This window comes from Lactuca saligna, chromosome 2 (genome assembly GCF_052625555.1).
Source record: "Lactuca saligna cultivar CGN05327 chromosome 2, ASM5262555v1, whole genome shotgun sequence".
Lineage (NCBI taxonomy): Eukaryota > Viridiplantae > Streptophyta > Magnoliopsida > Asterales > Asteraceae > Lactuca > Lactuca saligna.
In genome coordinates this window covers 69,872,375-69,944,463 of record NC_136418.1, presented here as the reverse complement: position 1 = coordinate 69,944,463, position 72,089 = coordinate 69,872,375, and positions in this window count along the sequence as shown.

Genomic DNA, 72,089 nt, shown 5'->3' with positions numbered 1-72,089 from the left:
TACCGCCCAAGAACACTTGGGGAGTAAACTCCATTTTAAGGGCCAAAAGTGTCCCATTGCCCCTCAAAGCCTTAGAACTCAACATAGGGACTACCATTACATGTTTAGACCACTAAAACAATTAAGAATCAAGGGTGAAAGAGAGTTCACAGCCAAGGAGCTTCTTGGGCCGTGAACTCCATTTTTATGTGCCAAAATGCCTTAAAACCCCTCCTTAAGCTAAGAAACTAATTTGGGCATGTACCTAAATGAGTTTAGGACTAGCTAACACACTTAGAACACCAAGAGTAAGGTGTTCACGACCCAAAAGGTTCTAGGGCCGTGAACTCCATAAAATGGTGCCAAATGGTGCCATAAACTCTTCTAAAGCCAAGTACAAAAGCCTAGTTTAGTTCCTAGTTAATTTAGAGACTTGAAAAAACCATAAACATCCTCCCAAGGGAGATTACGGCGGTAATCTCCAATAGATATGGTCCCAGGGCTGTAAACTCCTAAAAGGAGTTATATTATGCCCTAAACTCATCCATAGACCAAGCCATTAAGTAGAAATGCTTCCTAGAGTCTTGTAGAGGATCAAACACAACATGGTAACCTAAGTATGAGCTTATGGCCGTAAACCCATGAGTTTACAACCGTAAACTCATTTGGTAGTGTTATTAAGGCCGTGAACTTCATGGTGGAGTTTTCCTTGAGACCTATACACAATATCTTCCCCAACAAACACTTAGATGCAATCCTAGAGGATAATAACACTTGATAAAGGTGTTTAGCATGTCCTAGGGTGTCTTGACTTGTTTATTAGTTGATTATAGATTAATTTGTTACATATATGTGAAATTATATGTTAACTAGGATCATAGAGTGTGTTCAAGACTTCACTTGACACCTAGCAGTCCTACCTCTTCAGTTCATCCGTATCACCCACAACAGGTGAGTTCATACCCCTTAATCAATGCTTTAACAGTTTTTAAATGTTTTATGGGGGGATACAAGTAGAATTATGCTAATTATCATATCAATCATATGTGATTAATAAGTAGCATTCAAATGATTGGCTATTCATTAGCCGTTTACTGAACAATTTCCTTCAAATGATTTTTATAAACATTTTATATGTTTAAAACTCCTTATTACACTGTACATTTTACTCTGTATATTTTATTTCAAACTTATTTACAATTGTGATTCAAAGAAATGTTTCCTTATACTAAATTGCTTTATCAAACCCATTCCTTCAAACCGTTTTATAGATTGACATCAAGTTGATCTTTTCTTAAGATAATAATTATGTTCAAAGTTTTTACAAAACTTATTTATGCTTTTATATTATAAATTGCATGCCTCTATATGTATAGTTACATAAGAAGTGTTTAAAAGACTTAGGAAGACTATCTACCCCATTTCCTTTTCGCGCTTGAGATGTGGTCTGGTGGGATATCGGGTACTCGTCCGAAGGTTGGTTAAATATTAGTTATATAACACATGTACATATATAGTCATAAAGGCCCTTCCAGTTCATCCCATGCCCTTGGGTAGCAAGGGTATACATCCATGTCCATACGTACCAGTTAGATTACTAGTAAACCACCATATGGGTAGTTTAGGAAGATACTAGAACTATTACTAGAACGCGATATCATACCATGAGTCAGTTCATTCATGAGTCAAAACATACTAGAAAGAGAACATATACAACTATACTAGGTGAGAACATATACAACTATACTAGAAAGAGAACATATACAACTATACTAGAAAGAGAACATATACAACTATACTAGAAAGAGAACATATACAATGATACTAGAACGAGTACATTACTATACTTGCTAGGTAGATAGCACGTACATTACAGCTAGAACAGTTCATTACATTACATATATATGAATACGTTAATAATTGTAATCCACTGTATCGGAGCATGCCTTCAATGTCATGGCCCGAGTTGTAGTCAGAGTCTCTTGGAGGGAGAGCGTGAGCTTGCGTATAGATCTATACTGGATTGACTATCCTACACCTTGCTGCTAGCTACAGCGAGACCTGCAGGTTTGCGGGTGCAAAACATCATTTCTTTTTACGAACATTCTTATGTCGTTGTTACCAGTCCATCGTATGGTACAATTAATCACATGATGCCTTAATATAAATCTCGTTTAAGGTAGTTAGTACAGAAGTAGTTCTTATAGCGCTACATTTTAGTACTACATTAATTTTCCCTATACATATATTTAGTGATCTTTTCACTTAAACTTTAAATGTAAAAACTATATTTTGTTAATAATAGTTACACTTAGGAGAATTACACACTTTTACATGAAACGAACATTTAGAACAGTTAAGTCTTGGTAGAAGACTACATTGAGAACAGTTAGGTCTTGGTAGAAGACACCCTTATATAATAGTAGGAATCATAGGGATTTCTAGAGTTTTTCAAACGTTTACAGTTGTTTTACAAACATTTTTGTACTTACAGTTCATAAACTTACCAATTCTTACATACAAATTAAGACACTAAAATACTTATGATCTCACCAGCTTCAAAGCTGATACTCGCTTTCAAAATTACTTGTATCCTCAGGTGATCATAGACAGGTACCGATGCAAGGAGAAAGGAAGATGGATCTCGTTCAAGACTCATCTTTCATTTTGATTTATGCTTTAGTGTTTATCAAAATTTGACAGAACACTTGTATAATAATTATATTATTAATGCAATGGATGATGTTGTTGCTTGTTTACTACTTTTCATTGTTGTGATACTGTACATGATGTCCTCTACCCTAGAACGTTTCCGCCGTTCGTGGTTTTGGGGTGTGACACTCTCTTAGCATCTCCTAAAGTGTAAATCATGAAATGTTCAAACTTATCCTAAATCCTTTGAAAGTTAACAGTAACTGTTTTGACTTCTGTTGACTTGACTTGTAGTGCAGAATGGAAATTTCGGGTTGTCACATCATCCCCAAGTTAGAAGGAATTTAGTCCCGAAATTAGAATTTAAGCAAATAAGTAGTTACAAATAACTAAGTAAAAAGATGAGGATATTTTAGTTTCATCTGATCCTCTTGTTCCCAAGTGAATTCAGGTCCTCATTTGGCATTCCAGCGAACCTTCACTATCGGGATACGGCTCTGCTTTGTTTGCTTGACCTATCGGTCCATGATCTCTACTGGTTCTTCCACGAAGTTGAGGCTCTCTTTGATCTCGATCTCGTCGAGTGGGATAACAAGAGTCTCGTCGGACAAACACTTTTTCAAGTTCGAGACATGGAAGGTAGAATGTACGTTTCTGAGTTCGTGCGGTAGATTGAGTTTGTAAGCTACGGGGCCGATTCGGGCAAGAATCTCGAAAGGCCTTATGTATCTTGGATTGAGCTTCCCACGCTTTCCGAAGCGTATCAAACCCTTCTAGGGCAAGACCTTCAGTAGAACATGGTCGCCCACCTGGAATTCCAATGGTTTCCTTCGCTTATCAGCGTAGCTTTTCTGTCGGTCTCTAGAGGCTTTCAATCGTTCACGAATTTGAACGATCTTCTCTGTCGTTTCCCGAATGATGTCCAGACCCGTGAGAGTGCTTTCGGGAAATCGTCCCTTAGCTAATTGGGTATCACCCACCTCAGCCCAGCACAGAGGGGATCTGTACTTTCGTCCATAGAGGGCTTTGAAAGGAGCTGCCTTTATGCTCGTGTGATAGCTGTTGTTGTAGGAAAATTTGACAAGGGATAAATGAGTATCCCAAGCTTTCCCAAAGTCAATCACATAGGCTCACAACATATCTTCTAATGTTTTGATAGTTCTCTCACTTTGTCCGTCAGTCTGTGGATGGTAGGTTGTACTCATGTCCAGCCTAGTTCCTAGGGAACTTTGTAACGACTGCCAGAACCTAGAAGTGAATCTACTATCTCTGTATGAGATAATGGATATAGGAACACCGTGCAGTCGTACAATCTCCCTAATGTAGGTTCTCATACGTTTCTCCATTTTGTCGGTTTCTTTGATGGGTAGGAAGTGTGCAGACTTGGTCAATCTGTCGACCATGACCCATATGGTATCAAGTCCACCCGTTGTCTTGGGCAACTTGGTTATGAAGTCTATAGTGATCCGCTCCCACTTCCATTCTGGTAACTCTAGTTGTTGCAGAAGATCGGAGGGTTTCTAGTCTTCGACCTTTACTTTCGCGCAAGTAAGGCATTTACTTATGAAGGTAGCAATTTCTGCTTTCATGTTAGGCCACCAGTATAACCTTTTAAGATCCAGATATTGATGGGTTTTGAGCATTCTAACACTTCCTAAGTGTACATGCAACCCTAATAACCTTGAATCTATGTTTTCTCTATATACATGCAAAATTTTTTTTCAAGGTTATTTCCAAACTAGCATGGCATGGGGAATATATTAAACATAAAAACTAGTAGAAATACATACCTTGTTGTTGCTTGGATTCCTTCAAGACTTCGTGAGCCTAGCACCCCAAATGTTGTACCTCAAATGCTTTACACATCACTACAAACTTGGAATAACTTGAGAGAATAATTCTTACACTTGAAAATCGGTTATGCCCTCTCTAGAAACACTCTAGTGCTGATTTTGCATGCTATACGGTTTCTTTTATAGTATGTCATAATTAGTAGTTACAAATGTAAACCCTAATTGTCATGACTCTTCATTTCTCATGACCCATGGGTTTGTAACTCCCATGGACTATCCATGGAGCTCCATATGGTTATAACCAAACCCATAAACCATGGATCATTAATCCACCATAAAATAATCGATGATTGTCATAATCAACCCTATATATTTAATTAGTCTCACTTTGATCAACAAATTAATACTAGATTAATACTTGATCAATACTAATTAAATAATACTATTATTAATATATTAGAACTTATAATATATTAATAATCACAAGTGTACTTTCTCTCATTTTGTCTATCCAAGTATTGCAATGCCATGCAACCCAAAGGGACCATGCCGGGTCGGGTCAAGTACATACCAAATAAAGTTATGGACTTAGACACTATATCCAACAGTCTCCCACTTGGATAAGTCTAATAGCTATATTTGCAAATATGACTTCAAAATCCGACTAGCAATTGTAGCTCTTTCAAAGTCTCTCAGAACTGAGATGATGATGATATGCCATTTAAGATAAGTGAACATATAATCCTCTGTTCTCATGATATCAGCTGGACAAACACATGGAACATGGTCTTACTAATTTTCTAGCATTTGTTTCTCGATCTATGATTTGTTTCGACATAAAACTAATTGAACACATCAATTAGGTTCTGACCAGGCCTAGTACATAGGTCAAAACCAAATCATCGAGGGGTCCAGATATCGCTTCTATTTCTAGAAGGAACAGATAAACTTCGACTGATATGCTTATACCAACTACTTGTTGAATTATTCACAAAGGCACGTTTTATAACATCGAGTTACCAATGCGTTTTCGTACAATCAATGAATAACCAACTCATAGTCAACAACTCATATCTCTAGGTTTGAAGATTTATATGATATTACCGTCTCATGATCACTCGAGATAAATTCCATGAAGTGATGCAAGTGAGTGTGGGTTGAATCCAATAGTCATCCCTTATGAGTACTCATGAATGTTGTAGCAACCATTGCATTGTTTAAAGCACTTTAGACAAATCATACAAGCCAAATTCATGACAGTCTTGATTCATATCTACTTCCAACATATGACTGACTGTGGATGGTTTGAATAATATGATATATACCATAACATAATTATTCTGGAAATCAAAACATGCAAAGTGAAACACAAGAATAATACTAATCTTATATGGCCCCAACACTTTGAGTGTAAATAAAAACACCTTTTATTTAAGCACCATATTGATTACTCATTATTTATGTTTCGATTAATCAACTTTATGCTTGAATTAAAACATTAGTTTTCCATGCTCCAAGCATGTACACTATGTTTTTCCAAACAACAATTATGCCATACACCAAGTATGCATACTATGTTTACATATGGTCCTCTCTTTGTGATATAGATCAATTGACAATATTCCAATGATGCTCATTTCACAATTTCAATCCTTGTTGTAAATGCAATAATACCAAACTCTTGCCATTTATTGTAGTCTGTTAGATTCTAAACTTATATGCAATGATCCCCTTGTAACGACTATGGACAGAAGTCACAAAGACTTGGCAACAGACATTACAAAGTATTCCAATGGAAAACAATTCCATGGAAATGAAGTCTCAAATTCAAAGTACATTCCTTCGAACATCCTTCTTAGCATTAAGTTCTTTAATCTTACACAGATTCAAAGAATAACTTTCCCCCTATGGAGATAATTCCATATTACCATTTTGACCATCATTTCTGAACAAGAGTTGCCTCTTTTCAAAATATGTCAATATAGTCCTTACTCTATACTTCTGATTGTCCATGAGTAACCAATCTTTGGTAAACCTCTAACTATCCTTGACAATTGCTTAATCATTTTAGTCATATCCAGTTCTATTCCTTTTTCCATCTTAATGCCCTAGGCATTTGGACAATTTAGAATGGATGAATATTATAGCACATGTAATCAAACCTATACCCAAAGCATATGGGACATGATTTATGCTATAAAATTTTTTATTTGCCATGTTTTCATAATTCGAACTATGAAGAGGGATGCCGTAATCATAATCGAATTTTGAGAACGCAACATATATAGAATTTCCTTATGTTGAACCATTCCAGCATAACATTCATATATATTCTTGACTAAAGTAGATTAAACTCTCAATCTAAGCTTATAGAATTGGAGTGAAGTATAAAATCCTCTCCCTTAATTATAGCAAACAACTTTTCAAATCAAATTGAAACTTTTGTTTTCTGTAATTAACATTGCTAACTTGCAATACTTAACATAATCATCATGCTCCTACTAGCATAATGATTACCAGCATAACACTTTATGCTCCCACTAGCTTTGACATGTACTCAGAAATCAACTGGACTTCTAGAAATCAATACTTTATTGAATTTCTTACCAAAGTTCATATTTCTGATACTAGATTGCTTTGATAAGACTTTATCAAAAACATACACCTTTCCTTAGATAGCTCACATGTTTGTCTAGACCATTTGCAATTCTCACTAACCACACACGCTCCACTAACTATATGAGAATGCAAATATCACAACTGCTATCTACATAAAATCTTCTTAGTGTAAGCATTTCCTCACCATCATTTTCATGAATCGAAGAGAAACCTTATGACACTTAGATTTTATGGTGTATGTGTCCATTTCCATGTGAATTTTGCCAAAACCATAATCACAGGACTAGGTTAGTGACACTTCCAAATTCATATGGACTGAACTTGTGCAATCTTAATTTCTTGCCACCCGGCAGCACAAGGGCCTACCATTGCTTCTAGGTTGTTATGCAAACTGTCGAGAACTCTCAGAACTCCAATGTAAAGCCAACATTAACTGGGATGAGCACAGAATATGTCAACACGATAGGTTACAAACCTCAAGTTGTGGGCTAGTGATTAACAAATCTCTTGATTAGTTCTTGAACCTATCTTAAGATCTTTTTAAGACTCCCACTGACCTCTTGACATATATGATTCTCTTTGTCAAGAACCATTCCTTGACAAAACAAATATTCAATAGTTAGTGCGGATTCTTATCAAGTTAAACACTTCCCATAATTGGACTTAGTTGGTCTTTGTTTTATCCAAAACATCACAACTAACCAACCTCACATGTATGAGAGTAGGTCACATCTTACTCTACATTTGACAAGTGTTATGAACTTTCTAAAGACTATGTCACTCAAGTTACAATCTTGGAGTATAACTCCAGGATTTGTGTTTTGGAACAAAGTATGAATTATCTTTTGATTTAACCATTTCAACAATTCACGATTCCTCTCTTCAGCCAACATACACAGTAAGGTGTCCTTAGAGGATCAATTGTGACATGGTTCCATAATAACTAAGATAATCATAAAACAAAATACACAAGTACTCCCCCATCTCTTCAGATTGGAGAAAATTTTATCTTCCTGCCTTATTTGATTCTTCTTATTCATTCTGCCATACATTGAAACTTTTCCAATGTTTCATAATTACATTTAAACTCATAAGCATAACCATATTTACTAAACTTTAGTAAATCATAATGAATAATCCTATCAACCTTTTGTGGTGGACCTGACCAACATACAACCAAGTACACCCAATCTCTTAGTCCTTCGCTTGACTCACATGCGAATGTGAACAAGGAATTAGTCTTAATTTACCAAAGATGAAAATTCTCATTCATCACACAATACAACTTGCATGATTCCAAGTTTCTATCCAATTGAAACTTGGGTGATGAGAATCTTTCCATATTTGGTAAATTATGACACTACCACTAATGAAAGAATCAAATCGATTTACCCATATTGCTTATCAATGGAAACATATAAACAACAACCTTTTTCACAAATTCCATTGTAAGGATACTTAAAATAAATAAAATCAAAACCATTTTCTTTTATTTTAAAACTTTGCGGAAAACTTATCCTTACAATCCATATGGAAAACTCGTTGTTATCTATTCCTAAGCAATATATCTAACTCTTAAGTAACAACTCAAAATTCTGATCACCGAACCATGCGATCAAAATCCCTGTTCGTGATCATAAACAATATATACTCCTTTTAAGTTTCTTCACTTTTCTTTGATTCTTAAAACATCAACATGTGACCCAGTCACATCATGCAATAAGAATCTCAGAATAGAAACTTAATAGAGTTAGACGATGGACTTTACCTGAAGTAGAGTCAAACATTTGACTTTACTATCCTTATGGACTTTTAGGTAAATAAGGCAGATTCGCAACCAATGCCCTACCTTGAGCCTTCAACACCCGACTCTCCCGGCTTGTCAATATGTGACTTAATCTCCAAGACCTAAGAACATATAGAATTTGTTTGCCAATAGGGATTGAGTGACTTAGAACTTATCAGGTCTTGAAACTTGTGGGATAGGGAGATTTATTGGAGTAGGTGGAAGAAGTGAAGTATGATTTCCAATCTCACTAATGCACAACAAAGGGATTGATCTTTCACCTTGGTTGCCATTTGGGATACCATCTTCATTATGAAGCTTCTTCCTAAAGATTTGGGAAGTCCATAGTTGTCTAAACTAGACATCTATAATGGGAGAAATTTAAGTTAGTTGATTTAAAGTCCTTAATATAACACCCAATATGAAATATTAAGGCTAGGACCCAATAACCTATTTATAACTGCAAGAGGGATGACGTAATCCAAATTATAAAATAGTTAAAGGTAGGTAAATGACGATTTACCAATTTCCACCATGAAAAGTGAAATATAATTAAGTTTTAATTGGATTTGAAACTCCTAGATCTTTTGAGATACATTGAACTTTCAATGACATGTTTGAATCTCGATTGTGCCCTCTCAAGTTTGTGACTGGGATGCCGAGGATCACAAACAAGGTGTGAATAACCATACAAATTGACTTGCTATCCTCAACAATATTACCTAATCGATGTGCCGGTTAACCACACACGCTCCACCGATCTATAATAAAGTCAAGTTACCATTTGTCACTCTTACTAGTCCATGTTAGTGTGTCAGTTAACCACACACGCTCCACTAACGACTTGGTAAGGTACAAAGTGTAATTTTATGGGCTAGCACAAATTTCACATTTTCCTAAAGTAACTAAGATTGGGAATTTATAATGTATAGTTACTTTATAATTCATTATACTTTTAATGAGTATTTAAAGTTGCATCCTACCCGTTCGGCTAACGACCCTCCACCGATCAAGGAAGCGGTGGGTGATAGTGGACACCCATTAAGTCACCATTTTATAGGCAACAACCTTATACCCCCCCCCCCCCTATAGACCAGCTTCGTGAATGAGGCCTACTAACGGTAAGAATGACATATTCTTATACATGTATGCATAATTAAAATTATAATAATAGTATAAGGGTGTATGTTAAACATTTAAAATACTTGGTGGTTTAATCTATTAATTAAACTATACTCTTAATTTAATTAAACTTAAACCATGTCTTTATGGAATTATTAACTCTTTTAGTTAAACACTTTAATTAATGTAATGAAGTTCATAAAGTTTGAATTTTTTAACTTTTAAAAAAATTAATTTAGAATTAAAGTGTAAGACTTTACAAATTCCAAAACTTGAGGGCAAGTTTTGAAACTATTTCAAGACTCTTCAAATTTGTAACTTATGAGTTTTAATGGTTCATAAAGTTGAAGACTCTTCATTTTATGAAACCTACTATTCTTTAATGATAACTTCTAAAGAAGTGACTTTTGGTTATCCATGACTCGAGGACAAGTTATGGACACCATCATTGCCATTAAGATCATGAATTAAACACATATGGAGGTTACACATAATTCCTATGATCTTTTAAAAACTCATAAGAACACAAATTCATGTCAAGCAATTTCAAGAAATCATGTAAACATATACAATACTTGAAATTTGATAAAAGTCATGTAAAATGGGTTAACATAATCATTATCATTTTGAAAAATAGATTTTACAAGTCCAAAATAGTTTGGGATAATGATTTTAATCCATTTACAACAACAAAACTCGAAAAACTGCCCAACACGCTCCTACTCATCGAGTGTATAATCCTACTCGACGAGTAGGATGAATTTGTTCATTGACTCAGCGAGTCCTCCCCATGAACTCGGCGAGTCCAGTCGTTAGAGTGCAAAATTTTCGATTTTTAAGCAGTTTTGCATCAAGTATACAGAAAACAATCCTAGGCTCTGATACCACTAATGGGTTTTGAGCATTCTAACACTTCCTAAGTGTACATGTAACCCTAATAACCTTGAATCTATGTTTTCTCTATATACATGCAAATTTCTTTTTCAAGGTTATTTCCTAAGTAGCATGGCATGAGGAATATATTAAACATAAAACTAGTAGAAATATATACCTTGTTGTTGCTTGGATTCCTTCAAGACTTTATGAGCCTAGCACCAAAAATGTTATGCCTCAAATGCTTCACACAACACTACAAACTTGGAATAACTTGAGAGAATACTTCTTACACTTGAAAATTGGTTATGCCCTCTCTAGAAACACTCTAGTGCCGATTTTGCATGCTATAAGGTTTCTTTTATAGTGTGTCATAATTAGGAGTTACAAATGTAAACCCTAATTGTCATGATTCTTCATTTCTCCTGACCCATGGGTTTGTAACTCCCATGGACTATCCATGGAGCTCCATATGGTTATAACTAAACCCATAAACCATGGATCATTAATCCACCATAAAAGAATCGATGATTGTCATAATCAACCCTATATATTTAATTAGTCTCACTTTGATCACCAAATTAATACTAGATTAATACTTGATCAGTACTAATTAAATAATACTATTATTAATATATTAGAACTTATAATATATTAATAATCACAAGTGTACTTTCTCTCATTTTGTTTATCCAAGTATTGCAATGCCATGCAACCCAAATGGACCATACCGGGTCGGGTCAAGTACATCACAAATAATGTTATGGACTTAGACACTATATCTAACAGATACACCTTCTCTGAACCTAGGTGGATGGAATAACGAGTGTTGTGTGCCTCGGTCATGACCAAGTCTCTGAAGCCATCGTGTTTCGGTGTCCAGATCCGATCCATGAGGTATAAGGCTCCGCCACCCTTGACTTCCAAGTTCTTATCCATCACTCTCAGGGATTCACTTGCCACATTTTTAGGTTTCAAGGTATCGAGCTGAGCCTCCTTAATTTGCGTGGACAAGTGTGAATGGATAGACTCAAAGATTTGACTCTACGACCAGAGTATTCCTTCCAACTTAGGGCATCAGCTACTACGTTGGCTTTACCCGGATGATAATGAATTTCGCACTCGTAATCACTGAGTAGCTCGACCCACCGTCGTTGTCTCATATTGAGCTCCTTCTAATTGAAAATGTGTTGTAGGCTTTTGTGGTCTGTAAAGATCGTGCTTTTTGTACCATACAGGTAGTGTCTCCAGATCTTCAGAGCAAACACAACTGCTCCTAGTTCAAGATCGTGGGTGGTGTAGTTAACTTCATGTGTAGGCGGTGACTTTACCTCGCTGCATCAGAACACATCCGAGTCCTTGATTCGACGCATCGCAATAGACAATGAAGTATTCTATCCCTTCGGGGAGGGATAATATTGGTGCGGTGCACAAGGCTCGCTTAAGCGTTTGGAATGCTTTCTCCTGTTTCTCTTCCTAGTCAAAGGACATGCCTTTCTGGGTCAGTATTGTAAGAGGTTTCGCTATGCGGGAGAAGTTCTGAATGAACCTGTGATAGTAGCCAGCGAGACCTAGAAATTGACGAATTTCTGTAGGTGTCTTCGGTGCTGACTAATTCTCAATGGCCTTGATTTTGGAAGGGTCCATGTGTATTCCTTCTTTGCTAACAACGTGGCCCAAGAATACGACTCGCCGGATCCAAAATTCGCACTTGGAGAACTTCGCATAGAGCTTCTCCGATTGCAATATTTCTAAGACTCTACAGAGATGTTGACCATGTTCATCCTTACTTCGAGAGTAGATAAGTATGTCATAAATGAAGACGATGATGAACTAATCAAAGTAAGGACGACACACCCTATTCATCAGATCCATGAATACTGCGGGCGCGTTAGTTAATCCGAATGGCATCACTACAAACTCGTAGTGTCCATAACGAGTTCCGAAGGCTGTCTTGGGAACATCTTCCTCTAGCACTCGTAGTTGGTGATATCTGGATCGTAGATCTGTCTTCGAGAAGTAGTTGGCTCCTTGAATTTGATCAAATAAATTGTCAATGCGGGGCAAAGTATAACGATTTTTAATGGTAAGCTTGTTGAGTTCCCTGTAGTCGATGCACATGCGAAACGATCCATCTTTCTTCTTGACGAACAAGACCGGTGATCCCCATGGTGAGAGCCTTATAAATACCTTCTTGAGAAGTTCGTTAAGTTGACTAGAAAGTTCCTACATCTCTGTCGGTGCCAAACGATAAGGTGATTTGGCTACTGGAGTAGCCCCTGGCATTAAGTCGATTCTGAACTTGACTTGGTGTTGTGGTGGTAATTGTGACAACTGTCAATTCAGGTCATTTTTGGACTCATGCATCTTTATAAAAACCATTCATGCACAACTGGTCTCACTGTAAAATATTAAATATCCGATGTTTGGCAATTTTTACAAAATGGTTGCGCATACAGCTCTTCTTCTGTGATCACTATTTTTGTCTTGCATAATCAATGGCCTTAAACCCAACCATAAATCTGAGGAAACATACCTTAGAAACTTAACATATCTAGTGAATGATGGTTGAAATTTCGTGGCTTAAAACCTCACTGAATGGGCTACACATATTCATGAACTTCAGCCACATCTACATTTCATGCATTATTGCATGCAACTTTTCTTAAATTGTTTGGAATCATTACCCTTATTTCTCTTCTAAATACATTTTTAACATTTTTCCTTTTAAAAGCCCTTGCATGCATGAGATAATCTGGAAAATTTCAAGAGCTTTTGTTATTCCTTTGATTTATTAGAATTATTGCAAAAACCAAGGTCATAAATCATATAAAATACTTCCAGAGTTCAATAAATCCCAACTAAATTCATGGATGATCCTTATGTGGAATAATGACTCCTCACCAAATTTCAGCAATTTTTGTTACTGATTAATACGATTTCTAATTTTCTTTTGTTTAGGACATGATAAATTAGAAAACCACTTTAGAAGATATGAAAATTGTATCTAACAATTTTCGCATACCTTACCTGTGATGGGTGACTCCAGAAAATAATTTCAAGAGTTTTCATCATGCCTTACTATTTTTCCCAATTTTTGGTAATTATAATGGTCTAAAAATGGGAAAAATAGTTCTGATTATCCAAAATTCATGAAAATTTACCAAAATATCATATTATACAGTAAGAGGTTACATAACACTTTTGAGGATTTTTCTCTACTTTAAACTATTTTGCTCTTATTTTCTAAAGTTAATTGCATTAAAATACACTTAAATACACATAAATACCCAAAACCAGTTTATACTTTATGAAAATCACTTTTGATATTTTTCCCAGGATATTTATACTGTAAATGATGTTACAAAAATTTATGGTGATTTATTTTAACTGTTTAATATTATTTCTTCAATTAATGACTATTTAAAGGAATAAAACAAGAAAAAATAGAAATACCTACTGAAAAATACCTTTTATATCTTTTCCAGCCTAGTTATGTATAATAACAAATAAATAAAAAGTTTGAATAATTTTGGAAACTGTTTTCTATTTATTTCAATTTTTATTGGAATAAATGCCCATAAATCATAAAATATAATTAAACAGCTTGAAAATCCATTTTTATATTTTTTCCAGCTTAGTATTGTGTAATAACAGTTAAATAAAAGTTTGAGAATTTTTATCCCTCTAATGCTATTTTTCATGAATTTATGTTGTTATTGAGACTTAAAATTTGGAAAATTAACCTTCCAAGGTTGTAATTAATCGCACGACTTGTAAAATTTCAATACTTCAGAAAAAGTGTAACCAATTGATATAAAATCCAATACTAAAACATAAATTGGCATTTCCCTATTTGTAGAGTTTAGTACATTAGCATTAGATATCGACATGGAAACTCACTAGTGTGTGTGTCTGATGTCGTAGGATCCCGGTAGTAAGACGTTGGTGCATCCCGAAGTACCGCTTGTGCCTACACGAAACATCGTGAGTATTCATGCACTCCCCTATTTTCAGTTTTATGTTTTGGGGTGGAAAAGCATGTACAGAAAAGCTATTGTTTCATGTTGTATTTAAATTGATTATTATCAAACATGATTGCTATTGTATTGCTATGTTTCTTTATGTATGTTTATGCAACACGGAACATGAGAACTTATCGTACTAAGGCCCTTCCCTTATCTCTAACCATTAACTCTTTGAGACAATGGTCATTATGGATAGCGCTATTAGGAATTAACAACTCCTCACTCGCCCGAATCGCAGGAGTGCATGATACCATATTCATCTATGGAACGATAAGCATAGATCTCGATAGGGCTTCAGTCATAGGTTTGGGTGAGACTCATTGTTTGCTCATACACATACAAACTCGTTTCTCGTTATAGAAATAAACTTGTATTCATTATAGAAATCAACTTGTTTATCATTGAAGCAATGTACTTGTATTTACGAAAAGCATTATTGTACCCTCGATTTTATAAACATGTGAACTCACCAACTATTTTCATAGTTGACGCTCGTTTTACATGCTTTTTCAGGAAATAATTAGTAAGTGGATGTAAAGATTCATCATCATAGAGCATGATGCATCGAGTTGAAGCTATTATGAAGTTATTTTTTGAACAATGTTATTTTGAAAAACTTGTATTTTGTTTCTTTTGAAGCTATGGGTTGTAAACTTTTAAACACTGCTATGGTGCTGTATCTTTATCTTTTGCAATGAAACCGTTATCGCTGTCATACCTTGCGTTTCCGCTTTAGCGGGGTGTGACAGAAGTGGTATTAGAGCTAAAGTTATAGAGAACATCGGTTTTTCTTTAAGAAAACACAACCTATAACTAAAACTTACAAAGAAATTCTTTTTACATCAAACATATTACTAGTATAATTAGGTCGGGAGTTGTATCGTTGGACCTCAATTAAACATAGCCTGATCACCTATGTTTAATTGAGGAAAGATTTATACAAAGCCTAAGCTAATTATAATGGGAATATGTTCAACAAAAATATTTGAGAAAACTTTATTTCAAAAATTCAAAAGGTTAATTTTGGTGTGTGTAAGCATTGCATATTATAGGCATGCATTGTCATTTATTTCATATCTCATTGAAACTATGTCACAGTCCACTATGTCAACATCGTCATCTTCCCGCGCTACCGCCTCAGCCGATGAGTCCAGCTACGTTACTGTTATCCCTAGACGTAATTCCCCCGCCTCGGTAGAAGAAGACCCATAAGAGGATACAAAAGATACTGGGAACTCGGTGGAGATCAGCAATAACAATGCCCCGAGTCAACGACGCGAGGCATCCCCTACATCGGTGTTGCCACAGCCACCGCTTTATGGACTTCGCATTCGGAGGACGGCGAGGAAGAGTGTTCCGATTCCAGGAAGGATACCCGCCAGTACAACAGGACATGGCACGGTAGGACCTAGCAGAGCAGGACCCAACGTTGTAGGACTGAGAGCACCGCCACCACAGCGAGTCTTAGGAATACCTGTCAGGCAGCCAGGTATGACCCCGGAGGAGTCCCGGAGGATGTATTCGATGGCAGCAGATCTACGCCACAGCCTTGCTGTAATAGCCGGGCAACAGGAGGTATAGAACGAAGTGATGACAGGGATGGAAATCGTGTATCAGCATTCGATGGAGACTGCTAACACTGCTAGTGCTGCTAGACGAGAGGCAGGTCATGCGATGACAGCATATTATGTGTTTGGTGGGCTGTTCTTGATTGTGGTGTTGATGCTTCTTGTTGGGATATCGATTGGCTTTTGGTTCTGATTTCAGTATTTTATTTTATTTTGTTATGAAATGAAAACCCTTGTTGGGTGTCTTTTGGGAAAAACATTTAAAACTTTATTTTGGTATTGATGTATTGGTTTGGTTTTAAGATTATTTCAAATGGTAATGAAGAATTTTATTTTATGTTTGAAAACTTTTACTATGAGGTCAAACCCTAAACTTTATTTGGTAAATGGTTGAATAAAAGAGATTTTTCTTTTCTTTTCTTTCAAAAATCTATATGCCTAGTATTAATGAAAACCAATGATTTGACAACACTTACGGTTTTCAAAATAGTAGTGAACTACATATTATACATTATTTATGTATTTATACGTATTTCTTCTCCTGTGTCATAGAACCATGGCAGGAAGGCCTAGTTGCGGGCGCCCACAGAATGAAACACCCAATGTTTCTCAAATGGTAGCACAACAACTCATGCAAGCAATCCCAAACATTGTTACTCAAGTAACTGCATGACTTAATGCTAACCAAGGGAGTAGTGGAGGAAACAGGGGAAACAATGAAAAAGAATGCAACTACAAGTCCTTTATGGCCAGTAAACCTAAGGAGTTCCATGGAAAGGAAGGTGCGGTTGGGTTGCTGAAATGGATTGACAGCATGGAGTCGGTCCTTTGCATTAGCAAATGCCTCGAGCGCAACAAAGTTGAGTATGCATCTTGCCTACTCCAAGATAGGGCATTGACCTGGTGGAATACTGTAGTGCAAACCTGAGGCCGTACAGCGGCATACCAGCTAACTTGGGAAGACCTAAAGAAGCTGCTGATAGAGGAGTATTGTCCCAAGGATGAACTTCAGAAGCTTGAATCTGAATTCTGGAACCATTATATGGTTGGAACACAAATAGAGAAGTACACAGTCCGATTTCATGAACTAGCAAAGCTGGTACCTCACATGGTTACTCCTGAGGAGAAACGGATAGATCGATACATCTGGGGTCTGGCACCTGAGATTCGGGGAATGATTACCTCAGCAAACCCAACTACCATTTAGAGTGCAGTAAGTCTAGCAAATCGACTAACCAATGATGTGATAAGGATGGGAGCATCGACAAAGGAAAGCTCTAGTAGCAAGAGGAAGCCAGCCGATCAGGGAGAGAAGAAGCAGGGAGGCAAGTCAGGGAGGAAGCAAAAAGTCTCAAGAAACTTCATGGTAAGAGCCCAGGAGCAAGAACCAGTGAAAACTTAAGAACGAGAAGTGCAGGAGCGAAAGCAGTACTCAGGGCCGCTTCCGAAGTGCAATAAGTGTAACTTCCATCACAAGGGAGCTTGCCCAGTGTGCCAAAACTGTAAGCAAACAGGCCATTACTCGAAGTATTGTAAGGTAAATAAGGAGGGAAAAAGGGCATGTTACGAGTGCGGAAGTACTGATCATCTCCGTAGAGCATGTCCCAAACTGAACAATGGACCTGGTAACATAGACAAGGCCAAGCTAGGCAAAACTTCCAAGGAAATCAAGTTGGACGGCCAAGAAGTGTAGCCTTTGTGATTGGTGCAGTAGAAGCTCGTCAGAACCCTAAAGTGATAACAGGTACGTTTCTCCTGAACAACCATTTTGCATCAGTAATATTCGATGCGAGAGCAGATATGAGTTTTGTTTCTTTAGCATTTAGACCGTTAATTGGCTTGAAATCGGTAAATATGAGGAATGCTTATGCTATTGAACTTGCTGATGGGTATGAAATTAGGGCTAGTGATATAATTCCTGGTTGTACTCTGAATTTAGCTGATAAACTCTTTAGCATCGACCTAATTCCCATAGAGCTAGGTAGTTTTGATGTGATAGTGGGAATGGATTGGTTATCCAAAAATAGAGTGGACATTGGTTGTTACGAGAAAGACATTAGAGTGCCTCGCCCTAATGGAGAAACCCTTATCATACATGGTGAGAAGCCAGGAAGAAGTTTAAACATAGTATCAAGCATGAAGATTCACACGTACCTGAAGAAGAATTGTATTGCATTCATGGCCCACGTGCTAGAAAGAGAACCAGAAGCTAAGCAACTCAAGGAGATTCCGGTGGTTCAAAACTATCCTGAAGTATTTCCGGAGGAATTGCCCGGTCTACCCCCTTATAGAAGGGTCGAATTTCGAATAGACTTAATTCCCGGAGCGGCACCGGTAGCAAGAGCACCATATCGCCTTGCACCATCCGAGATGCAAGAACTATCCGGACAACTTCAAGAACTTCAAGACAAAGGGTTTATTCGACCAAGTTCTTCACCTTGGGGAGCCCCAGTGTTATTTGTCAAAAAGAAAGATGGTTCGTTCCAAATGTGCATTGATTACAGAGAACTGAACAAGTTGACAATCAAGAATCGATATCCCCTCCTTAGAATGGATGACTTGTTCGATCAGTTGCAGGGCGCTTCCTACTTCTCAAAAATCGACCTTCGGTTAGGGTATCATCAGCTAAGAATTCACGAATAGGACATTCACAAAACAACATTTAGAACCTGTTATGGGCATTATGAGTTCTTAGTCATGCCTTTTGGACTAACGAACGCACCCGTTGTATTCATGGATTTGATGAATATGGTCTGTAGACCATACCTAGACAAGTTTGTAATTGTATTTATCGATGACATACTTGTTTACTCGAGGACCAAAGAAGATGACAATAGACATCTGAAGCTAGTATTGGAGCTGTTGAAGGAGCAGAAATTGTATGCCAAGTTCACTAAGTGTGAATTTTGGATTCGGGAAGTACATTTTCTTGGTCATGTGATCGGCGAAAGAGGAATCCATGTAGATCTAGCTAAGATAGAGGCAATCAAGAAATGGGAAGCCCCCAAAACCCCGGCAGAAGTACGACAGTTCCTAGGATTAACTGGGTACTATAGACGCTTCATTGAGAATTTCTCTAGGATTGTTCAACCATTAACATCTTTGACCCAAAAGGGTAGAAAATTTCTCTGGGAAGAGAAACACGAAGAGGCGTTTCAAATCCTGAAAAACAAGCTGTGCAATGCACCAATTCTGGCTTTACCAGAAGGATCAGAAAACTTTGTGGTGTATTGTGATGTGTCTCATCAAGGGTTAGGATGTGTGTTAATGCAAAAAGATAAGGTCATTGCGTATGCTTCTAGACAACTCAAACCGCATGAGAAGAATTATACCACCCATGATCTAGAACTAGGAGCAATAGTTTTCGCTCTTAAGATATGGAGGCATTATTTGTATGGAACCAAGTGCACCATTTATACCGATCACAAAAGCCTTCAGCATATCCTAGATAAGAAAATGTTAAACGTGCGGCAGAGAAGATGGGTAGATTTGTTTAGTGATTATGACTGTGAGATATGATATCACCCCAGGCGAGGCTAACGTAGTAGCCGACACTCTTAGTAGGAAAGAAAGAGTGAAACCTTCCCGTGTGAGAGCTTTGGGAATGGTAATTCAGACAAGCTTGAAATCTCAAATCATTGATGCCCAGGAGAAAGCGTTATGCAAGGAAAATCTTCCAGGCGAGACTTTACATGGTTTGGAGGAAAGATTTGAAACCAAACCTAACGGAGTTCGTTATTTTAAGGACAGGGTCTGGATTCGAAGGGTTAACAACATGAGAGACATGGTACTAGAGGAGTCTCATCGATCTAAATACTCAATCCACCCAGGAGCGGATAAGATGTACAAGGATCTTAAAGAGTACTATTGGTGGCCTGGAATGAAAAAGGATATTGCCTTGTATGTCGGGAAGTGTTTGACATGCTCAACAGTCAAAGCTGAACATCAAAAACCATCCGGGTTGTTGCAACAGCCTGAAATTCCCCAATGGAAATGGGAGCAAATATCTATCGATTTCGTTACCAAACTTCCTAGAACTGCTAAAGGTCACGACTCAATTTGGGTCATAGTGGATCGACTGACAAAATCTGCTCACTTTCTCCCCATTCGGGAAGATTTCAAGATGGAAAAATTGGCCCAAATCTACATTTACAAAATTGTTTCTCTGCATGGTGTACCCCTATCTATCATTTCTGATAGAGATAGTCATTTTACATCTCGATTTTGGTGGATGTTACAGAAGGCACTAGGAACCAAGATAGATTTGAGCACAGCTTACCACCCTCAGACAGATGGGCAGACAGAGAGAACAATACAAACATTGGAAGACATGCTACGAGCGTGTGTCATTGAGTTCAAAGGAAATTGGGATACTTATTTGCCTCTAATTGAGTTTTCCTACAATAATAGCTACCACACGAGTATCCAATGTGCTCTATATGAAGCATTGTATGGACACAAGTGTCGTTCGCCCTTATGCTAGACAGAAATCGGAGACAGACAGTTGACTAGACTCGAACTTATCCAGGAAACATCTGACAAGATTGCTATCATCAAGGATAGGCTTAAAGCTGCCAGAGATCGTCAGAAAATTTATGCGGATAATCGTCGAAAACCATTAGAATTCCAAGTAGGAGACAAGGTACTTTTAAAAGTGTCGCCTTGGAAAGGGCTTGTACGATTTGGTAAGAAAGGAAAACTAAGCCCGAGATATGTTGGACCCTTTGAAATCCTTGACAAGATTGGTCCGGTAGCGTATAAACTTCAATTGCCCCAAGAGTTAAGCGCCATTCACGACACATTCCACATCTCCAACCTTAAGAAATGTCTAGCTGACGAAGCATTGATAGTACCCCTGAAGGAAATTAAGATCAATGATAAGCTGAACCTCATTGAGGAACCGATAGAAATCCTTGACAGGGAGGTTAAACAACTTAAGCGGAGTAAGATCCCGATTGTGAAAGTTAGATGGAACTCAAAACACGGGCATGAGTACACCTGGGAGCGCGAGGACTTCATTAGAATTAATACGAATACGAACAAGAAAGTACAAATAGGAGCAGAATGAATACAAAAGTACAACTAGGAACAGAACGAATATGAAAGTACAACTAGGAACAGAACGAATACGAAAGTATAACTAGGAATAGAACGAATAGGAATACTAAAGTAATAATGCGAATACGAATGCGAATGCGAATACGAATACAAATACGAATACGAATACGAATAGGATTAGGATTAGGAGTAGGAATACGAATACGAATGCGAATACGAATACGAATACGAATAGTATTAGGAGTAGGAATAGGGATACGAATACGACTGTGAATATGAATATGAATACGAATAATATTAGGAGTAGGAATAGGGATACGAATACGAATGCGAATACGAATACGAATACGAATACGAATACGAATACGAATACGAATACGAATACGAATACGAATACGAATACGAATACGAATACGAATACGAATACGAATACGAATACGAATACGAATACGAATACGAATAGGATTAGGATTAGGAGTAGTAATACGAATACGAATACGAATAGGACTACAAATATAAATACAAATACAAGTATAAAATATGAATATGAATATGATCAAGAATAAGAATATGAATACGAAGGCACGTGTGTTGGTACATTTAAGTGTAACACCATTAGGATATCAGAATACCTAGCTAATATAACAAGTACAAAAGGTAATAAAACATTACATCGAAATTCAATAACTAAACTCACTTTTAGGAAAATATAGGATTTTCTTGGGATAACAATTGTACATAACCAGATTTGTGTAATAATACAGTTAATCCAACTTTAGATATAAGAAAATATGGGATTTTTTTGGAAAACAAACTTCTCGGAAAACCCAAGGGAACTTGTACATTTTCAGAAAACAAACATCTTATGAACTCACCAGCATTATGCTGATTTTCAAACTGCTTGTATTCTCAGGTCCATATTAGACAGTTACCCAGTGATCCTTTTGGAGAAGACAGAGCGTACAGAAGACTCGTCTCTACTTTTGTTCATATAATATATGTATAACACTTGTAACACTTTACTTTTGAACAAATGTGAATTCGAATATGTAATGTAATGGTTGTTTACTTTGCTTACTATGTACATTGGATTTGATACTCAACATGGAGTCCGCCCCGAAAATGTTTCCGCCTTAGGTTTTCGGGGTGTGACACAGGGACCTTGCAATGTATAGTTTTACGTATTAAACTATCTACTGTTGTATCGAACGAAAATTCAGAACTTTAACTAAACTGTCTTTATAAGAAAATATGGGATTTTCTTGGATAATAACTTTTCAGAAAACCAAAGGAAACATGATCGTTTTACATAAACAAATAGCTTATGAACTCACCAGCTTTATGCTGATTTTCAAACTGATTGTATTCTCAGGTCCACATTGGACAGGTACTCGTGATCTTTTGGAGAAGACAGAGCGTTTTAGAAGACACGACTTACATTTTTTCAAACTTTTGTATAGATAAACATGTATCATTTTACTTTTAAACAAATGTAATTATTCAAATGTAATGTAATGTTTCGTGTTTACTATGCTTACTATGTACATTGGTTGTGATACTTACATGACGTTCTTCACCTCGGAACGTTTCCGCCATCGGTTTCGGGGTGTGACAGATTGGCATCAGAGCCCTTGTTTATAGTGAACACGTATACCAAACCTTACATGGTATAAGACTACAAACATTAAGGGGCCAAAGTGCTCTGAACTAAAGTATACTTTAAAATATAAGTATTTTCAAAAGTATACAAGTATACATAACCGCCGGAATCCGTAACTACGTGTAGAACAAAACATAAGTAAATGGGTGTTGTGTGCTACGGTTAAACCTGGACAGTTATGTAGTCGTGTCTAGGGTCAATATAGCCTGATCAACTATATTCATTCGAGACACGGCCAACATGTGCTTGGGAGTGACTGTGGTGTGCAGCATGCCTAAAACTTACCTAAGATCCAAACAATGATTCATCGATTCAGCGAAACATAAGATACTATGGGAGTATCTTAGTCAGAACCGAGTACTTTATAGAAATTCATTCAGAGTGATGCTACTGCTTCCTTCTTTAGCGATAATTTATCTGCTTTGATAACTCTTTCTTATTTTATCGCTTACTAGAACTTTATATTTGTCATAAAGAGATATTTCTTGTTCCATATCTCTTAATTCAATTCAGAGGACTTATGATCCTCTCTTTCCTGACTATTATAGATCAAGATGCCTCCAAGAAAGAGACCCAGATCGAAGAAAAACAACCCTCCACCACCACCTCCTCCTCAATTTGATCCTGTGATGTTGCAGGCAGCTATTACTGCCGCAATAGCAGCGACAATGTCTCAAATGAACCCCGGAGGCTCCGGTGGTCCAGGAGGTGGTACCCAACCTCAAAACCTAGAAGGCATCCAGGGACACCGGAAGGAGAGTTCCTATAAAGACTTTATGAACGCGAAGCCCACATCTTTCGATGGCACTGGAGGTGTCATTTCCTTAACCCGATGGTTCGAGAAAATCGAATCTATTTTCGAGATCTATGCCTGCTCTGAATCAGATAAGGTGAAGTTTGCCGCCTGCACCTTCACCGCTAAATCCTTGACTTGGTGGAACAGCCGAGTCAAATCCCTAACTATGAAGGATCTTCTGCTTGCCGAGTACTGCCCGCGGGGCGAGTTGTAGAAATTGGAGCATGAACTTTGGAATCTAAAGATGAAGGGTTCTGACATCACTGCTTACACCTCCAGATTCGAAGACCTAAAGCTTCTATGTCCGGGAATGGTTACCCCGGAAAGTAAAAAGATTCAAAGGTTTATTTGGGGGCTAATCCAGCCAACCAAAGGGAATGTTTTGGCTGCAAAGCCAGACACATTATACAGCGCTAAATGTCTGGCGCAAACCCTGATTGATCATGAAGACAATCCTGATGCGAAGGTCACCACTTCCGAGCCGGTTAAAAGTAGTGGTGGTAGTAAAAAGAAATTCTGGAACAAACGAAAGGCTCAAGGTTCACAAGGATCTTCAAAGAAACAGCAAATTGTGGCAGTCTACGCTACTACTACCCCTACTGCTATTTATGCCATTGAATCAACCGCTCAGAATCTTACCAGCGGGTACACTGGTACTCTTCCATGGTGCAGCAAGTGCAGCTATCATCATCGTACTCCGGGCCCCTGTCGCGAAAGACTCTGCAACAACTGTGGCAAGAAGGGCCACCTTGCTCGAAACAGCAGAAAACCAACCCAATCAACATAGCAATCTTTCGGAGCAGGTGTCGGTCAGGCCTGCTATGAATGTGGGGAAGTAGGCCATTTCAAGAGAAACTGCCCCAAGGCGGCTACATCGGGCAACATTGGGAGAGTCCTAGCTATGCGACGAGAAGAGGCAGTCGCCGATCCCACCATTGTCTCGGGTACGTTCCTCCTCGACAACTCTTATGCTAGTATCCTTTTCAATTCTGGTGTTGAACGTAGTTTTTTTATCCATTCATTCAAACGTCTCCTTAAACATAATCCCCAACCATTAACCGAAACATTTACCATCAATATGGCAAACGGTGAGAAAGAAAGCACTAACGACATATACATGGGCTATACCCTTACCCTGAACGATCATTCCTTTCCCATCGACCTAATGCCAGTTTCCATTAAGAGCTTTGATGTTATTATTGGCATGGATTGGTTGAGTCCCAATCATGCTGATATCCTTTGTTATGAAAAAGCCATTCGTCTTAATCTTCCATCTGGCACGACTCTCAAGATCTATGGTGATAAACTTAGCTCAAATCTTCGTATCATTTCCTGCATCAAAGCTCAAAAGCTTCTGCGGAAGGAGTGCCAAGCATTCCTAGCCCATGTCATTAACGAGAACCAAGAAGTTAAAGACCTCGAGAGCATCCCCGAGGTCTGCAACTTTCCCGATGTCTTTCCTAATGAGCTCTCGGGAATTCCTCCCGCACGACAGGTTAAGTTTCGCATCGACCTAATTGTTGGAGCTACCCCCATAGCCAAATCTCTGTATCGCTTAGCTCTAGTAGAAATGCAGGAGCTATCCAGTCATCTTAATGAGCTGCTCGACAAAGGGTTCATCAGACCGAGTTCCTCCCCTGTCACACCCCCGAACCAAACGGCGGAAACGTCCGAGGGTTGTTGTGACTCAATTGAATACCATCACAGTGAATATACATGAAACATAACATCATTCATCACCATGCATTGAAATAGTACAACTAGTAGTGTTTACATTTAGTACATTGTTTCATAACATTACATTCCCAAAAGTAGATTGTTCGATACTAGTTAAACAAACAACATGACATCACTGAATACATTTTTCCCTTCGATTTACCTGTTACCTGAGAATACAAGCAATTTGAAAAACGTCAACATATGAAATGTTGGTGAGTTCATAACTAGTAATGTTTGAAATAAAACGGTTTGTATTGTTTTGAAAAACCACCAGAAAATCCGATATTTTCTGAAAATAGTATCGTATAAAAAGTGTGAAGATCTGTAAGTATGCTTGTTTGTTTCTATAAATGTAAGAAAAATTGTTAGACTTGGTATGCATCTCGCAGGTGTATGTATTGAAAACCCTAGGAAAACCCGATGTTTTCCTAATACTTTGAATTTTGCGTTATATATTTTGTTATACCGTTACGACGTGTTTATTCGATAATTCCAGGTGTCATTGGATTAATTATGGTTTGTGAATCGTTATAAACACGCATTAATGAAAACGACTAGTTTACAACTATACAAACGATCCCTTAGGCGTCGTCCGTATCATTCACTTAATCCAACCACCCCGACTTCTCATAGCCCCACAACAATGGAGAAGAGAGGGTGCGAAAGCCCCGATATTTCCATAGGTTGTTCAAGGCTATCGTGAATGCGAAGGGCCCTTGCCGTGACTCGCATTGGTGAATTCTCGACTTTGCTGGCAGTACTAAAGGACCCTTGGGGCCCAATAGCACAAAAGCCATTGAAAGTCCTTTTACACGAAATTAGGTCATATAAGACCCAACGACATGTAAGCAAGTTACCTTTGGGCCTAAAGATCATGTCATTGGACTAGCTAGGCCCAACAAGGACGATTTGAAACTTTCGGGCCCCAAGATGGTGTATCGACGTCTGGTGAATTCTCACGTGTGCATTGACTTCTGGTGAATTTCCGCATGCGTATTGACTTCTGGTGAATTTCCGCGTGTGTATTGAAGTTTCGCCGTGTATTAATTTTTGATTCGTTGTTGATTCGAGACCGAATCAATTCGTTTGATAACGATTTTGGTGTTGAAGGTGTATTATGTTTCGTCGGTAGTCGTGGTACACTGTATTTTATCATAACAGATTTATTGGATACAACATTAGGATTTTCTTTTTTTTGCAGCCCCTTTCTTTTGGATAATTTACAATTTTGACCCTTTGTATAAAAGAATTTCTATTTTAGTCCTTAAACCATTTTTCTTAACATTTTAGCATCAAAACTTGTTGAAAAGGTATTTTTCAGCTCAAATTTATTTGAAAAATAGTTTTAGTCCCTCGAAATGAAGTTTTCTCTGCTGAACCCACTATTTTCGCAAGTTTTACACTTTTGGCCAAAAATAGAAATTTTTTGCATGTTTGGTCCCTTTTAAATATGAATAGTATTTTTAACCCTTAAAATGGACTTGGAGCACTAATAGTCCCCTGTTTTACAGAAAAGTACAGTTTCAGCCCCTCTAATTTGAAAATCTCGCAAATTGGGCCTTATTGGGCCGAAATGTTCATTTTTAGCCCATTATGCCTAAAATTTCACATTTTAATCCTTCAAGAGAGTATATTTTCAGAAAATACTTTGTTGAAACTGTTTTGACTCATTTCAACCATCAAAATTCGTATCTTGTCATTTTGGGCCCTTTAATTTTATATTTTTCACATTTTGAGTCCAAAAATGGGTTTTTAGCCCAAAGATGTTAATATTAACCAACTTGGTTATTTTTCTAGAAATTATTTGTGTGTAATAATGCAACTTATACTAGTTTCATAAAACCTAATGTAAATCTCGGTTTTAAGGACTTTTTGACTAGATCAAACACCACAATCACATAAGAGCATAAATATATACATATAAATCACACAAAGCATACATATACTCATAGATCTACACATTTGCTTGTATACCCACCCCCCCCCCCCCGCCCCTCGTAAAACTTGTAAAACCGAAAAATAGGGAGTATGAAGCTCACCTTGAGTTGTAGTTTCGGTTTTGAAGAAGAAAAGAATGGATCTCGATCTTAGAGGGTTCTAAGATACAAGATCATGAATTCATATGAGTTAAGAGGAGATTTTTGATAGAACAAAGAGTCTAGAGTGTGGATCCAAGCATCAACTTACCCAAGATGATGATTTTTGTGAAGAATCCTCCTTGCAAAGCTCTTGAATCTCAAGATTTTTGAAGGGAAAGTGAAGGGATTTGTGGTGTGTTCTTGAGAGTGTTTAAGTGAGTGATTGTGTGTGGGTGTGTGATACTCTCGGCTGAGAGTATAAGAAGAAGAAGAGAGAGAGAGAAGTGAGAGGATGTGCATGGAAATATGTGAGATATGCATGGATATCCCATAGGTATTAAGGAGGTGGCTAATCCTCCTTAATTCTCAATTTCTTCTTTTTTTTTTTTGTTAACTTGGGCCGAGAGATAGCGGGGAGAGATGGAGACTTGGGCCTTTGATTCTTAAATCCAATTCATGGGTCCATATTGATTGTTTTTCGGTCCATTGGACTCCTAGGGTGCCTCATGGCCCAATTTGGTTCCTTTAAATAATTTATTTCATTCTAGGCCCAATATGGCCCAAAACATTGAAATAATTTGAAGTGGGTCCAATTAGAGCCCATTTAAAGGTTCTAAGCCCAAGATAGTCAAGTTGGAAGCTTATTGGCCCATTGGGCCCAATAAGGAAGTCCTAGTCCAAAATGGACCTACACAAGAACTTCTAGGGTTTCCAATTACTTGTTGACTATTTGAAATGCTTGTATGGTGTACTTGATTGAAATTTTTGTTGCCATGAAGTAAGCATCATACATGCTCTTATGTTTTTGATTCTTAATTTTACTTAAGTCTTGTTATTACAAGACACAAAATTTCTAGTTGTGACATCATCCCCCCGTTAGAGGGAATTTCGGCCCGAAATTCTGTTTGAAAGCTAGATTTGAGAATGCTAGAATAGGTGAGGGTACTTTTGCTTCATTTGGTCTTCGCGTTCCCACGTGAATTCTGGTCCACGCTTTGCGTTCCACCGTACTTTCACGATCGGGATGCGACTTTGCTTAGTACACTTCACCTCCCTGTCCATGATTTCAATCGGCTCTTCCACGAACAGGAGATTCTCGTTGATTTCGATCTCGTCAAGGGGAATGATGAGTGTTTCATCCGATAGGCACTTCTTTAGATTAGAGACATGGAACACGAGGTGTACACTGTTTAGCTCTGCGGGTAGTTGCAGTTTATATGCCACTGGACCAATTTGGGCGACGATTTCAAAAGGTCCAATGTATCGTGGGTTCAGTTTTCCCTATTTTCCGAAACGAATGACTCCTTTCCAGGGTGATACTTTTAACAGTATTCGATCCCCGACCTGAAATTCTAAGGGCTTTCGCCGTTTATCGGCGTAGCTCTTTTGTCGATCGCACGATGCTTGCAATCGAGCTCTGCTTTGAACAATCTTTTCCGTGGTTTCACGAATGATCTCCAGTCCCGTTAGCGCCTTGTCCGACGTGAGTGCTCTTGCTAGTTGGGTGTCGCCTACTTCAGCCCAACATAACGACGATCAACACTTAAGCCCGTATAGTGCTTCGAAAGGAGCGACCTTGATGCTCGAGTGATAACTGTTGTTATACGAGAATTCGACTAAAGGTAAGTGGGTATGCCAAGACTTCCCAAAGTCTATCACACATGCGCGAAGCATGTCTTCGAGCGTTTGAATGGTTCGTTCACTTTGACCATCCGTTTGTGGGTGGTACGCGGTGCTCATGTCGAGATGGGTTCCAAGTGCTTTCTGGAGTGATTGCCAAAAACGTGAAGTGAACCTACTGTCTCTATCCGAGATAATAGACACTGGTACTCCATGGAGTCTCATGATTTCTCGAATATATAAGCGTGTCAATCTCTCCATCTTGTAGGATTCTTTTATTGGCAGGAAATGGGCAGATTTCGTCAGTCGGTCGACTATTACCCATATGGTGTCTAGTCCATCCAGCGTCTTGGGTAGCTTGCTCACGAAATCCATAAAAATCCCTTCCCATTTCCACTCAAGGGTTACCGGTTGCTGCAATAACCCTGAGGACTTCTGGTACTCCACCTTTACCTTGGCACAAGTAAGGCACTTACTAACATAGGTGGCGATTTCCGCCTTCATGTTAGGCCACCAATAGTGTTGTTTAATATCCGAATACATCTTGTTTGAGCCGGGATGGATGGAGTATCGCGTCTTGTGAGCTTCCTTCATGACTACCTCCCTAAATCCTCCAAGTTTAGGGACCCAAATATAGTTCATGAAATAGTATACTCCATTCTCCTTTGCCTCTAGGTTCTTCTCCATTCCGCGCAATGCTTCGCTTGCTCTATTTTCCGTCTTCACGGCCTCTGATTGGCCTACCCCAATTTGAGTGGTTAGATGAGATTGAATGGTTATTGAGAGAGTTTTCGTACGACGATTAGAGTACTCCTTCCGGATCAATGCGTCAGCTACCACGTTGGCCTTGCCCGGGTGGTACTTGATTTCACACTCGTAATCGTTTAATAATTCAACCCATCTTCGTTGCCTCATGTTCAACTGTTTCTGGTTTAAGATGTGCTGGAGACTCTTGTGATCTGTGAAGATGGTGCACTTTGTACCATAAAGGTAATGCCTCCAAATCTTCAGGGCAAAGACCACGACTCCCAATTCTAGGTCATGGGTCGTATAATTCACTTCGTGCGTCTTTAGTTGACGGGATGCGTAAGCTATCACCCTTACATGCTGCATGAGAACGCAACCTAAACCCTGATTTGATGCGTCACAGTAGACCACGAAATCTTTCGTTCCCTCTGGTAGAGATAGTACTGGGGCACTACAGAGAGATCGCTTCAGGGTTCGGAATGCGACTTCTTGTTTGTCCGTCCATTTGAATGGTACGCCCTTTTGTGTAAGCGAGGTAAGTGGCTTGGCGATCTTAGAGAAGTTTTGAATGAATCTCCTATAGTAGCCTGCTAGACCCAAGAATTGACGGATTTTCGTGGGTGTTGTCGGGACTGCCCATCCTTTAACAGCTTTGACCTTAGAGGGATCCACATGAATTCCTTCTTGGCTAACAATATGGCCTAGGAAGTTCACACTACGGAGCCAGAATTCACACTTGGAGAGTTTTGCGTATAGCTTTTCCGATCGCAGAGTTTCTAGGATTTGTTGGAGATGTTGGCCATGCTCTTCTTCACTTCGGGAATAGACGAGAATGTCGTTGATGAAGACAATGACAAAGTTGTCGAGGAATGGTCGACAGATTCGGTTGATCAAATCCATAAATGCGGCAGGGGTATTTGTTAGACCGAAGGGCATTATGATGAATTCATAATGTCCGTAACGAGTTCGGAAAGCGGTTTTAGGAATATTCTCTTCCTGGACTTTGAGTTGATGGTATCTAGACCGTAGGTCTATGTTGGAAAAGTAACTAGCTCCTTGGAGCTGGTCAAATAGGTCGTCGATTTGTGGGAGTGGATAGTGATTTTTGACAGTGAGTTTATTTAACTCTCTGTAATCGATGCACATTCTAAAAGATCCGTCCTTCTTTTTGACAAAGAGGACTGGAGCGCCCCATGGCGAGTAACTAGGTCGGATGAATCCCTTGTCCAAGAGTTCACTGATTTGGCTGGACAATTCCTGCATTTCAGCAGGAGCTAGCCGGTAGGGCGATTTAGCGAGAGGAGTTGCTCCTGGAACGAGGTCAATTCGGAACTCCACTTGTCTCTCTGGGGGTACTCCAGGAAGATCTTCAGGAAACACATCTCGGAACTCACGTGCTACAGGAATGTCTTGAACGTTAACCTCTTCCTTGGTTTTATCCACTATGTGAGCCAGGAACGCCAAATTGTTCTTTCGTAGATGTTTCTGTGTCCGAATGCACGAGATGAGGCGAAGGTTCACGCTAGGTTTGTCTCCGTAAATTTCTAGGGTTTCGTGATTGGGAAGGTGAAGGCGAACGGCCTTCTCGTGACACATAATTTCAGCATGGTGGGGGCTTAACCAGTCCATGCCGATAATCACATCGAAACTCCTAATGGAAACCGGCATTACGTCTATTCGAAAGACGAGGTTATATAAGGTTAGGGTACATCCGGTGTAGATTTCCCCAGTGGATTCGGTTTTCCCATTGGCCATTTCCACCGTAAAGGTTTCATTGAGCTTCTGGGGTTGTTGTTTTAATAAATGCTTAAATTTATTGCTTACGAAACTTCGCTCTGCTCCGGTGTCAAATAGGATGCATGCATAAGTGTGGTTTAGGAGAAACGTACCGGTAACAACAGCGGGGTTCTGAATCACCTCTCCCTGACCCATGGTCAGTATCCTTCCTGTTCCTCGATTTCCGGGATTGTTGTTGTTAGGGCAATCTCAACGGAAATGCCCAGTCCTCCCACACCCATAGCAGGTGTGGCTAGGCCCTGCATTGTTGCCGCTGGTGGTGATGTTGTTGTTATTGCGGTTGTTGTTGTTGTTTCCTTGTTGTTGGTTCTGAGGAGGGTAAGACCTGCAATACCTTGCTGTATGTCCCTTCCGATTGCAGTTGGTGCACTGCAGCTCCTTGCACTCTCCATTGTGATGGAAACCTCATTTGTTGCACTTGGGGAGATTACCGGAATAAGGTTTGGGAGCATTCGCAGCAGCTGAGGTTGGAGCATGTGGTGTGGCTGGAACTGGTGCGGTGGCAGCATTAACTGCCACTGTGTGCTGCTTCTTGGAAGTCTCAGAGCCTTGGCGCCCCTTCCTTTTGTTGTTCTTCCCTTTCTTGCCATCACCTTCCTTCTTGCCTTCAGCCTCCGCTGGCTTCTCACCCTTCTTGTTGTTGTGGTCATACAACTTCTTCGCCAATCTTTTTGCACTGTCAAAAGTTTTGGGGTTTGCAGCTATCACGTTCCCTTGGATCGGAGAGGTTAGTCCCCAGATGAATCGCTCAATCTTCTTTCCTTCCGAGGTGATCATGCCCGGGCATAGCAGAGATAGTTCACTAAATCTTGCTATGTAGGCATCGGTATCGGCATTCCGTATAGTGAGGTTCCATAGTTCTTGCTCCATTTTCTGAATCTCACCACGAGGGCAGTATTCAGCCATCAGCATTTCCTTCATTTCTGCCCATGGTATGGAGTTGGCTACGGGGAGTGTCATGGCTTCCACATGTCTCGAATACCGATTCCACCTTCTCGATCCATCGCTTCAGGGTGATCACTCCTCCAGTACCGTTAAAGGTTCATGGTTTGGCGTTTGTGAAGTCCTTGTAGGTACACGTTTTGGTGGGTCCTTGATTCACTCCGTTGTACGAACTCCCAGCCCCTTGCCTGTTGCCTCCTCCGTTGTTCCCTTGGTAAATTTGTGCCATAGCTGCGGTGACCATAGCAAATATGGCCGCCTGGAATGCAGTGAAGTCAACTTCGGGTGGGGTTGGTCCAGGGATTCCGCGAGTAGGTCGGCGAGGCATCTTTTTGTCATGAAACGGAAAGATGTTGAGTGTTTGGGGGTTCTGTGAGGTTGTGATCCTACTGACTAGGTGCATGGTACGAGTTTAAGTACTTCTACAACTCATCATACAATCATAGATTCGCAATGCATAGCAATTGGTAATATCATAACAAAAATACGCAAAAGTTCACTAATATTATCCCTAGGATGCTACAACTATTGCATAAACTAAACAGGCGTTCTCTTTTTGGTGCTAAAGGGGTACAGTTTTAGGTTCCCTAGATATCACGATCTCATCAGGACATGTGTTAGTTATACCTTCGAGGGAATGTAGTTGATCAGGCTACATCAACTCTTTGATACCACTAAGAACAATCCTGAATTAACCGGGATACTAGCATTATCTTGTTTAGTTCGGCGTTATGTTCTTATTCCTAATGCAAGCAAGGGTGTTTTATTTACTTGTTTTGTTCAGAGTTATGTTAGTCCTTCTTTTGGTTTATAGTTGCATATCAATGTGTGGCTAGATATGCTAGTTCACTATAAACAAAGCTCTGATAATAACCTATCACACCCCCGAACCAGACGGCGGAACGTCCGAGGGCTGTTGTGACTCAATTGAATACCATCACAGTGAATATACATGAAACATAACATCATGCATTGAAATAGTACAACTAGTAGTGTTTACATTTAGTACATTGTTTCATAACATTACATTCCCAAAAGTAGATTGTTCGATACTAGTTAAACAAACAACATGACATCACTGAATATATTTTTCCCTTCGATTTACCTGTTACCTGAGAATACAAGCAATTTGAAAAACGTCAACATATGAAATGTTGGTGAGTTCATAAGTAATGTTTGAAATAAAACGGTTTGTATTGTTTTGAAAAACCACCAGAAAATCCGATATTTTCTGAAAATAGTATCGTATAAAAAGTGTGAAGATCTGTAAGTATGCTTGTTTGTTTCTATAAATGTGAGAAAAATTGTTAGACTTGGTATGCATCTCGCAGGTGTATGTATTGAAAACCCTAGGAAAACCCGATGTTTTCCTAATACTTTGAATTTTGCGTTATATATCTTTTTATACCGTTACGACGTGTGTATTCGATAATTCCAGGTGTCATTGGATTAATTATGGTTTGTGAATCGTTATAAACACGCATTAATGAGAACGACTAGTTTACAACGATACAAATGATCCCTTAGGCGTCATCCGTATCATTCACTTAATCCAACCACCCCGACTCTCATAGCCCCACAACCAAGGAGAAGAGAGGGTGCGAAAGCCCCGATATTTCCATAGGTTGTTCAAGGCTATCGTGAATGCGAAGGGCCCTTGGCCTGACTCGCATTGGTGAATTCTTGACTTTGCTGGCAGTACCAAAGGACCCTTGGGGCCCAACAGCACAAAAGCCATTGAAAGTCCTTTTACATGAAATTAGGTCATATAAGACCCAAAGACATGTAAGCATGTTAACTTTAGGCCTAAAGATCATGTCATTGGACTAGCTAGGCCCAACAAGCACGATTTGAAACTTTCGGGCCCCAAGATGGTGTATTGACGTCTGGTGAATTCTCACGTGTGCATTGACTTCTGGTGAATTTCCGCGTGTGTATTGACTTCTGGTGAATTTCCGCGTGTGTATTGAAGTTTCGTCGTGTATTAATTTTTAATTCGTTGTTGATTCGAGACCGAATCAATTCGTTTGATAACGATTTTGGTGTTGAAGGTGTATTATGTTTCGTCAGTAGTCGTGGTACTAGTATTTTATCATAACGGATTTATTGGTTACAACATTAGGATTTTCTTTTTTTTGCAGCCCCTTTCTTTTGGATAATTTACAATTTTGACCCTTTGTATAAAAGAATTTAGGTTTTAGTCCTTAAACCATTTTTCTTGACATTTTACTATCAAAACTTGTTGAAAAGGTATTTGTCAGCTCAAATTTATTTGAAAAATAGTTTTAGTCCCTCAAAATGAAGTTTTCTCTGCTGAACCCACTATTTTTGCAAGTTTTACACTTTTGGCCTAAAATAGAAATTTTTTGCATCTTTGGTCCCTTTTAAATATGAAAAGTGTTTTTCACCCTTAAAATGGACTTGGAGCACTAATAGTCCCCTGTTTTACAGAAAAGTACAGTTTCAGCCACTCTAATTTGAAAATCTCGCAAATTGGGCCTTATTGGGCCGAAATGTTAATTTTTGGCCCATTATGCCTAAAATTTCACATTTTAATCCTTCAAGAGAGTATATTTTCAGAAAATACTTTGTTGAAACTGTTTTGACTCATTTCAACCATCAAAATTCGTATCTTGTCATTTTGGGCCCTTTAATTTTATATTTTTCACATTTTAAGTCCAAAAATGGGTTTTTAGCCCAAAAATGTTAATATTAACCAACTAGATTATTTTTCTAGAAATGATTTGTGTGTAATAATGCAACTTATACTAGTTTCATAAAACTTAATGTAAATCTCGGTTTTAAATATAAACATAGAAATCACACAAAGCATACATATACTCATAGATCTACACATTTGCTTGTATTCCCCCCCCCCCCCCCATAAAACTTGTAACGACGTAAATTTTAAACCAATTTTTTTTATTTTTACAATCATCAAAAACATCGGGTAATAATTTAAGTTCCAATGTAAACAATATTGTCACGACCGATTACATAACAAAGATCACAAAATAGTTTTCCCCGAGTGTGTGTACGATCACGTCGACGCCTTCCCACGGTCCTCGCTACTACCTGAAACACATAACACAACAACTGTAAGCATAAAGGCTTAGTGAGTTCCCCTAAATACAACCTACACACATACGCCTTTCCAGGCCCTGACCTTCCGGTCCATGTGTCTCAGGGGACTTCCGTCCCGACTGGGTAAACCTTCCGGTCCGACCCACGTCAACCTTACGGTCGATTTTCCAACGCCTTCCAGCCCATAATATAATGCCTTCCGGCCCATATCAAGCATATCATACATGGCACATATAACGATTAACTTATCACACATAATGCATATATCTCATATCAGGTTCGACCTTCCGGTCACACAGTCAAACCCTTCCGGGTACAGTATAGTGAGAAGACTCACCTCGTATATCTCGATAACTTGTGAACCCTGGAAATCACTCGTGCTCGAACCCCCAAGCTATAATCCTCCTATAAGATCATATATCTATAATTAATACTTGTACCACTAAGGTTGACCATCCCTATCAAGTCAACACTAGACAACTTTGGTCCACAAACATTGGTCAATTTGACCGGACTTGGTGAGTGCACTAGAGCGACTCAGCAAGTCTACGCGTTTTCACCAACTCGCAAGGATTTTCCCTTTGACACGTTGAGTACTCCTCTGACTCGACGAGTTCCACCTGGTCATGAATCACGGGGCCACCGCGACTCAACTCGCCTAGTCGCAAGGACAACTCAGCGAGTCCCAACTCGACTCGGTCCACCTGTCAATCCCTCTCTAGCTCTCTGTGACTCACTGAGTCACCCATAACTCGGCAGGACTACTCACTGGGTGGTTTTAAGGACAATCTTCAAGCTACTCGTCGAGTCTGTTCTTCAGACTCGGTGAGTCCATGCCATGCATCAGCTAAAACTTGCTTCTGCGGTCAGATCCGTTCCATACACACATAGATCTGGCCTTCCCAAGCTCATTTATCACGTAAAGTCTCAGTCTTGGCCGCCATACAACACTTACAAGGCTCTTTTTGGGGAAATAACCTCTAATATGGCAACCCTAGTTTCCAACTCAAAAGAATGGACATAAAGCATATCATTTGGGGCCTTCTGGACCTGCTAAGGTCCAGATCTAGGTTCCATATCTCCATGGGACCTTTCACACTTCAAATCCAAGTCAAATAAGGCAAGAAGAAACCCTAGATTTGACATATCAACCAAAACACGAAGATTAGCTCTGAAAGTTACCTCAAGAAGTTTCCCTTGATGAAATAGAAGCAGATCCAAGCTCCCCAACTCTTCTAACTTGATCTTCTCCTTCCTTTCTTGCAACAACACACAAATTGGTGAACAAATAGCCTCTTATCTTACTCACAAGGACTCTCAGCTGCTTTGGTGCACTCAAGGCTCAAGGTGGCCGCAATGAAGGGCCATAAGGTCCTTTAAATAGGGCTTAGGACCGGAAAATTAGGGTTTCATTAAACAGCACGGACTCGCCGACTCCATCCCTTGGACTCGCCGAGTCCAGTCGCGAACCTTCGCCCAAAACCGCGACCCGACTCGGTGAGTTCGACCTCCAACTCGCCAAGTCCCCTCACAAAATACCAAAAATATGAAATTAAAGATACCTGGAGATCCGGGCTGTTACAATTCTCCCTTACTAGAACAAGACTTCGCCCTCAAAGTCTCGCTATGCAAATAGCTTCGGATGTTTCTCACGCATCTCACGCTCCGGCTCCCAGGTCATCTCTGATCCCTTCCGATGCTGCCACTGAACCAACACCAGGGTTACCTCCTTGTTCCTCAAAACCTTGATCTTCCGATCTCTAATGGCTACCGGTCTCTCAACATAATTCAGGCTCGCATCCACCTAAATATCCCCTAATGGAACCACTTCCGATTCGTCGGCTATACACTTCCTCAACTGCGACACATGGAAAGTGTTGTGAATCTACCCCAACTCTGCTGGCAAGTCTAAACGGTAGGCTACCCGGCCCACCCTCGCGATCATACGGAAAGGACCAATATATCAGGGCCCCAACTTGCCCCTCTTCCTAAATCGAATCACTCCTTTCCAAGGAGAGACCTGCAGGAGCACAAGATCACCGACCTGAAACTCAAGCTCGGACCGGTGTCTGTCTGCATAACTCTTCTGTCGGCTCTGAGCGGTCAACAACCTCTGTCTGACCAGCGAAATCTGCTCGGTCGTCTGGAGTACAATCTCCGTGCTACCCATAACCCGCTGCCCTACCTCACCCCAACAGATGGGGGTGCGACACCTCCGCCCATATAACAGCTCAAAGGGTGGCATACCAATGCTCGAATGATGGTTGTTGTTGTAGGAAAACTCTGCCAAGGGTAAATATGCATCCCAGTTACCCCCGAAATCCAACACACATGCTCGGAGCATGTCCTCGAGCGTCTGAATCGTCCGCTCACTCTGACCGTCTGTCTGGGGATGATACGCGGTACTAAAATGCAGCCTAGTACCCAACTCCTCATGAAACTTCTTCCAAAACCTAGAAGTGAAACGCACATCACGATCTGAAATAATCGAGATCGGCACTCCATGCCACGATACTACCTCCCTCACATATAACTCTGCCAACTTCTCCGCAGAAGAGCTCTCCCTGATGACTAGAAAATGAGCGCTCTTCGTCAATCTATCCACGATCACCCAAATCGCATCAACTCCCCTCGCAGTCCGCGGTAACTTGGTGATGAAATCCATAGTAATTTGTTCCCACTTCCATTTGGGAATATCTAGCGGTTGCAGCTTACCGTGCGGTCGCTGGTGCTCGGCCTTGACCTGCCGATAAGTCAAGCACTTCTCAACAAACCAAGCGACATCCCTTTTCATACAGGGCCACCAGTACTCCTTCCTTAGATCTAAATACATTTTCGTAGCACCGGGATGAATCGAGAATTTCGATCGATGTGCTTCCTCCATCAAAATAGTACGCGCACCGCCCACAAACGGTACCCAAATCCGACCCTGAAAAGTCATAAGCCCTCGACCATCCGTGACGAATCCTGATACCTAACCTACAACCCGCTCCTTCTTCTGATGTTCTGGCTTCGCAGCCTCTGCCTGAGGTCCTCGAATAATATCCAAAATCAGGGTCAATACCGTCAATCTCATACAAATATCTCGGATCGGGGCGCTTTCCACCCTACGGCTCAATGCGTCGGCTACCACATTAGCCTTGCCCGGGTGGTACATGATCTCACAATCGTAATCCTTCACCGCATCCAACCACCTCCTCTGTCGCATATTCAGATTTGGCTGATCCATCAAGTACTTCAAGCTCTTATGGTCCGTGTAAATCATACACCGAACCCCATACAAATAGTGTCGCCAGATCTTGAGGGCAAACACCACAGCCCCCAATTCCAGGTCGTGGGTGGGATATCTTGACTCATGAGGCTTCAACTGCCTCGAAGCATACGCTGTCACATGACCCCTCTGCATAAGCACCGTCCCCAAACCCGATATAGAGGCATCACAGTACACCACAAAATGCTCCATCCCTTCCGGGAGTGCAAGCACCGGAGCCTCGCACAATTTTTGATGAAGCATCTCGAATGAGGACTGCTGCTCCGGTCCCCATGAAAACGTAACACCCTTCCGGGTCATCCTAGTAAGTGACACGACGATCTTGGAGAAGTCCTTGATAAACCTGCAATAATATCCAACCAAACCAAGAAAACTCCTGATCTCGGTGGGTGATCTCGGCACCTCCCACCTCAACATCGCCTCAATCTTGGCTGGGTCGACCAATATCCCTTTCTGGTTAACAAGATGCCTGAGGAACTAGACCTCTCTTAACCAGAAATCACACTTGGAGAACTTGGCATACAGTCTCTCCGATCTCAAAACCCCAAGAATCTCCCTCAAATGTTCCTCATGTTGATCCCTGGACCTCGAATACACCAAAATATCATCGATGAATACGATCACCAACCGATCCAGCATCGGCCAGCACACCCGGTTCATAAGATCCATGAACGCAGTCGGGGCATTGGTGAGCCCAAAAGGCATCACCACAAACTCATAATGTCCATAACGAGTTCTGAAAGCAGTCTTCTGGATGTCTTCCTCTCGAACCCTCATCTGATGATACCCCGACCTCAAGTCTATCTTGGAGAACCAAGATGCCCCCTACAACTGATCGAACAGATCATCGATCCTAGGTAGCGGATACCGGTTCTTAACCGTCAACTTGTTCAATTCCCGGTAATCGATACACATCCGGTGTGAACCATCCTTTTTCTTGACGAACAAAATCGGCGCTCCCTAAGGTGAGCTACTCGGTCGAATGAACCCCTTTCCCAACAACTCCTAAAGCTGCGAGGATAACTCCTGCATTTCCGGTGGAGCGAGACGATAAGGCGCCTTGGCGATGGGCGCCGCTCCCGGAACCAAATCGATATGAAACTCCACTTGCCTCTCCGGAGGCACACCCGGTAACTCTTCGGGGAACACATCCGAAAACTTGCATACATCATGAACGTCATCAATCGTATTGGGCCTCCCCGCGGCCACTCGAGTATCCATTACGTAGGCTATGAATCCATTACAGCCCTGCTGCAAACTCTGCCTTGCCCTGACAGCCGAATAAAACGCCGACCCACACCGGGTCCCTTCACCATAAACCGTAAGCACTCCCCCACTAGGGTCTCGAATCGTCACCAGCTGTCTCTCGCAGTCAATGACTGCTCCAAACTTACTCAACCAGTCCATGCCCACGATAACGCAGACATCCCCCATAGCTATAGGAACCAAGTCTATAGGGAACTCGACCCCAAAAATCTCGAGCACGCATCCTCAAATCACCTCAGTGGCGTATACCACTTTCTCATTTGCTATGGAAACTCGTAGGGGTCGACTCAACATCTCCCGATCAATACCGATGTGCTGGCTAAAGGCTAACGATACAAAAGACCGACTCGCACCCGAGTCAAATAATACCAAAGCAGGCACAGAATTCACAAGAAAAGTACCTACGCATATCATAATATAAGCACAACATCTTAGTATAAAGGTAAATACATGAAAGAATACATATCGGCTACGACATCAGGCGCCGCGCGGACCTCCTCCGCAGTCAACTGGAAAGCTCTCCCACGAGCCTTCGGAGCCTCGGCCTTCACTGGCCGAATCTCGGTAACCCTGGTAGCAGGCGTAGATCCCTGGCGAAGCTGGGGGCACTCGGCCTTCCGATGGCCGGTTTGGTTGCAATGAAAGCAAACCATGAATCCCTTGGGGCAATCCCTGGCAATGTGCCCCTCCTTGCCACACTTGTAGCAACAACCCGATCGACATGCCCCCTCATGACCCTTGTCGCACTTTCCGCAAGTGCGGCCCTTCTGACCTCCGGATCTCGAATCGGCGGACTTGGTCTGCTTGGCTACCGGCTAAGACTGAGCCGACCGCCGATCCACCCGTTGAGACTCGACCTCCTCCCTGGCCTGGGTCTCCAACTCGATCTCACGCTTCCTGGCATTCGCCTGAAGCTCAGCAAAAGTCTGATATGACGAGTTCGATACAAACTCCCGGATATCCCTCCTCAGCACTCCCAAATACCGACTCATCCTAGCCTGCTCCGTGGACACCTGCTCGGGGCAGAACATCGCCCTCTCATGAAACTTCCGCGTGATCACCGTGACAGAATCATTACCCTACTTGAGGGTCAAGAACTCCTGAACTAACCGTTCCCTCTCCACCTGGGGAATGTACTCGTCTCTGAACATAGCAGTAAACCTCTCCTAAGTCACAGCTGAAACTTCTGCCAGAGTGAAGTTCGCTGTCATGAACTTCCACCAATCCTTTGCTCCCAGACGGAGCTGGTTCAAGGCGAACCGTACCCTCAGATGCTCCGGACATGAACAAGTGTAGAAGCACCCCTCGATATCAGCAATCCACCTCATCGCAGCGATCGGTGTGACAACCGTCATATTCGGGTCAATTTGTGACAATCGTCAATCTTGAGTCAAGTCAAGTCATCAAGTCAAGCCGATCAACTCTATTAAACCTTGTGTATTAGGGTTAGTGTTATGTTCGCATTTGTATGAGTGTAGTCGATGAATCGATAAAGCAAGAACATATGAGTTTTTGATTCGCATTTGGATTGATGATTGAGGGATGATTCATGAAGAAAAACGCGAAGTCAAGGACTATGAAATTGTTGGTTGCAAGAATTTAAAAACTCGATTGTGGAGTTGTTGATGCTCATTTTGCGAAGGTAAAACAATCGAGTGTTCGCATCTATGAATCAATTTGAAGTCAATTGGGTTAATATTCGCATATGAGTTCAACATATGAAAATTTTGATTTCGCAAGTTTAGAGTTCAAGAACTAAACTGTGTTCGCATCTGGAATGAAAAATTTTGTGAATCGCATTTGATTAATTAGGTTAAAATGCGAAGGGATGCGAAGGGTGTAAGAATGAAAATGCGAAGATGATTAATGCGAAGGGATGCGAAGGGTGTAAGAATGAAAATGCGAAGGTGATTAATGCGAAGGGATGCGAAGGGTGTAAGAATGAAAATGCGAAGGTGATTAATGCGAAGGGATGCGAAGGGTGTAAGAATGAAAATGCGAAGGTGATTAATGCGAAGGGATGCGAAGGGTGTAAGAATGAAAATGCGAAGGTGATTAATGCGAAGGGATGCGAAGGGTGTAAGAATGAAAATGCGAAGGTGATTAATGCGAAGGGATGCGTAGGGTGTAAGAATGAAAATGCGAAGGTGATTAATGCGAAGGGATGCGAAGGGTGTAAGAATGAAAATGCGAAAGTGATTAATGCGAAGGGATGCGAAGGGTGTAAGAATGAAGATGCGAAGTATTTCACAGTAGAATGCGAATTGGGGAAGAAAACAGAAGATTTCAAATATTGTCCCTGGAGTTTCGCATTTTTGGAAATAAATACTCAACTTCGCAAATGGGGGTCATAAAATGATGAAATTGCAGAATTTTTAAAGAGATACACACACATAGACAACCACACATATATTTAGAAAAATTAAACTAAAATTGGGATATAGACTATTATAAGACATTGTTCTTGACTTTTGAGTCCAAAGACGTATGATCCGAACTTTAATTGTGAAATCGTCCTTGATTGAGTCAATTTCCTTTATAGGAGTAATATATTCCATTGTGCCTTGCAAGTTAAAAAAAAAAAAAAGAAAAATCAAAGTCACAAGCAACCACCCCACACCAACTCTATGACCAGCCATACCTCCCCACCTTACCTACGTCACTTCAATGTTCCCTTACACTCAAATTTCACTCACTCCCACGTTTTTGAGCTGGAACAATCAACCACACTCCTCATTTTCTCTCATTTCTCTCGTTCCACTAAGTAACAAACATCACTTTTTCTCTCAAACTCTTCTACACAAATTTTCGAGATCCAAGGCTGGATTCAAGTGTTCTTCCACACTTAATTCTCGAAAACCTTCAAGGCATCTCCAAGTGTTCTTGAATTAAACACTTCCATTCTTCAACAATCATCTACTGAAATCACTCAAGGTGAGTTCATACCCCTACATTTTCATGATTTCTCAAGTTTTCAAGGGGTGAATACAAGTTAAAACACTAAGAACATAACTAGATTTTTCTAACAGCCTTCATCAGAAAAGTTCAACTCCATTCACGGACTGTTTTGGGCATCTTACACATTTTTGTTTTCAAAACTGTACAAGGTGCAAATAGTTCAAGTTTTTAGCTTTAAAATGGCTACTTGCACATCTCCATACGATTTTTCTACAATTTATGGCGATTTTTACAAAACTGCCTATCATTTCAAACAACAATCCGGACCAGTCTGTGATCTTGGACTTTTTCACCCAAGTTAGAGGTCATTATAAATTGAGATAAAATTTATGAGCAAACTAGACACATTTTGTGAACTCTCAGAATTTACGGATCTAGTTTTCGACTTCGTATGATTTTTCTATGATTTTTCCAAATACAGGGCAGAATGGCTAAAGTTAGCCAACAGCATGTAAATATCGTAACACTTTGTATTATGTTGAGCAAAGTGTATAATCATAAGTTCTAATATTTGAATGTGTTTCCGTGTTAGTTTATCATTATGAACTGGAATTAAGACATTCATATTAAATATTAAATATTATTCATTCATTTTGGAACACGTATTATTAGACTATAAAATGTATAGTTTGATAAATTCACAATACTAATACATTTCCATAAAAGAATTCATACATATTACATACATTTTAGATAAACTATAATAGGTATAGTTTATGATACATCACTCAACGCACTCGTACAAAAAGGGGTACAAATACAAAGTACCGGGTCTCTATACAAAAAGGGGTACAAATACAAAGTACCGGGTCTCTATACGAAAAGGGGTACAAATACAAAGTACCGGGTCTCTATACAAAAAGGGGTACAAATACAAAGTACCGGGTCTCTATACAAAAAGGGGTACAAATACAAAGTGCCGGGTCTCTATACAAAGCTATTATGATATTAAAACTACACATCCTCTAAAATTGTTAGACTTCAACTATAGTCGCTGAGCGTATATGTTGAGTCATATAAGAATTTAGTCTTGATTGGCCTAGAATTGGTGGTGCCCGCCTCATCTCCTGTTCCTCGTTGGGTTGTGGACCTAGGGCAGACCCACTATATTCAACGTTTTATCTAAGTTAAGCCTTATATAACTTTATATGTTGGACGATTATAGAGGAACTCTACGGATTACTCTAGGGTTCATTACAGCATCATGTAGGATTATTTCTATTCATACTTAACTAAGAAAATATTGGATTTTCTGGAAATCAAACTAAATCGATTTTACAAGGAAAAACGGTTTCTACTTCAAACAAAACTCTTATGAACTCACCAACCTTTGTGTTGACACTCTTTAAAACTACTTGTATTCTCAGGAAATCAGTGAAACAGGAAAACTTCATCGCTTTGAGGATGGGACGCTAAACCGTCAACAATTTATTTTGTCATCATAATGTAATTGCTTTTGAAACATGTAAACATATACTTTGGTGTGACTTTTGCAATTATATTTATGGTGGTTGTTTTTACTTTGAGCACTATTATACACGTTGTTGTGATACTGTACATGAAGTCCTCCACCCCCAGACGTTTCCGCCATCCTTGGTTTTGGGGTGTGACAGATTGGTATCAGAGCATTGTTTATAGTGAACTAAGTATATCGAACCACATAAGATATACAAACTATAAATGCATTGGGACTAAGGTCTCTGATTTTAAGATTTCAAAACCACTATACCTTTAAGAATAAATAACTTTTGTTAAAAGTATACATGCATGCATACATACTAAGGTCAGCATTATTTTTAGGACAAAACAAAAGTAATGATTGTTGGATATCACAGTTAAGCCTGGGGATGTATGATCAGTCTTGGGAATAGCATAGCCTGATCAACTATGCTGGTCCGAGGAGTGATTAGCATATGCCCAAGAATGGTTGTGATGTGGCAACAAGTCTAAAAACTTACCAACACTACCACAATGAAATACCATAGGGGTATTTTGGCATTATTAAAAATTACATCTGAAAGAACTAAATAGATCTTTATCAATAGGTCAATAGTTGCTTAGTGGATACATTAAAATTTTATGTATCCAGGACGTCATAGACTTAGAATCTGTGGATCTTTGCCCTACTTCCTGTTCTCGTTGGATTGGGGATTTAGAGTTAGGGTCGCTTATTCGAAGGTCTATCCTGTCCCGAATACATATAATTAGTATGCACTAAACAATTTGTTGAAGTACCTGATAAAGATCATCGTATAATTAGCAAATTAGTACGTTTGCTTAATCATTTCTTATATCCCCATTTCTCGCGAAGATATCATGGCTGGAGTTCCATCCACACGATGACCCGTACTACCCTAACCACGACAATACCAAATGGCTCGGAGAGGAGCCAGAGAATGATTACCCAACCCCTGTAGATGGTCACCAAGCTGAAGGCTATGCTGATGGTTCTGACTCCGACCCTGAAGTGGAGAACTTAACCCCGATGACTCTTGTTCCGAATCCCAACCCTTGACCGGCTTTCAAGGCCCGATGCCTCCTTGGGTAGAGTGCTTGGAAACCTGGAGCAAAGAACAAGACCAACATATGTCGTTTAATAGAGAACGAAGCTTCTACAACATAAACGAAGGAAACTCAGCAGATAAAATTTTTCCAATCCTAGTCTATAGAGTTGCCCGAAACGAGATTCAGGGTAGAACAACTCTCCATAGTATCGCAGAGGTTGATGCAAATAACGAGAATACATACGATCCGCACCAATCGCCTTGAGCACACTCGCGAAAAATCTAAGAGAGACCACAAAACCCACTAACTCGTGAAGTTCATTCATATGGACTTCCTTTATGAACTATATATAAGGAATTCTTAAATCGAAGAATAACGCAAAAAAAAAAAAAAAAAAAAAAATCAAATTCTATAACAACTGACTTGTCTTTACTAGTAGGAACTTACCATCTGATCAGTTTTCCTTTTTGCAAACTCATTGACCATCATGCCCACCATGACACTATGACAACCACCCTTACCCAAGCAAGAGGAGGGAACAACGAAAGAAAGTTTTGGGACAACAAGAAGGACCAATCAACCCAAGGCCTCGCTAGGAAGCAACAAATCCTTGCTGTTCATGCTGCCACAACCCTCACCACACCAACTCCCATGAAACCATACGCTGGAACACTTCCAAAATGCAACAAGTGTAACTTCCATCACACTGGGGCTTGCCGAAAGATGCATTGCAAAAACTGCGACAGAGAGGGGCACACTGCTCGTTTCTGTAAGGCACCAGCACGACCTATCAACCAGGTACCCGGCTCTAGAGTAAGCCCAACCTGTTACGAGTGTGGAGAAACAGGACACTTTAAAAGGGAATGCCCAAGGACAAGAGATGCTGGTGGTGGTGGGAGGGTGTTTGCAATCACCGAGGGAGAAACCACTCCGGAACTGCCCGCAAATATCAGTACGTGTTTCTAACATCGACATTTAAATCCCGAATTTCTTTATATGATAAATCTAGCATCGATTAAAGCATGCATAGTAGTAATCATGTGACATCGGGCGAGTTATTCCTCGCCATAATCAAATTCTGGTACTACGAAAAGTCATCCCCATCTTTCCTCTAAATTCCTGGATCCCCATTCGAAGTGCAAATTTCGGGACGAAATTCCCTTTAACGGGGGGATGATGTGACAACCGTCATATTCGGGTCAATTTGTGACAATCGTCAATCTTGAGTCAAGTCAAGTCATCAAGTCAAGCCGATCAACTCTATTAAACCTTGTGTATTAGGGTTAGTGTTATGTTCGCATTTGTATGAGTGTAGTCGATGAATCGATAAAGCAAGAACATATGAGTTTTTGATTCGCATTTGGATTGATGATTGAGGGATGATTCATGAAGAAAAACGCGAAGTCAAGGACTATGAAATTGTTGGTTGCAAGAATTTAAAAACTCGATTGTGGAGTTGTTGATGCTCATTTTGCGAAGGTAAAACAATCGAGTGTTCGCATCTATGAATCAATTTGAAGTCAATTGGGTTAATATTCGCATATGAGTTCAACATATGAAAATTTTGATTTCGCAAGTTTAGAGTTCAAGAACTAAACTGTGTTCGCATCTGGAATGAAAAATTTTGTGAATCGCATTTGATTAATTAGGTTAAAATGCGAAGGGATGCGAAGGGTGTAAGAATGAAAATGCGAAGATGATTAATGCGAAGGGATGCGAAGGGTGTAAGAATGAAAATGCGAAGGTGATTAATGCGAAGGGATGCGAAGGGTGTAAGAATGAAAATGCGAAGGTGATTAATGCGAAGGGATGCGAAGGGTGTAAGAATGAAAATGCGAAGGTGATTAATGCGAAGGGATGCGAAGGGTGTAAGAATGAAAATGCGAAGGTGATTAATGCGAAGGGATGCGAAGGGTGTAAGAATGAAAATGCGAAGGTGATTAATGCGAAGGGATGCGTAGGGTGTAAGAATGAAAATGCGAAGGTGATTAATGCGAAGGGATGCGAAGGGTGTAAGAATGAAAATGCGAAAGTGATTAATGCGAAGGGATGCGAAGGGTGTAAGAATGAAGATGCGAAGTATTTCACAGTAGAATGCGAATTGGGGAAGAAAACAGAAGATTTCAAATATTGTCCCTGGAGTTTCGCATTTTTGGAAATAAATACTCAACTTCGCAAATGGGGGTCATAAAATGATGAAATTGCAGAATTTTTAAAGAGATACACACACATAGACAACCACACATATATTTAGAAAAATTAAACTAAAATTGGGATATAGACTATTATAAGACATCGTTCTTGACTTTTGAGTCCAAAGACGTATGATCCGAACTTTAATTGTGAAATCGTCCTTGATTGAGTCAATTTCCTTTATAGGAGTAATATATTCCATTGTGCCTTGCAAGTTAAAAAAAAAAAAAAAAAAAATCAAAGTCACAAGCAACCACCCCACACCCACTCTATGACCAGCCATACCTCCCCACCTTACCTACGTCACTTCAATGTTCCCTTACACTCAAATTTCACTCACTCCCACGTTTTTGAGCTGGAACAATCAACCACACTCCTCATTTTCTCTCATTTCTCTCGTTCCACTAAGTAACAAACATCACTTTTTCTCTCAAACTCTTCTACACAAATTTTCGAGATCCAAGGCTGGATTCAAGTGTTCTTCCACACTTAATTCTCGAAAACCTTCAAGGCATCTCCAAGTGTTCTTGAATTAAACACTTCCATTCTTCAACAATCATCTACTGAAATCACTCAAGGTGAGTTCATACCCCTACATTTTCATGATTTCTCAAGTTTTCAAGGGGTGAATACAAGTTAAAACACTAAGAACATAACTAGATTTTTCTAACAGCCTTCATCAGAAAAGTTCAACTCCATTCACGGACTGTTTTGGGCATCTTACACATTTTTGTTTTCAAAACTGTACAAGGTGCAAATAGTTCAAGTTTTTAGCTTTAAAATGGCTACTTGCACATCTCCATACGATTTTTCTACAATTTATGGCGATTTTTACAAAACTGCCTATCATTTCAAACAACAATCCGGACCAGTCTGTGATCTTGGACTTTTTCACCCAAGTTAGAGGTCATTATAAATTGAGATAAAATTTATGAGCAAACTAGACACATTTTGTGAACTCTCAGAATTTACGGATCTAGTTTTCGACTTCGTATGATTTTTCTATGATTTTTCCAAATACAGGGCAGAATGGCTAAAGTTAGCCAACAGCATGTAAATATCGTAACACTTTGTATTATGTTGAGCAAAGTGTATAATCATAAGTTCTAATATTTGAATGTGTTTCCGTGTTAGTTTATCATTATGAACTGGAATTAAGACATTCATATTAAATATTAAATATTATTCATTCATTTTGGAACACGTATTATTAGACTATAAAATGTATAGTTTGATAAATTCACAATACTAATACATTTCCATAAAAGAATTCATACATATTACATACATTTTAGATAAACTATAATAGGTATAGTTTATGATACATCACTCAACGCACTCGTACAAAAAGGGGTACAAATACAAAGTACCGGGTCTCTATACAAAAAGGGGTACAAATACAAAGTACCGGGTCTCTATACGAAAAGGGGTACAAATACAAAGTACCGGGTCTCTATACAAAAAGGGGTACAAATACAAAGTACCGGGTCTCTATACAAAAAGGGGTACAAATACAAAGTACCGGGTCTCTATACAAAAAGGGGTACAAATACAAAGTGCCGGGTCTCTATACAAAGCTATTATGATATTAAAACTACACATCATCTAAAATTGTTAGACTTCAACTATAGTCGCTGAGCGTATATGTTGAGTCATATAAGAATTTAGTCTTGATTGGCCTAGAATTGGTGGTGCCCGCCTCATCTCCTGTTCCTCGTTGGGTTGTGGACCTAGGGCAGACCCACTATATTCAACGTTTTATCTAAGTTAAGCCTTATATAACTTTATATGTTGGACGATTATAGAGGAACTCTACGGATTACTCTAGGGTTCATTACAGCATCATGTAGGATTATTTCTATTCATACTTAACTAAGAAAATATTGGATTTTCTGGAAATCAAACTAAATCGATTTTACAAGGAAAAACGGTTTCTACTTCAAACAAAACTCTTATGAACTCACCAACCTTTGTGTTGACACTCTTTAAAACTACTTGTATTCTCAGGAAATCAGTGAAACAGGAAAACTTCATCGCTTTGAGGATGGGACGCTAAACCGTCAACAATTTATTTTGTCATCATAATGTAATTGCTTTTGAAACATGTAAACATATACTTTGGTGTGACTTTTGCAATTATATTTATGGTGGTTGTTTTTACTTTGAGCACTATTATACACGTTGTTGTGATACTGTACATGAAGTCCTCCACCCCCAGACGTTTCCGCCATCCTTGGTTTTGGGGTGTGACAATCGGATCCTGCGTCCCGTCAAACTCAGGTGGCTTCGTGTTGCTGAACTCCCAGAACAGCAACGAGTCACCTCCTTGTGGTCTAGCAGCGGCCACAGCTGCGGTAGCTGCAGCAGCTGCGGCCTCAGTCAACGTGGCGTACCGCTCATGAAATGTCTCCATCAGCGTGGTCTTAATAGACCCAAACATCTCCGGAATCTCAGCCCGGATCGCTGCAGCTACCTCCTCATGAATCATCTGACAAAGCTCCTCGTCAGTCACACTACTCGTACCAGGTCTTTGGCATGGTCCAACCATGATGTCTCTGAAATACAACATAAAAATATCAGAGACTCTATTGGGCATAATCGCACTCGATAATGCGGTCCTACTCAGTCTCCGATACCCAGGGATTCTTACTTGGGTTGCCCACTGACCCGGTGTCTTTAGTAGTACGGGCCCAATACTACCAACTACACCACGTCAGTATTCACCCCACGTCCTCCTCCCCAAGCCCCGAATCCTGAGTACTCTATTCTTGCCATGCACTAGATACTCCCTCACTCTCAAAGCACCTCATAGAAGCAGGTCTCCTTAGACTAAGGCATCACAAAATCAGGCCACTCTAGTCCTAATATGAATACCTAGTCTACTAGCATGCGTATCATATCATATCATATCATATCTCATAACACATATTGTAAGAGTAGTTTGGGGATTTTACCGTTCGGGCGTTGGCTGACCGTACACACTCCTTCTTCTTTGGTTGCTTCAAAATCACTTATCAAATTTTATTGATTTATTAATTAAAATTTTCTCAAATCCCCGGTTTGAGTTCAATTACGCCCGAAGGTCTACCCGAATCCCTCAAACCAAGGCTCTGATACCAACTTGTAACGACGTAAATTTTAAACCAATTTTTTTTTATTTTTACAATCATCAAAAATATCGGGTAATAATTTAAGTTCCAATGTAAACAATATTGTCACGACCGATTACATAACAAAGATCACCAAATAGTTTTCCCCGAGTGTGTGTACGATCACGCCGGCGCCTTCCCACGGTCCTCGCTAGTACCTGAAACACATAACACAACAACTGTAAGCATAGATGCTTAGTGAGTTCCCCAAAATACAACCTACGCACATACGCCTTTCCACGCTCTGACCTTCCGGTCCATGTGTCTCAGGGGACTTCCGTCCCGACTGGGTAAACCTTCCGGTCCGACCCACGTCAACCTTACGGTCCATTTTCCAACGCCTTCTGGCCCATAACATATTCGCCTTCCGGCCCATAATATAATGCCTTCCGGCCCATATCAAGCATATCATACATGGCACATATAATGATTAACTTATCACACATAATGCATATATCTCATATCAGGTTCGACCTTCCGGTCACACAGTCAAACCCTTCCGGGTACAGTATAGTGAGAAGACTCACCTCGTATATCTCGATAACTTGTGAACCCTGGAAATCACTCATGCTGGAACCCCCGAGCTATAATCCTCCTATAACATCATATATCTATAATTAATACTTGTACCACTAAGGTTGACCATCCCTATCAAGTCAACACTGGACAACTTTGGTCCACAGATATTGGTCAATTTGACCGGACTCGGCGAGTGCACTAGAGCGACTCGGCGAGTCTACGCGTTTTCACCAACTCGCAAGGATTTTCCCTTTGACACGTCGAGTACTCCGCTGACTCGACGAGTTCCACCTGGTCATGAATCATGGGGCCACCGCGACTCAACTCGCCGAGTCGCAAGGATAACTCGGTGAGTCCCAACTCGACTCGGTCCACCTGTCAATCCCTCTCTAACTCTCTGTGACTCACTGAGTCACCCATAACTCAGTAGGACTACTCACTGGGTGGTTTTAAGGACAATCTTCAAGCTACTCATCGAGTCTGTTCTTCAGACTCGGCGAGTCCATGCCATGCATAAGCTAAAACTTTCTTTTGCGGTCAGATCCGTTCCATACACACATAGATCTGGCCTTCCCAAGCTCATTTATCACGTAAAGTCTTAGTCTTGTCCGCCATGCAACACTTACAAGGCTCTTTTTGGGTAAATAACCTCTAATATGGCAACCCTAGTTTCCAACTCAAAAGAATGGACATAAAGCATATCATTTGGGGCCTTCTGGACCTGGTAAGGTCCAGATCTAGGTTCCATATCTCCATGGGACCTTTCACACTTCAAATCCAAGTCAAATAAGGCAAGAAGAAACCCTAGATTTGACATATCAACCAAAACACGAAGATTAGCTCTGAAAGTTACCTCAAGAAGTTTCCCTTGATGAAATAGAAGCATATCCAAGCTCCCCAACTCTTCTAACTTGATCTTCTCCTTCCTTTCTTGCAACAACACACAAATTGGGGAACAAATAGCCTCTTATCTCACTCACAAGGACTCTCAGCTGCTTTGGTGCACTCAAGGCTCAAGGTGGCCGCAATGAAGGACCATAAGGTCCTTTAAATAGGGCTTAGGACTGGAAAATTAGGGTTTCATTAAACAGCGCAGACTCACCGAGTCCAGCCCTTGGACTCGCCGAGTCCAGACGCGAACCTTCGCCCAAAACCGCGACCCGACTCGGCAAGTTCGACCTCCAACTCGCCGAGTCCCCTCACAAAATACCAAAAGTATGAAATTAAAGATACCTGGAGATCCAGGCTGTTACAAAACTTGTAAAACCGAAAAATAGGGAGTATGAAGCTCACCTTGAGTTGTAGTTTCGGTTTTGAAGAAGAAAAGAAAAGAGTTTGTTGCTATTTTCGGTCCTAGCAAGTCTCTTGAATGGATCTCGAACTTAGTGGGTTCTAAGATACAAGATCATGAATTCATATGAGTTAAGAGGAGATTTTTGATAGAACAAAGAGTCTAGAGTGTGGATCCAAGCATCAACTTACCCAAGATGATGATTTTTGTGAAGAATCCTCCTTGCAAAGCTCTTGAATCTTGAAATTTTTTAAGGGAAAGTGAAGGGATTTGTGGTGTGTTCTTGAGAGTGTTTAAGTGAGTGATTGTGTGTGGGTGTGTGATACTCTCGGCCGAGAGTAGAAGAAGAAGAAGAGAGAGAGATAAGTGAGAGGATGTGCATGGAAATATGTGAGATATGCATGGATATCCCATAGGTATTAAGGAGGTGGCTAATCCTCCTTAATTATCAATTTCTTCTTTTTTTTTTGTTAACTTGGGCCGAGAGATAAAGCGAAGAGATGGAGACTTGGGCCTTTGATTCTTAAATCCAGTTCATGGATCCATATTGATTGTTTTTCGGCCCATTGGACTCCTAGGGTGCCTCATGGCCCAATTTGGTTCAATTGAATAATTTATTTCATTCTAGGCCCAATATGGCCCAAAACATTGAAATGTTTGGAAGTGGGTTTAATTAGAGCCCATTTAAAGGTTCTAAGCCCAAGATAGTCAAGTTGGAAGCTTATTGGCCCAATAAGTAAGTCCTAGTCCAAAATGGACCTACACAAGAACTTCTAGGGTTTCCAATTACTTGTTGACTATTTGAAATGCTTGTATGGTGTACTTGATTGAAATTTTTGTTGCCATGAAGTAAGCATCATACATGCTCTTAAGTTTTTGATTCATAATTTTACTTAAGTGTTGCGATTACAAGACACAAAATTTCTAGTTGTGACATCACCCTAGGGAGCTCCTGTATCGTTTGTAAAGAAGAAAGATGGATCCTTCCGGATGTGTATCGACTACCGTGAGCTGATCAAATTGATAGTCAAAAACCGCTATCCTCTTCCTCGAATAGAGGACCTTTTCGATCAATTTCAGGGAGCTAGTTACTTCTCGAAGATAAACCTTAGATCAGGGTACCATCAGCTTTGAGTCCACGAGAATGATGTTTCCAAGACAGCTTTCAGGACTCGGTATGGACACTATGAGTTCGTAGTGATGCCCTTCGGTCTAACCAACGCACTAACTGTGTTCATGGACCTGATGAACCGGTTGTGTCTTCCTTTCCTGGACAAGTTCATCATTGTGTTCATTGATGACATACTTGTCTATTCCAGAAGCAAAAAAGATCTTAAGAAACACTTGAGGTTAGTGTTGGAAACACTTAGGATAGGGAAGCTGTACGTGAAGTTCTCTAAGTGCGAGTTCTGGATTCGGAAGGTAGCTTTCCTTGGTCACGTGGTAAGTGAGGAGGGTATATACGTGGACCCATCCAAGATCAAGGTGATAGAGAATTGGTCAGCACTCAAGACACCCATAGAAATCCGTCAATTCTTGGGTCTCGCTGGCTACTATCACAGGTTTATCGAGAACTTTTCCAGAATTGCCAAACCCCTAACCACTTTGACACAGAAAGGTGTACCCTTTTGTTGGAGTGAGAAGCAGGAAACCGCATTCCATACATTGAAACGAGCCCTGTGCAGTGCACCTATCCTGTCCCTGCCCGAAGGAACAAAGGATTTCATTGTCTATTGCGATGCGTCTAATCAGGGATTACATTGTGTGCTTATGCAGAGAGGAAAAGTTATTGGTTATGCGACGAGACAGCTAAAGGCAGACAATGTCAACTATACGACTCATGACTTGGAGTTAGGAGCAGTGGTCTTCGCATTGAAGATTTGGTGACATTATCTCTACGGAACTAAGTGCACGATCTTCACTGACCATAAAAGCCTGCAACACATCTTCAATCAGAAAGACTTGAACAGGAGGCAGCGGTGATGGGTAGAACTACTCAGTGATTATGAGTGCGAAATCCGCTACCATCCCGGTAAGGCCAATGTGGTAGCAGATGTCCAAAGCCGAAAGGAGAGTTCTAGTCGCATGGCGAAGACATTGACGATGACCATCCATTCTCACTTATCCGCGCAGATCTGAGAAGCTCAGTTGGAAGCTCTAAAGCCATAAAACATGTTGAATGAAGCTTTGAGAGGAATAGAGAAGAAACTTGAGATCAGAGGTGATGGAGTCTACTTTTTCATGGATAGAATCTGGACCCCAAAGTCCGGAGGTTTCAAAGACGTTGTCATGACCGAAGCTCACAAGACCAAATACTCTGTTCAACCAGGTTCAGACAAGATGTACCTGGATCTCAAGAAACAATATTGTTGGCCGAAAATGAAAGCCGAAATCACAACCTTCGTGGGCAACTGTCTAAGTTGCGCTAAGGTAAAAGTCGAGTATCAAAAGCCCTCGGGTTTGCTTCAGCAACCGGAGATACCTGAGTGGAAATAGGAGATGATTACTATGGATTTCATCACCAAGTTACCCAAATGTCCAAGTGGGTGCGATACCATTTGGGTAGTTGTCGATCGTCTGACAAAGTCCGCTTACTTCTCGCCGATTAAAGATTCGTTCAAGATGGAAAGACTTGCGTGTATCTACATCCAAGTAATAGTTCGACCGCATGGTGTACCTGTGTCCATTATCTCCAATAGAGATAGCAGGTTTACCTCCCGATTTTGGCAGTCTCTTCAGAAGGCTCTTGGAACTAAACTAGACATGATCACGGCCTATCATCCTCAGACAGACGGACAGTGTGAGAGGACTATCCAAACCCTGGAAGACATGCTTAGAGCATGTGTCATTGATTTCGGAAAGTCGTGGGATACACGTTTACCTTTAATCGAGTTCTCGTATAACAACAGCTACCACACCAGTATTAAGGCTGCCCCATTCGAAGCCCTCTATGGTTGCAAATGCAGATCCCCTCTGTGCTGGGCCGAGGTAGGGGACACGCAACTAGCTAAGAGTCGATTCCCCGACAATGCTCTCACTAGTCCTGAAATCATCTGTGAAAGCACCGAAAAGATCACTCAAATCCGTGAACGAATGAAAGCCTTACGAGACCGAAAGAAGAGTTACGCTGATAAACGACGGAAACCTCTGGAATTCCAGGTTGGAGTTCGTGTCTCCCTGGAAAGGCATGATACGCTTCAGAATGCACGAGAAACTTAACCCGAGGTACATAGGACCTTTTGAGATCCTCACTAGGATCGGTCCTATAGCCTACAAACTCCTACTCCCTTAAGAACTTAACAACATTCATCCCGTCTTCCACGTCTCAAATCCTAAAAAGTGTCTATCTGATGAAACCCTCGTGATCTCCCTTGACGAGATCGAGATCAAAGAGAACATAAACTTTGTAGAAGAACCCATTGAAATCATGGACCGAGAGATCAAACGTACGAAACAAAGTCGCATCCCAATAGTGAAGGTCCGCTAGAGTGCCAAGCGAGGACCTGAGTTCACTTGGGAGCGCGAAGACTCGATGGAACAGAAATATCCGCATCTCTTTTTCATTCAATGATTTGTATCTTAATTTTTAATTTCGGAACGAAATTTTCTCTAACGGGGGGATAATGTGACAACCCGTGATTTATTCTGTCACTGTAACCCGTTTCCGTTAATAAAGCCATTACGTTCCAAAATTTTCCGTTAGCTTTGTTTTAAATCAATTTATTGTGATTTCTAGTTAGCTTTCATAAGTGTCGGGATACATTTTTAAACATTAAAATATTTTCCATATTCTTTTGGAAAATATTTAGTTTTATCTAAGTCGTGATTACGGTAACTTAATCGGGTACGACCAAAGGCCCCGTTTAACGTCAGTATCGGGTAGACTTCCACTGGGCCATAAACTCAACACCTATATAAGGGATTGAGTGACATCATTTTGAAGCTTTTTCTATCTCTTAAAACACTTTCTCTCACTACTCTCTCTCTCTCTCTAGAACTCGCGATTGATCCAAAAACCCACTTTCAAGCTTCAATTTGGTAAGCAATCAATCCTAACTTGTTGTTTAACTTTATTGGTATGAAAATTCATGTTTGAATCGTCCAAAACACTCATGAAAAAGTGTTTACAGTTTTGGAACCCTACCAAAACCGTGAACACCTCTAAAGAGGGTTTTGAAGCCCCAAAACCCTTCCAAAACCCCTCTAATGCTTAGATATGGCTTACAAACTTGCATGAATGAGCTTAGGACCCCAAAATCGTACCATTTGATGTATGGATATGATTTTATAGCCCAAGAACATTCTTGGACCGTAAACCCTCATTCATGGACCATAAACACCATTTAAGCTGTTAGTTCGCTTCTAAACACCTCCGAAAAGCTTCCATGAGAGTATAGAACCTTGTAATCCTTCAAGAATTGCACCAAAACATGCACAAATGGGTCAAACTTGTGTTTATGGTCCATGAACATTCTTGGACTATAAACACCCCTTCTTAGACCTTAAACTCCTCCAATTGGTGTTAAAGTGCCCTTAACACCTTGTATGGCTTAGAAATGGGTTTAGAACTTAGCATGCTTAACCTACAACCACCAAAACACATGATTCATGGACAAACATGAGTTTACTGCCGTAAAATCATGTGTTTAAGGTAGTAAACTCACCAAGAACATCTTCATAGACCGTAAACTCCTTTTCCAAGCTCAATTGAAGTCCCAATCACTTCCTAAGCCATGGAATCAACCCTAGAACCTTCCTTGTGCATTGTAATTAACCTAGGACCGTCAAAAAACATTAAGAAGTTGTACATAAGAGTTTACATCTGTAAACTCCTCAAATGGTCCTTAGGGTGTTGAAATCACTTTCCAAAGCCTTGAAACTAAGTCTTGCATCACCCCTAAAGTGTTATAAGGCCATTTAGCAACCAAGAACACCCCCACCATGAGTTTACACCCGTAAACTCATGGGGGGTTGTTCATTTGGACCGTAAACTCCTAAAGGAGTTTACTCTTGAAGAGTAAACTACATATCCAACCCATACACGTCCATAGATGCTACCCGTGTCACCCCAAACACTTCAATCGAAGTGTTTTCGCATCTAGAAGTGTTTATTCCTATCTAATTAGTGATTCAAAGTATAGTTAGATACAATTATGTATCATTTCATATTACATGGGAACCTCGCGCGTTATCAAGCCCCGGTCTGACACTTAGCATCCAAACCGACTCGTTTCTCGACTGGTGAGTTCATACCCCTACGCCTTTTTCCGTGTTTTTCAATGTTTTCAGGGGGGAATACAAGCAAACTATAAATGTTTTTGAAACTTAAAATGGTTGAAATTCTATAAATATTTGGTAAACTTTTAGATATCTTTACCCCTTATGTATTATGCGGAGCATAAGGGATGTTTTATCGAATTTAGTCACGTGGATTTCAATTATAGTAAAGGAGACAATCAAACCAATCAAATTATTATGGGAATAATTTGGGATCTTTAGTTCTTGTTTTACGGACACAAATTTCATGCAAAGTTATTAGATAAACTATGTCTGATTCAGTTTATCTCTGTTTAATTTAGAATATCGTGGCAGATAATTTCATTGTATTAAAATGTTTTACTGTAAGAAGTATGATAACCACCGAGTGTACCGTGAATAATTTAATACTAGCTTGTGAGATGTATCTTCATTAAACCCTTCGGTTTATCAGTAAATCCTCCCCGGAAGTGTAACCAGAGTCTCCTGAAGGGAGAGCATGGAATTTGTGAATAGATCTATTCGGGACTAGCAATCCCACACCTAAATTGCTAGCTACAGTTAGGCGAGCACGCCTGGGGTGACAAATTCTGGATATCGTCCGACGCCTGAAGAACGTCAAGGAGGTCTCGTGGTTATATTAGCAAGGTTACCCGACTCACAATACATATTAATATCAAAATATAAGTTTATTCACGGAATCTATATCTTCTCTAATCGATAGTTTTACTCAATGGTATTCCCAGTGGTTCTAAATCTATAGTTTTATATATTAAAACTACCTACAGTTGTCCTGAATGGTATTTCCCAGGGACCTTTCAATGTATAGTTTTATGTATTAAACTATCTACTGTTGTATCGAATGGAAATTTAGAACTTTAACTAAACTATAGTAATGAGTAGTAATCCTTAACTATACCTATTATAGTTAAATAGAAATGTTAGTTGCATGCCTTTGATACACAGAGGTATTGGATTTAAGTGAAGACTTTTATATCCAACAGAAATATGTATGTGTGTGTGTGTGTATATATATATATATATATAACTAAGAATTCAACGACATTCAGACAGATAACAATGTACCCTAAGTCCACAATCAAACAAGAACAAGAAGTAAGGTGAGCTATCAGTCCTAAGTCCTTGAAGTCTTACTTATATTAATATATTGGTGTAGATATAGCAGCAAGGGTAGTAGTAGTGTGGAGTGCCACAGTTTGCTGTTTCTTTGAAGATCCTTGTGAACCTTGAGCCTTTCGTTTGTTCCAAAAATTCTTTTTACTACCACCACTACTTTTAACCGGCTCGGAAGTGGTGACCTTCTCATCAGGATTGGCTTCATGATCAATCAGGGTTTGCGCCAGACATTTAGTGCTGTCAAACGTGTCTGGCTTTACAGCCAAAACATTCCCTTTGGTTGGCTGGGTCAGCCCCCAAATAAACCTCTCAATCTTTTTACTTTTCGGGGTAACCATTCCCATACATAGAAGCGTTAGGTCTTCGAATCTGGAGGTGTAAGCAGTGATGTCGAAACCCTTCATCTTTCGATTCCAAAGTTCATGCTCCAATTTCTACAACTCGCCCCGCGGGCAGTACTCGGCAAGCAGAAGATCCTTCATAGTTAGGGATTTGACTCGGCTGTTCCACCAAGTCAAGGCTTTATCGGTGAAGGTGCAGGCGGAAAACTTCACCTTATCTGATTCAGAGCAAGCACAGATTTCGAAAATAGATTCAATTTTCTCGAACCATCGGGTTAAGGAAATGACACCTCCAGTGCCATCGAAAGATGTGGGCTTCGCGTTCATAAAGTCTTTATAGGAACACTCATTCCGGTGTCACTGGATGCCTTCTAGGTTTTGAGGTTGGGTACCACCTCCTGGACCACCGGAGCCTCCGGGGTTCATTTGAGACATGGCCGCTGCTACTGCGGCAGTAATAGCTGCCTGGAACATCACAGGATCAAATTGAGGAGGAGGTGGTGGTGGAGGGTTGTTTTTCTTCGAGTTGGGTCTCTTTCTTAGAGGCATCTTGATCTATAATAGCCAGGAAAGAGAGGATCATAAGTCCTCTGAATTGAATTAAGAGATATGGAACAAGAAATATCTCTTTATGACAAATATAAAGTTCTAGTAAGCGATAAAATAGGAAAGAGTTATCAAAGCAGATAAATTATCGCTAAAGAAGGAAGCAGTAGCATCACTCTGAATGAATTTTGTATAAAGTACTCAGTTCTAACTAAGATACTCCCATGGTATCTTATGTTTCGCTGAATCGATGAATCATTGTTTGGATCTTAGGTAAGTTTTAGGCATGCTGCACACCACAGTCACTCCCAAGCACATGTTGGCCATGTCTTGAATGAATATAGTCGATTAGGCTATATTGACCCTAGACACAACTACATAACTGTCCAGGTTTAACCGTAGTACACAACACCCATTTATGTTTTGTTATGCGCGTAGTTACGGATTCCGGCGGTTAGGTATACTTGTACACTATTGAAAATACTTATATTTTAAAGTATACTTTTATTTTAGAGCACTTTGACCCCTTAATGTTTGTAGTCTTATACCATGTAAGTTTGGGTATACTTGTTCACTATAAACAAGGGCTCTAATGCCAATCTATCACACCCCGAAACCGATGGCGGAAACGTTCCGAGGTGGAGGATGTCATGTAAGTATCACAACCAATGTACATAGTAAGCATAGTAAACACGAAACATTACATTACGTATGAATAATTGCATTTGTTTAAAAGTAAAATGATACATGTTTATCTATACAAAAGTTTGAACAAAAGTAAGACGTGTCATCTAAAACGCTCCGTCTTCTCCAAAAGATCACGATTACCTGTCTAATGTGGACCTGAGAATACAAGCAATTTGAAAATCAACGTAAAGCTGGTGAGTTCATAAGCTATTTTTTTTATGTAAAATGATCATGTTTCCTTTGGTTTTCTGAAAAGTTATTATCCAAGAAAATCCCATATTTTCTTATAAAGATAGTTTATAAGATCTATACACAAACTCATATGCTCCCCAATTAAGGAGATTCTAGGTACAAAAACGGTCATGGCAGGTAGTGCCATGCCCCGTTTAGTGGCTCACAAAACTGCATGAATGTATATGTAATGTATGTGCTAGCTGCAATGTGTGTTCTTTCTTTATCTAGCTTGTATTGTAATGGACTGTGTGTACTAGTTGTATTCTATGTTCTCTCTCTATCTAGCATGTATTGTAACGTACTATGTGTACTAGCTGTATTGTGTGTTCTCTCTTTATCTAGCAAGTAGTGACTCATGTATGAACTGACTCATTGTATGATTTATTGTTCTAGTAATAGTATTAGTAACTTCCTAAACTACGCCTATTGTAGTTTACTAGTAATATGACTTGTACTTATGAACATGAACGGATACCCTTGCTATCCAAGGGTATTGAATTGATTGATAGAACTTTTATGTCTATATATGTATACATAATATATAACTATTATTTAGACGACCTTCGGACGGATAACCGATGCCCTAAAGCCACATCCCAACGAGGAAAAGGAGATAAAGCGAGCTAGCCTTCCTAAGTCCTTTAAACATTACTTATATAACTATACATACGTAGGCATGCATTTGACAATATTAAAGTATAAAATAAGTTTCGTAAAAAGCATTTGGTATGTAAAAGAGTTTGTAAGACAGTTTGAAGTAAAACAGTTTGGTAACACAGTTTTAAAGTAAGAGATTCACTTGTTCATAATTATTAATCACATGTGATTGATATAATAACTATAGTAGCTTTACTTGTATTCCCACATAAAAGTATTTAAAAACATGTAAAAGGTTTATTAAGGGGTATGAACTCACCTATAGTGAGTGGATCGGATTGAAGTGTCGGATACGATGGTAGGTGACAAGTGGAGACTTGTACACACACAACGAGCCTAGTTATCATATAATAAATATATATAACTAATTAGACACTTTATATCTAATAAATTTAGTTAAGACACTCTAGAACATAGGAACACTTTGTTTCAAGTGTTAAAGATCACAAGGGTTGCAACCAAGTGTTGTAGGGCATGGCTAGTGAGTGTAGGGTTCAAGGAAAACTCCCTAATGGAGTTTACGGTTCTAAGGTCCTCAATAAATGAGTTTATGGTCGTAAACTCATGAGTTTACGGTCGTAAGCTCATATTCCCTTGACCAATTGATGTTTTGAGGCTTTACAAGACCCTTAGAAGCATTTATACTTGATGGTTGGAAGAGACTAGGGTACTATTTCCCTCTTTTGGAGAGTTCACGGCCCTAAGACCATTTTCTTTTGGGTTTACTATCGTAAACCCTTAAGTATTATGGTATTTTGATGTTTGCTAGTCCTACACATAACAAGGAATGAGTCTAGGTTAGTTTCCAAGACTTATGAAGGATTAAAGCACACTTTGGCACCTTTATTTGGGGTTTACGGTCCAAGAACTTCTTGGGCCATAAACACCTTGCTCTTGGTGTTCTTGGGACGTGTTCTTGATGTTTGGAAAGGTAACAAGTTGGATGGATGAAAATCTAAACAAAACACGAAATTGGATGGATGAAAAGATGTATAATAACTAGTTGTTATGATATAACAACAAATCAAGCCAAGAAGTACTTACGTTTTTGGGAAATCGGGTGAAAGACGGGATGGTAGTTGAGAGAGTTTGGAGTTTGCTCTTCAGAATGCAAGTAAGAAGTGAGGTGTTTTAGGGAGTAAACTCATGCTTAAGGCATGAGTTTACGGTTTTTAGAGGGATTTACAGCCCAAACATAAAAGTTTGGCCGTGAATTTCTTAACTACGTGGTATTTACGGTTTTGAAATTTCAAGATTCGATATGGCACTTCCTTTCACCCGTTCGTTTAAAGAATAATTATTATAATAATCGAACGAACTTTAAATTTGCTAAAAATAAATAAAAATGAACTTGACTTATAATTTGAAGTGATTGAATTTAAGGTTTGACCGAAAGAAAATTTCGGGCTGTCACACCCTTTCAATGAAGGTGCAAGCAGCAAACTTAATCTTGCTTTCCTTGGGGCACGAGCACATCTCGAAGATGGCTTCAGTTCTTTCGATCTATTGGGATAGTGGAATGATCCCTCTAGTTCCATTGAAGAATGTGGGTTTGCAGCTCATGAAATCCTTATAGGTACACCCATGTGTACGTGAGTGGATTTCACCATGTCTAGAGTTGGTTCCCATTCCAGCTCCACTTGCATCACCAGAATTTATTTGGGCCATAGTTGCGGTTACAGTTGCGGGTATAGCTGTTTGAAACATCATCGCATCAAACTACGGAGGAGGAGGTGGTGGAGGTGGGGTTTGATTTGCAGGCGGGTTTCTGGTTGGACGCTTGCGAGGAGGCACCTTTTACTGAATATTTATGAAGATGATGACAGTAGTGAGAAACAATTGTAAGTATGATGAGAGTGTTTCACGGACTAAATTGCCATAGACTAATTGTTAGATAGGGTTATGACACAGAGTAGGGAAACATAAGAGTATAGACTTTTCCAATAGATTAGATAACTGCCAATATTACTGGTATTACTGATGTAAATAAGTTCGGGAAAAACAACCTAACAGCAGGTGTTACATAAACCATAAGGAAAATGTTGGCATCCTAAAAGTCTAGTTAGAGTGCTTTCAAATTTAGGAACGTTTACAGACAGGTGTTCTACTGAGCAAAGAAAAGAAAAAGTTATTCCTTAAAAAAAAAAAGAGAAAGATAAGTTGACATATTCTACTGGCGATGGGTATCCCATGGGCAGACCCTAGGATCAGCCAGTTGGCATACAACTTCCTGAAGATGTCGTTCATGATCCCTCTGACGTGCTCGGAGTTCCCTGACATCGGTTCGGGATGCAGATAGTTGTTTCTGCAGAGCCTCATTGGTCCTCCTAGTCCTATCCATAGCTTCTTCAAGTTGGCAGACACGGACAGTGCTAAAGTTAGTCAGCTGATGGCTGCGTGACCTTGTTCAATGTTCCTAGCAATCCTACAGACCATGATGGGCAAGAATCAGTCAGCTGAACCTCCCTCGCTTATGTTGTAAAAACTTCGGTCTCTGTTGAAAGGTAAAGTCTGACCTTGTTCATCGCTCCATCGATTCAAGGTTGTTGCACACATGGGAGTGGGACCTTGAAATGTCGGACAGGGGTTGGGGTTTGGAGCTACTGGGGGTAGGTTGTTGACTTCTGGTTCGGAGTCGGAACTATCTGAAAAGCCTTCTGCACGGTGATCATCCAAAGGGATCGGGTGATCATCTTCTGGCTCCTCATCGAACCATCCTCTAATGCCTTCGTTCGGATAGTACGGATCGTCAGGAAGGTGGAAGCCAGCCATGCTATCTACGCGAGAATGGGGAAAGAATAGTTAATAGGCGATTAAATCTAAGATACTTATAAGATGATCGTTATGAGTTAGACCAATACTTGCATAGTGCATACTAATTACTTACGACCGAAACGGAATAGACCTTCGAATAAGTGACCCTAACTCTAAATGTACAACCAAACAAGGAACATAAAGTAAAGCAAATATCACATATTCTAAGTCTATAGCGCCTTAGTCACATGTAATCGTAGAGTATCCACTTAGCAACTATTGCTCTACTAGTAACGACCTTTTTAATTCTCACATATGTAACTTATAGTAATACAGAATACTCCTATAGTATTCTTGTTCTAATGTTCTTGTAGTAGTGTTGGTAAGTTTTTAGACTTGTTGCAACACCACAATAATTCTTAGGCACATGCTAGTCACTCCTAGGAAAATGTAGTTGATCAGGCTACATCCACCCATATTTGACTATATGTCTCTAAAACTAATTGTGGTGTTCAACAATCTTAACACTTTTGTTCTGTTCTAGTATGACACTGACCCATTGTAAAAATGGATGTATACATATACTTAGTTAAATATTTTATTACTTAAAAGTATACATTCTTGGTTAGAGTGTTTTAATCCCGATGTGTTTATAGTTCGTATATCTTTTCATGGGTTGATATACTTGATTCACTATAAGCAATGCTCTGATACCAATCTGTCACACCCCAAAACCGAGAACGGCAGAATATGTTTTGGGGTGGAGGACGTCATGTATAGTATCATAACAATGCATAATAGTAAAGACAAGCAACAACATCTTCTCAAAAGCTACATCTGTACCTATCTACTGATGACCTGAGAATACAAGTTATTTTGAAAACGAGTATCAGCATAAAGCTGGTGAGTTCATAAGTATTTAGTGTCATTACTTGTATAAAAGTGTTCACCATAATGTGATATAATAGATGTTATCAAGGTTTAAAAATAGTATAATCCCTACAAAATCCTATATTTTCCAGCAAAATTAGTCTTCTACCAAGACTCAGTTATTTGTATGTTTGATACTTTTGAAAATGTAAAAGTTTTCCCAGTGAAACTATCAATATGAAAATATAGTTTTAGATTTTGTTCATATAAAGTAATTGGGAAAATAATGTTTTACCCCAGCAGTGTCACTGCCGGCTGAGTGTAATAAAGATGCAAACTTCAGGTAGTATTATATGTACAATACACCTCGGGGAGTCTGTTTTACCTTTAATTCTTATGTGTTAATTAAAGGTCTGAATGTGAACTCGTAAGTAACCATGCTGATTGACGATCGAATAACAGATGACCCTCCAGGTCACACGTAGTATGGTAACATTTTGTCACCCCTGGGCCTAGTCGGCTCGGACTGTAGCTAGCAGTCGGGATATGGGAGTGTTTGTCCCGTATAGATCTATACACATAATGCCCGCTCTCCCTCCAGGAGACTCTGGTTACACGGTGATCGCACAGTGAAGTGTCGTATCGAGAAGTAGTATGTCACATTCTGTTTTAGTATATTCTCTTGTATTAGAGTATAATGTATTTCTTGGTATAATTTATTGAGTGTTCTCTTGTATAGTATATAGTATTCTCTTTTCATATTATTTAGCATGTATTAAACTATAGTTTTATGTATAGACTCATAATTGTACTAACTATAGTAAGTGTCATGGTAATAGTAGTAATGAGTAGTAATCCTTAACTATACCTATTATAGTTAAATAGAAATGTTAGTTGCATGCCTTTGATACACAGAGGTATTGGATTTAAGTGAAGACTTTTATATCCAACAGAAATATGTATGTGTGTGTGTGTGTATATATATATATATATATAACTAAGAATTCAACGACATTCAGACAGATAACAATGTACCCTAAGTCCACGATCAAACAAGAACAAGAAGTAAGGTGAGCTATCAGTCCTAAGTCCTTGAAGTCTTACTTATATTAATATATTGGTGTAGATATGTTTTGTGGAAAGCATAGGAGTTTAAAAGAGTTTGGAAATAGTTTTATAAAAATTTAACATGAAAATGAGTTTGATAACCATTTAAAGCAGTTTTGTTGGCAAAGTAGTTAAAAGTATAGAAAATCCTTTTTGGTTGCAAGTTATAAATCACCTGTGATTGATACTATAACTTGATTGAAATTTGTATTCCCCCCCCCCCATAAAAATATTTAAAACATTTAAAAGGTTGATTAAGGGGTATGAACTCACCTGCAGTGAGTGGAGTGGATGGAAATGTCGGGTATGGTGCTAAGTATCAAGTGAGGATTTGAACACACACACGGATCATATGTAACATGTAGTGATACATAATTGTATCCAATTAGTTATTTAATCACTAATTTAGTAAGTAAAGACACTCTAATGCATGAAAACACTTTGCTTCAAGTGCTAGGAGTGCTACGGGTTGCATCTAAGGAGTGTATGGTCTCACTATGGATTTTACACCTCAAATGGTCACCCTATATGTGTTTACGGTTGAGGGACCATTTCCCCCATGAGTTACGGCCATAAACTCATGGGGATGGTGTATTTGAGTGTTTCAAGGTCTCATGCTTCACAAAGAAGTTTCCTAGGGTTGAATCAAAGGCTTAGGAAGTGGTTAGGTCTCGAAATGGCACACTTTTTGGAGTTTACGGTCCTTGGACCACCTTTGGGAGTTTATGGCCGTAAACCCATGAGTTTATGGTCGTAAACTCATGGTTACTCCAACTATTTCTTGTTTTGGTGTTTCTAGTTCATGCATTCAAGGTTCTAGCATCTTGTACAAGCATTAGAAGGTGTTAGGGGCATCAAAACACCCTTTAGGGGTGTTTACGATTTTGGGAGATCCCCAAACCGTAAACTAATGTTCTTGGGGGTGGGGTTGGTGTTTAGTCAATGGATTATCATGTATACTAAGCAAACAACTAGCTAGGAGGAGTATATTTACTCCTATGAAGCTTGTAAGAATGTTTAGGACTGTGTGTTCTTGGTGTTGTGAGGAATGCTTGAAGATCTATGTAAAAATCGAAAATCCATGGATGAAATGATGTATAAACACTAGATTGAGTGTTGTATGAACGAATTTAGGAAAGAAAACTTACATTTTTGGCGGATTTGGAAGAATGAACTTATGATACTTGAGAGAAAAACTTGGTGTTCTTGAGTGGGAAGTGGAAGAATGAGGTCAAGAAGTGTAAACTCATGCTATATGCATGAGTCTTGGGAAAAAGGGTGTTTACGGCCCAAACACCTCTTCTTTGGCCATAAACACCTAGCTAAGGTGTTGGATTGATTTGCTCGTTACCCTCACTAATAACGACACTTCCATTTATTTAATCGCTTGACGAAAAATAAAATAAAATACCAAACAGACTTAAATCCGGCCAAAAATGTACTGAAATGTTTTTGACAAATATTGGAAGTGTTTGACTGTGGAAATTATACAAATGGAAAATTCGGGTTTTCACAGATAATGTCTCCAAATCTTTAACGCAAAGACTGTGACATCCCCAAAATCACGGCCAGAAAAGACCGATTTTGTTTATGCTTTATGAAAATCAGAGTACTTCATTTTATAAAAAGGTTGCGGAATTTGTTCCCAGAAAAAAACACGATAAATACGTTATTAAAACATTTTCGAAGAAACGTATTTTTATTCATCTTAAAACGTTTGGGATGTCATCGTTAATACAGAAACATAAGCATAAACAGAACTTACAATTATTTACACTAGTGATCTACATCTCTTTAAATCTCTCGGTGTAATGTCACTTCATTTCGTTACCTGTGATATACATAAACTGAGTGGGTCAGGTTGGGAAACCTAGTGAGTACATAGGGTTTTCAACCCACAATAATATAATTATTATGTTTAATCAAACAATCAACCCAATTACCCATCTTTACTCTTTAAGGATTTAACCTAAGAGTCATCTATCCTTCATTCGTTTATTCCGAAGTCCCTTACTTCCAGGGTTCTAGGACTGGCACTAAATCCATAGCTGCCGATATTCGTTCGTAAAGCACTAATTCCATAGCTGCTATATCTTACTCATCGGGTACTAAATTCATAGCTACCCGTGCTCAACAGGTACTAAGTCCATAGCTACCAATTCCTACAGGTACTAAATCCATAGCTACCAACGTCTAACAAATAGGTACTAAGTCCATAGCTACCAACTCCTAACAGGTACTAAATCCATAGCTACCAATGTCTGACAGGTACTAAGTCCATAGCTACCAGTGTTTGTCCCATAGGCACTAAGTCTATAGCTGCCAATGTATACTCACATCATCTTCTATCTCTCATCATTCATCTACCCATCTCATACCCAACATATTCGTATATATAAAATACGTATACAGTTTAAGTTCTTTAAAACATGTATAAAACGTTCATCCATCATAGACAACAAGTATTCAGATAATATGCACACATAACACGTAGTTTATATAAAATACTTCATATCTATGTGTAAGATGAAAGGGACTATGCACGCACCTGAAAGGTGGTGACTCAACACTCGGACAGCGCTTCGATATTCTCAAAGCAAATTCCTTCGATAAAACCTAGTATCAATACCACTAGGGTTTAGTCTAACGATAACCGCAACAAACTAATAGTCTGACTATTATTATTATTATACAAGCGTTAAATAACACTCAATATAACTCATAATAATAGCCCAAATACTCATTATAAGTTCCTAATAATGTTACTATATTAAAACATAAGCTATACTAAAGATAGCGTAGGCATAGCTCACTTACAGCGGGTTTTCTCGAAAACCGGGCTTCGCTGGAGCAGCGTTTCCGAGCCGAAAGACCCTTTTCTCGGAGCCGTCGGGCGCTCCGGGGCTTCTGCCTCGTCCTAGGGAGTTACCCTAGGCTTTAGGGGGTTAGGGAGGCTTAGAGAGAGAGATTTTAGAGAGAGAAAGAGAAGTTGGAAGGTGTGAGAATGAATGGAACCCGGCACCTCTATTTATAGGGGTGCTGACTGGCCTACTCGCCGAGTAGGGGGGACCTAGTCGCCGAGTTGGTCCATGTGGTGGCCTTCTGGTGGTGCCACGTGTCCAATTCTGGTGGTGCCACGTCACCCCTATCGCGTATCAGCCTTCAAACTTAGAAAAATCATAACTTTCACATACGAGCTCCGTTTTCGACGTTCTTTATATCCACGCGTAGGTAAAATCAAGATCTACAACTTTCATTTAGACTCCATCGGCTAATTCTCGACCGATCTCAAATTTAACAGTAGGAGGCGTTTAGACTGTTAAATGACCGCGAAGAATTTATAACTCCTTCATACGGACTCCTTTTTTGTCTGTCTTTTTACCGTTGAGTTCCTATTAATGAGATCTTCAACTCTCATTTAGGTCACGTAAGCCAAAAACCGCTCGAACTAAAATTCGAGTTTCGGCCCGTGCACTACTAAGCCGAATCTTAGAAAAATCATAACTTCTTCATACGAAGTCAGATTTGGGCGTTCTTTTTATCGATGTTCTTAGTTTAACATATCTACAACTTTTGTTTAGGTTGCTAAGGCTAAAAAGTCTTCTATCGTAAATTCACTATTTACGCTTCCCGATGCTGTGCCGGTTCCATCGCGAAACTTCGACGGGCCATAACTTCTTCGTTATAACTCGGATTTCGGCATTCTTTATATGTACGGAAACCTTGAAACATATTCCACAACTTGTTTAAGATTATTTATTCTAAATAATCTTTTGTCGAAAAGTCGTTTTCGACCCCTATTGCCTCTAAATTGACTAGCCCGGATCTACGGGCGTTACAATTATCTCCCCCTTAGGATGATTACGTCCCGGAATCATCAACGAAACAGGGCCGTATAATGACCCCATACGTTATCTCTTCATCCTAGGTAATAATTATAACTTCTACATTCCTTCAAGTCTATCTCCTAGACTCGTTGACTGCAAGCAGTACTCGATCGTGCACTTGCTCTCTACCTAAGGTTAGACTCCAAATTATGACCTATCATCATGTGATGCACATTTAGACTCAGGTCTTTTAAATTCTAAAACAGACTAAGCCTTCCTTCATGTTCTAATGTGATATAATCATACTTTAACATGTAGCATTTCTAGCTACCAACGAGCGCGATACTTCTATTGATCGCTTTGATTTTAATCGTTCGGTTTAAGTCGGACGCTATATCAAACTTGGTTCTCTGAACCACGTAACCTACTCATCGTAGTTGGACTCAATGTGATATGACCACTAGGGTCGGGATAACAACAATCTTCTTAGTCATTACCGAAACAATGGTAACGACATACTTGAATAAAACGAAATCAATTACTGGCTTCTTAGTAACCTTGTGACTTTCCCTGATCCAAGTGTGAGTCCTGTGCTTCCGGTAGTATAGGCCTCTACTACCTTTCACACCTACTCATACTCGTTCCAAGTATTGTCTCGCAGTTTCCCAAGTCACCATGCAGCAAATCACACAACAATTTCACACATCAGATAACAAAACGAAGATTTTATTATTTCTCGAAACTATTACATAGGTGTTCAAGTTTACCCTAGACTATTCCTCTACTAGGTTACATCATACGAAACTATGGCTACTGCATAATCCGATCTTCGGGTAAGAAGTCCTCATTCTTGATTCCTTGCATGGTTCTCTGCCTCGTCAAGGATCATGTGAAATGCCCTCGGCCTTGGTGGCATTTCTGGTCTTGCTGCTTTATTTTTCCTTGGGCAGTCTCTGGACATGTGCCCCTTGCCTCCACATCCGTAGCATACTTTGTCATTATGCGTGCAGTCTTTGGAATAGTGACCAGTCCTCCCACACTTGTAACAAGTCACTTCTTCGTTGCACTTTCCACCATGCTTCTTCTTGCATCTATCACACCATCTTGCTTCACCTCCATCTGCTCCTCCAATCTTTGAGAATTTGCTTTCCTTGTTCGGCCTCGAAGATCCTTCAAACTTTCGCTTCTCTCCTACCTTATCTTTTTCTAGACCCTTTTCTCTTATCTGGGCCTCTACGTTCTTAGCTGCCCTAACAGCTGCTTTCAAAGTAGTTGCCATTTTGACCATTGGGCCAAAGTCAGTGGGCAGTCCGTTAGCAAACCTATCAATCTTGGAGAGTTCAGTAGGCACCAAGTAGGGGAATAGCTTCATCCTTTAGGTGAATACGGTGGCATACTCATCAACACTCATCTTCCCTTTCTTCAGGTTCTGAAACTCATTGTTTAGGTCTATCAGATCTATCTCCGAGCAGTATTGCATTTTCAACTGTTCCAAAAACTCTTCCCACGACATCCTTAAGGCTTCTCCTCGTGGCATCGTATCTGCCAATAGCTTCCACCAGCTCAAGACTCCAGTTTTCAGCTGTCTTACTGCGAAGAC